At 33.1% G+C, this 60,948-nt stretch overlaps 1 protein-coding gene across 2 annotated transcripts; it reads left to right on the top strand.

The window, feature by feature from the left end:
- The first annotated feature begins 18,520 nt into the window (after positions 1 to 18,520).
- On the top strand, positions 18,521 to 26,778 carry LOC105777184 (ABC transporter G family member 35). 2 transcript variants are annotated; one of them, XM_012600292.2, is made up of 21 exons: positions 18,521 to 19,075; positions 19,195 to 19,404; positions 19,498 to 19,582; positions 19,740 to 19,899; positions 19,998 to 20,074; positions 20,179 to 20,232; positions 21,362 to 21,452; positions 21,645 to 21,946; positions 22,093 to 22,691; positions 22,826 to 22,986; positions 23,088 to 23,197; positions 23,331 to 23,484; positions 23,588 to 23,728; positions 23,819 to 23,988; positions 24,117 to 24,449; positions 24,545 to 24,919; positions 25,019 to 25,152; positions 25,244 to 25,471; positions 25,586 to 25,757; positions 25,885 to 26,139; positions 26,237 to 26,778. In XM_012600292.2, exons 1-21 carry the CDS (start codon positions 18,696 to 18,698, stop codon positions 26,507 to 26,509), a joined length of 4,464 nt encoding a protein of 1,487 aa, XP_012455746.1. In that variant the 5' UTR covers positions 18,521 to 18,695; the 3' UTR covers positions 26,510 to 26,778. The 2 variants fall into 2 exon arrangements, with proteins under 2 accessions (XP_012455746.1, XP_012455745.1); XM_012600291.2 differs by having other exon boundaries at positions 18,523 to 19,075; positions 23,816 to 23,988.
- The last annotated feature ends 34,170 nt before the right edge of the window (positions 26,779 to 60,948 follow it).

The raw sequence follows: 60,948 nt of genomic DNA, 5'->3' as shown, positions 1-60,948 counted from the left end.
AATTTATTCTTCTTACTTAGCAATTTTTTTAAACTTACTCCCTAAATCTTTTCTTTTCTTCCAACTTGGTAACGATTCTCAACTTTGATCAATTTGTTGACGTTGTACTTTATGATTATGTCACATCATTACTTACAAGCAAAGTCACATAGAAGATTACAAGGTCAATTGACCTAAAAAAAATTAAAAAACAATATCATTTTTTAAAAAAAATGTATATAATTGGTGAATTCACCTCACAAAAAGTTCAAAATGACCCCAAAAATTTAACTTCACAAAAGTTATGAAAATGACCTACCAAAATTTTTGAAAATAAAATATTATTTTATATAAAATAAATGAATCTCTCTCCACTACTAAAACTCAAAAATCCTTAATCCTTTTATTTTTCTTCAACACTTATCACTTTCTCTCAAATTTCTCTTATTCTCTCACACACTCTCAATAATTTTTACAAAATAGGGTCTCTTTAATTTGGTAACAACTTTAATTTTCTTTTTAAGCTTTATTGATTAATTGCTAGGAAATAAGGATTGTGACTAAATTAGGATTGTGGTTTTTCTTATAATAGATTAGGATTTTTATGCAATATCTAGTGTTTATTTATTTATTGAATGAGGTTGAGATATTGACTTTGTATGAGATTCACAACATCTTGACTAACAAATAAGTTTTAGAGGTTGATTAATATAAATCATTAAAGAAATTAGGATTGATTATATTTATAATCTTGAATATTGATTGGAAATTTAATATGTTTATTTAGAAATAGTTGTTACTAGTGTGATTGTTGTGAATATTATATTTGAAAACTAACATATTGCATTCTCATTACCCAAAAAAAACACTTAGGTGATTTTTATTTTTGTAAATAAAAATTGCTAGCTGTATGTTCGCTTTGTGAAAACCTTTGTGTTTAAAGCTTAGATTTATTTGTTTAAATGTTTAATAGGATAATAAAATATTTTAAAAAAAAGTCTGCTAGTGAAGTAGAGTATTTTCTAAAAGAAGACTTAGATTTATTCATTCTAAATCCAAAAATTATTGGCAGCTTTAACATACAAACCCGTTGTGTATTCACAACTACTGGCTGCGTATTAACTTGTAGGCACTCGTGGTTTATCCACAACTTATACTGGCAGTTATCATATTCAAAACCGTTGTGTATTCATAACTATTGACAACATATTAACCTGCAACATTGGTGGTTTATCCACAAACTGGAGTGTTCGGGTTATAAGAGTTCTGAGGAACTCTTATTGTGGAGTGTAGCGGTGGGGTAAGACCTATTTATATTGATTGCTAATGAAATGTATACTGTTATTACATAAGCTTGGTTATGTTTGGTGCTGATTTACTTGTGATACTCACACTGGGCGTCATAACTCACTCCCCCTTTATGTAACAACCTGATTTTCAGTGGTGTTGGAAACAGTGGTTCGAGACCACCAAATCCGACAAATAAGCTCGTAAATTTTATTATTTAGTATTTTACGAGTCAAAATTGGTTTTAGAAATATTTTTGAATTAGTAATTTATGTTTTATAGTAAATTATTAGGTTTGAGTGGTAAAAACCTAGGTGAAGTGGTTTTAGAAAATGAGGTATCGAGACCTCATTTCTAAAAATTGAACCGTAAATATTTTTATAAATATTTAAAGAGTGTCATTAAAGTATTAATAAAGTTTCGTTAGAAAATTTTAACGCTTCGATAGTTAATTAATTAAAATGACTAAATTGAAAAAGGTGTAAAACTTGCTAATTAAAAGAAATCGTGATTAAATGGCTTAAATGGTAAATAAGGTAGGACTTAAAGAGTAATTGAGCCTAAATGAAATCGCTGAGGTAACATAAGCACAAAAGAAAAAAAAATCATGTGATTCAAGGGCAAAATTGGAAATAAATGAAATTAAAATATCAAATTGAAAATCTAAAAGTTTCTAGACAATTTCTTCATCAATTTTCTGTCCAAAAACACCATTGAAGAGCTCTTAAAGCTGGTTTTTATATTTTAGCTTCAAGTGAGTTTAATTCTTGCATTTTTCTTGTAATTTTATGTTTTGAGACTTTTACAATTAGGTCCAACTAATTATTTCATTAGTTTTTGATTTTATTTGAAATTTTGAAAGTTACCATTGATGAATACTGGATATTTTGATGAAATAACATGGATTTAGAGCTTTAATTTTGTTTTTTGATGATTTTAGATAATAATTTTGTTAGATATTAATTTTAGGACCAAATTGTGAAAAGGTTAAATATTAGGGTTTGATATTAAATTTATGTTTACCAAGGGCTGTATGATAGCCTAGAATATTTAGATAAATTATAAATTGAGAAAAATTAGTTCATTTGATAGACTAACTAGTTAAGGGACTAAATTGTAAATGTTGTAAATGTTGGGGTAATTGTGTAAATTTGAAAGGTTGAGGGTATTAATTGTGAAGTGAATTGGGGCTGAAATATATGTTAATTAATGAGTAATTTTATATTTTAGATCAAGACCCCATAGATACTCGTGAAAAAGGAAAATTGGTAGAATAGTCCCTGAACTTCTACAAATATTACAATTCAATCCAGGTAAGTTCGTATGGTTAAACTTTAATATATAATTATATATATTGAATTGATGAATGGTATTATGTATTTATTCATATTTATCGTTAAAAGTGAAATATTGTTAAAGTTATGAATTTAAATTAAATGTTCGAAACGATTGGACTGCGAGATTTGAGTACATCCTGCATTCGAAAAATTGACGGCATTGGAGGAAAATGTGACAAATTACCCAAGTGAACCGATGTTCAGCATTTGTTGTGAACTTTCATGTTTACTTTCCGTTTAGCTCTCACGAGCTTCAGTTTAACTCATATGAGTTTTCGTTCAGCACTTTTGAGCTTCTGTTCAACTCATATGAGTTTCCTTTCAGCTCTATTGAGCTTCTGTTTAACCCTTATGGGTTTTTGTTCAGCTCTTGCGAGCTTCCGATCAACCCTTATGGGTTTCTGTTTAGCTCTCATGAGCTTCTGTTCAGCCTTCGGGCTTCAGAAAACGATGTACTCTTATCCGTAAGCCGTTCTTCAATTTGGTAAGATTTGGTAAGTGACTTATGTAATTGAAATTGGAAGTATTGTTGTTTATTGTTGGTATTGATCTGAAATAAATGTATTCATCATTTGAATTTGTGATTGGCAGGAAGTTTACATTGAATGATTTTATTTATTTGATTTGTTATAGTAGGTTCAGTAAGATTTACGTTTAATCCATCGAACTTACTAAGCTTTATTAAGCTTACTTGTGTTGTTTAGTGTCTTTTTAGATTATCGTGAGGTCAGGAGATCGAATCAACACATCAAGTCACACTATCCAGCTTATTTTGGTAGCTTTTGAAACGTACACTAATGTTTATATGGCATGTATAGGGTTGGAATGATTTTGAGTAAAGTTGGTTTGTGTAAATATTATGAATTATATTTTGTTTATATTTCAATCAACTTATATATGTATGTGTAGTCTTATCATGGTTGATATATGTTTGGGTATGGTTAAGTGATGAATAGTTTATAGGTATGTTAATGAATGAGTTGATATAGTATGTTTGATATAAGTAATCAAATATGTGATTTGATCAATGTGGTAAATTTGAATGTTAATATATTTGTGATAATATGATATGTTTAAAACTTGATTTGGTTGTATTGAAGGTTTTGTTATGGTATATGAATGTGCTAAATGGTGTGTTTAGGTTGAAATAAAAATGGGTGAGGAATGTGGCTTGAAAAGAGCCTATTTTCGTCCACACGGGCAGAGATACAAGCGTGTGTCTCAGCAGTGTGTGACACACAGCCAATCACATGGGCGTGTGGTCTGGCCGTGTACCCCCTGCATCTTTAAAATTGAGAAACAGAATGCTTAGGTATTTTCACACGGCCTAGCACACGGGCGTGTGGCTTGGCATGTGACCCTTACACCTTAATTTTTACAAGTTAGTATGCTCACAAGGCCTAGCACACGGGCGTGTGGCTTGGCTGTGTGACCCAAGTCAGTAAGTTACACGGGCACGAACACGGGCTGAGACACAGTCGTATGCCCTACTTTGAATGCCACACGGCCTGAGACACGGGTGTGTCTCTTAACCGTGTGAGCCACACGGCCTGGCCACATGGGCGTGTGTTCCCTGTACCTAGGAAAAATTTTGAAATTTTGTGAAAAATTCTCTGAGTTTCCGGTTTAGTCCCGATTTGTTTTTAATGTTTATTTTGGGCCTCGAGGGCTCATATAAGGGACAATATGAGTGATTATGATTAGTTTCTAATGTGTATGTTAAATTATATGAAATGTTCGTATTTGATCTGAAAAGTTTAGTAGTGCTCCGTAACCCTATTTTGGCGACAAATTAGGGTTTGAGGTGTTACAGTTTAATTTTCATCCTTACAGATAATCCACCAGGTTAGGAAGCAGATGCGACATCCGAAGGGTTTCAGCCTGATTTTTTTCCTAAAATAATTTTATATATATTATTGATATTCCATTATTTAGAGTCAGTATTATTATTTTCTGTTGAACCATGGCATGAGATGTAGTATGTGATAACAAGATATGTTTATTATTGAGTTATGCATGAATCCCCGATTTTTATTAAAAAAAACCACTTATCACTTTTTCGTTGCTATATCTTAATTAAGGTTTTGAAGATTTATAAATGGGTATTTAACTAAGTTTTCTATAAAATTAAACACATGTTTTAGAATGATTGTTTTCAAAACCACGATAGCTCATTGGGACACTTCGGTGGCTAATGTAATCTTTTAAAGTCGGATCTAACGTCTAGGCCGGGTTGGGGAGGTTACATTTATATCATTTGACCAACATTGTTTTGTAATGGTAACAAAATCTATTCAAACATCATTAAACCAATGATTTTTTTCTCAGAAATCTTAACAAAAATCTAAATGGCTTTGACATCAAGCTTCTTTACTTCCACCTTAGGAACAATAACAATGAGAACCCCATTTTCCATGGATGCTTTAACTTATATGTCTTTGCATTCTTAGGCAACCTAAATTGCCTCGAGAACTTGCCATTGCTCTGCTCCACATGATGCCACATCTCGTTCTTCTCTTCCTTCTCACATTTCCTTTGCCACTTATTTGAATCACCCTTTCATATTTGATTTCCTCTTTCTTAAGTCCAGGAAGATTGACTTTGAACACATGGGCATTTGATGTCTCTTTCTAGTTGATGTAAGTGTTGGCCAAGGTTTAATTTTCTCAGAAAAGTGATTCCAAATTCTTGATAAGGTCCCTCATACGTTGATGGCGAATCGGCTGAATATGTTGCTCTGTTGGTTACCGAAGAAACTTGGGATCAAAGACTTTTTAATCGAAAAAGTGATTTCAAATTCTTGGAATTGCTTTTAGGTGTGTTAGGGTGAATTTGAGAATTAGGCAATTAGGTCAATTATTCTTTGAATCAAGGTAGAGATGCATTGGTTGGGTATTTGAAGGATGTATAGATGGTGGAGGGGAATGTAATAACCCGATTTTCAGTGATATCAGAAACAGTGGTTCGAGATCACCGAATCCGATAAGTGAGCTCGTAAATTCTATTATTTAGTATTCACAAGTCAAATGTGATTTTAGGAGAATTTTTGAATTAGTGATTGGTGTTTTAGAAAGATTTATTAGTTTAATTGGTTTCGAAAACGAGGTATCAAGACCTCGATTCTATAAACCAAGTCGTAAATATTTTTATAAATATTTACGGAGTTTCATTAAGTTAGTATTAAAGTTTCGTTAGAAAATTTTAATGTTTTGATAGTTAATTAGTTAAAGAGGACTAAATTGTAAAATGTGCAAAACTTGCTAATTAAAGAAATAGTGATTAAATATCCCAAATAGTAAATAAGGACTTAAAAAAGTAAATATACCTAATTGAAGAGGCTGAGGCGGCATAAGCAGAGAAAAATCTTGAAATTAGGTGACTTAGGGGCAAAATAGTCATTTTGGAAATTAAGATAAAAAAATAAAACAAGTGACCAATTGTGAGATTTTCAATTTCTAGACATTTCTTCCCCTAATTTCAGTCTAAAAATGCCATTAGAGAGGGTTTCATGATTTGGTTCATATTTTTGCAACAAGTGAGTTCGATTCTTGCCTTTTTTTAAAAAAAATTATGTTTTAAAGACTTTTACAATTAGGTCCAACTATCTATTTCATTAGTTTTATATTTTATGGGTAATTTTGAAAGTTACCGTTGATGAATAATAAATTTTGTGGTGAATTAACATGGATTTAGAGCTTTAATTTTGTCATATGATGATTTTATCAAGTGATTTTAATAAATATTGATTTTAGGACCAAATTGTGAAAAGATTAAGTGTTAGGGTTTGGTACTGAAATTCTGAATAGCAAGAGCTATATAATAGCTTAGTATATTTAGATAAATTTTCAATTGAGAAAACTTATCTCATTTGATAGACTAATTGGTGAGGGACTAAATTGCAAAAACTGTAAAAGTTAGGGTAATTGTGTAATTTCGAAAATTGAGGGTATTAATTGTGAAGTGAATTGAAACTGAAATATATGCTAATGAATGAATAATTTTATATTTTAGATCAAAAGCTCGTAGCGTGAAAAGGAGAAATTAGCAGAATTATCTCTAAACTACAAATCTTACAATTAAATTAAGGTAAGTTCGTATGGTTAAACTTTAATGTTTATTTATTAAATTGATGAATGGTATTATGTATTTATTCATATTTATTGTTGAAAATAAAATTATTGCTAAATTATGAAATTGAATTGATTGTTCAAAACGAGTGGAATGCGGGATTGAGTACAATTGTTCTGTGGCAAAGGATGAAATGACGACAAATGTAAAGGATGAATTGACGGAAAATTACCCAAGTAAACTGAGGTTCAACATTTGTTGCGAACTTTAGTGTTTACTTTCCGTTTAGCTCTCACGAGCTTCTTTTAACTCATATGAGTTTTTGTTTAACTATAATGGGTTTCCGTTTAGCTTCTATGAGCTTCCGTTCAACCCTTATGGGTTCCTGTTTAGCACTTATGTGCTTCTGTGCAGCCTTCGGGCTTCTAAATACGATGTACTCATATACGTAAGCCGTTCTTCGATTCGGTAAGATTAGGTAAAAGACTTATGTGATTGAAATTGAAAGATTTAACGTTTATTATTGATATTGATTTGAATGAAATGTGTTCATTGATTTATGTTGTGTTTAACAAGGAGAATGTATGATTTATTTACTAATTAATTTATTTTATTAAGTTTGGTAAGATCTATGTTTAACCCATCGAACTTACTAAGCTTCATTAAGCTTACTCGTGTTATTTAATGTCTTTGTAGATTTTCGTGAGGTCGGAAGATCGAATCAACACATCAAGCCACACTATCCAACTTAATCTGGTAGTTTTTGCGATGTAAACTTTGTTTTATATGGCATGTATAGGGTTGAATTTGGTAATGAAATATTTTGAAATATGGTTGTGAATGATAAATGTTTGTATGTGATTAGTAGTGGATTTTGATAAATCAATGAAATGGGTTGAATAGGTGAGTTTAAATAATTGAGTATTTGTGATGTTATGTTATGCTTAAAACATGATTTTGGCTTGTGTTGATTGTTTTTTTGGAATGTATTGATGTATTGAAATGTTGTGTTTAGGTTGATAATAAAATGGGTGAAAAAAGTGGCCTTAAAATGGCCTATTTTCGTCCACACGGGCAGAGACAGGAGCGTGTGTCTCAGACGCGTATGACATACGGCTTAGCACATAGGCGTGGGGTTTGGCCGGGTGTCCCCTGCATCTAAAAATTGAGAAACAGAATACCCAAGTTTTTGAACACGGCCTAGCACACGGGCGTGTGGCTTGGCCGTGTGACCCCTGCACCTTACACACGGCCTGGCACACGGGTGTGTGACTTGGTCGTGTGACCAAAGTCAGAGAGTTACACGGGTATGGAGGTGTGTCTATTGGCCGTGTAAGTCATACGGCCTGGCCACATGGGTGTGTGTCCCTTGCACCTAGGCAAAATTTTGAAATTTTGAGAAAAATTCTTTAAGTTTTTGGTTTAGTCCCGACTTGTTCTAATGCATATTTTGGGCCTCGAGTGTAACACCCCTAACCTGTATTCATCACTAAAATAGGGTTATGGAGTATTACTAGAATAAACAGACCAAATACAAATAGTTGTATTATTATTTAACATTCATGTAAGATATAATTCATAAAGTCCCTTATATGAGCCCTCGAGACTCAAAACATGCATTAGAATCAAGTTGGGACTAAACTGGATACTTAGAGAATTTTTTGCGAAAATTTAAAATTTTTTAAGGTGTAGGAGACACACGCCCGTGTGGCTAGGTCGTGTGGTTCACACGGCCGTGTCCCAGCCCGTGTCCTAATTAGGGAGGTTACTAACTTGGGTCACACGACCAAGTCGCACGCCCGTGTGCTAAGCCGTGTGTAGGTGCAGGGGTCACATGGCCAAGCGCCACACCCGTGTGCCAGGCCGTGTGAAAAATCCTAAGCATTCTATTTTGAAATTTTAAGATGCAAGGGACACACGGCCAAGACACACTACCATGACACACGACCGAGACACACGCCCGTGTCTTTGCCCATGTGGACGAAAATAGGTCATTTCCAAAGCCACTTTTCTCACCTAACTTGTCTCACACCTACATAAACACATAAATACATTCACAAGGTAATACCAATCTCTCGAATCAACACAAACCAATTTTTAAACCAGTCGTTTTGTCACATATATCTTAGCATTCGCATTTTCCATGGTGATCAAACTCATATTTCCTTACTTATACCAAGCACATATCAAACATGATAACCACACACATATATATATTTACAACAAAATATGTTCACTTAAGTCATACCAACGAAAAATCACAACTAACACACATATATGCTATCATTTGGCCAAACTTAGCCTATACATGCCATTATACCCAAAAGAAACTTTTTTGTTTATACTGAAGTGAGCTGAGGGATAGTGTGATGTTGCTCCGATCAGCTTCCAACCTTTACGAGCTTTCGAGTACTATAAAACAGAGTAAGCATTTAATGCTTAGTAAGTTCGTATAATAGGAAATTAACTTACCTATATATTTCACATTTAAGGTAAGCATACAAATACATTCAAAGCAATTTGGCAATTTGCCTAAGCACATGTAATCTCAAGAAACATGTTAGTCATGTAATTCATGTGAATATAAAAAATCAAGGATGAGCTCGTCATGTAACAAATTTTCATATATATATGTTTTCCACATCTTATATTCATATAACATGTACATTCCATAATTATTCATCTCAAGTTCAGATTATCCTATGTCAGAACCTTGCCCGTTGAATTTATTATAAACATCTGTGGATACACGGGTAGTATACTTGAAGTGTACAAACTGTAATCCGTCAATTCATATTTGAGAGTGCTCGTTAAAGCACATAATCGGAAACCCTCTCTCGATCCATATAACGGGAAGCTTATGTGAGCCATATATCGGGAAGCTTATCCGGGCTGTAATACGAGAAGTTCATAAGAGCCATAATCGGGAAGCTCATGCGAGCCTATAACGGGTAGCTCCGAAGAGCCATTAACAGGAAGCTCCGGATAGCCATATATCGGGAAGTTTAGGCAAGCCATATCGGGAAGCTCACAAAGAGCCTTTAATCAGGAAGCTCACGAAGAGCCATATAACGAGACGCTCATAAGAGCTGCGGTGTGTCTACGACACATGTAGAATCACAACCGATGGGATGCTCCGAAGAGCTATTAATAGAAAGCTTGCAAGAACTATATAACGGGAAGCTCGAGAGGGCTAATAACGGGATGCTCATGAGAGCTAATAATGGGACGCTCTTTCGAGCTACAGTATGTCCGCAACATATGCAGGACCACAACCAATTCGAGAACCCCGTATCCATCGAAGCTCATTTATCCAAACGAGACTTATTATTTATCGGATATTGTCGGATATGTGATCAATTTCATACATATGACATTTATATAATTAACATATACAACATTCAATTCAAACATATAAATATACACAATTTAGTTACATGAATTTACCTTGATAAGTGTTCGTTGATTTGTTGTCTACTAATCCGTCACTTTCTCTTTTCCTCGATCTAATCTCGTATTTTGTGTATCCGGATCTATACGAGTAAATTTAGCTCAATTTAATACAATTCATAATCAATTCAATTCAATTCACATCTTAGGAAAAATTACCATTTTGCCCCTATACTTTTAATTAATGACAATTTCGTCCCTAGGCTCGAAAAATGAAATTCATGCAATTTAATCCTTATTTCAAGCCTAGAAAATTTTTACATATAACATTTGCAACCCATATGATTCATAAAATTTAGAATTTTTCCATTAATTTTACATCTTTACAATTTAGTCCCTAAATCACAATTTCATCAAAATTCACTTTACAAAAGTTGTTTATCTATCAACAACCTTTCATTTTCTACCATAAATTTCATAATTAATGCATATTCATCCATGTAAAACCCTAGTACTTTGATAACTTTACAAATTAATCCCGAGATAGCTAAATTAAGCTATTACGATCTTGGAAATATAAAAATTAATAAAACAGGACTTGAATACTTACCTAATTAGGCCAAATAAGTTTTCTTTCTTCAATTCACCATGGCTAGAGTTTCCATATTTTATTTGGGAAAGATGATGATAAAATGATGATATTTTCTTTATTTTTATTATTTATCATCTTTCCAATTTTATCCTTTTCTTTTCTTATTTTCCATGGATGAATCATCAAACTTATCTACTAACTCCTCTTAATGGTCTATTTTTCATATAAGGACCTCAAATTTTGAATTCCATAACTATTTGATCCTTTTAGCTACTAGAATTCAACTTTTACATTTTATGCAATTTGGTCCTTTTCTCAATCAAACATGAAATTGGTAAAATTTTTCTTAACAAAATTTCTATACGATATTCCTATCATAATGCAGATCATGAAATAATATTAAAATAATTTTTCTTACGGACTCGAATTTGTGGTCCTGAAACCACTGTTCCGATTTCACTAAAAACGGGCAGTTACATCGAGGGCTCATATAAGGGAAAATGTGAGTGAAATGTGATTGGTTTCTGATATGTGTATAAAATGATATGAAATGTTCGTAATTGGTTTGAAAAGTCTGGTAATGCTTTGAAATCCTGTTCCGACGACGGATAAGGGTTAGGGGTGTTACAGGGAGGGAGAGGGGAGAGGGATGACAGTGGGGTGAGGGGAGGTGGATGGGGACGGTGGTAGGGGAGGTTCGATGGGGGTGAGAGGGATGGAGTGGGAGGGTTTTTTATTTTATTTAATATTAATATAATTATATTTATTTAATATTAATATTAATATTAATATAAAATTTAAATTTATTATTATATTTTTTGAAAATATTTATTTATTTTATATATTTTTAAATTTTATATATAATTATTCCTTGTCAACAAATTTTTTTTGAATTTTTAGAATTAGTATCAAATTGAGACCATTTGTAAATATTAAGGGTTAATTTTTTAAAATTATGACTAAATTGATATAACATGTAAAACTTGATGGCTAAATTTGTTATTATATCGATTTTTTAACGCCACGTTAGCTTGCCATTTGTGATTTTTACGAGAGTAACCAAAAGAGCCGAACTAAGTAACATGTGTGCTTAAATTACAAACTTTTTATTTTGAATGCGTAGAATAATATTTTTTTATGAGTGGGTGACTATTTGTGTAATTTACGCAAAATATTAATATATAAAAATTTCTATAAATATATCTTCAATACCATTCTAACATTAAAAAAAAAAAGCACAATGATTATTATGTTGCGTCTATTATATTTGAAAATTTCAAATACAACATTAACATAATATAAAAAGTTTAATTAAGTCAATAAGCTCTTGACAAAAGTATTATAGTAATATAGCATAAAAGTTGAATTCAAATGTAGCAACTCATCTATTACACCAAAATACTAAAAAAGGGGATGTAAAAAGATAGGTTTCAAAGCACAAAGCAGGATACCATTATTAACACACAAAAATATGCATCCTCTCTTTCATCAACAAAAGATATCAGCCAATATCCTACCTTTGGCACTCGCACACTCAAACTCAACAATCTCATTGGGATTGGTTTTTTTAAGGAGTTATAGGTAAAGTGGTCAACGTGAAGTCTGAATCAAACCCTTCATTTCAGTTAGATGGGCGAAAATGATTAGTTCAACGTTACCATGCCTAAGATTTTATTAATTTTACATAAAAATAGACTCGTAGTAATGTGAATATTAATTAAACTAACTTAATAGAAAAGGTAAATGAGATTAATATTGAAGTAAGAGAGAGAGAGGAAAAGTTAGTAAAAAAAGGTTAGAAATTGAATTTGAAAAGAGTGCAGGAAGCATTCTAGAATACTTGTTAAGATATTCTCCAGGAAGAAATTGTCAAATAAATACAATTCTATCTTGTGGACCGCTAAATAATTTAATGATATTAAAAATTAATCTCCCACATTTATAAATCCTACTCAATTTTTAGGTTGCGACTTTCCAGAGCATCAAATTTGACTGACTTTTTTTTGCTTACGTACCTACAAATGCAATCTACTTCACTTCTCAATATGTTTTAAATTTAGGGTTCCTATTAAATACCCACATCATTTACACATGTATAAACGAAGCTTCTTCGCACGTGGGGTGCATCAACTCTGGATTGCTTCTTCTATTCTTCTTAAATTTAAAAATTAACTCTTATATTTTAATTTCATCTCCTTGATAATTAATATCTTCAATACATGAAAAATAATAACACTAACATATATAAATTAGATAATACAAATCATGCACTAACGTATAAACATGCACATAAATATGAAATTAGTAAACCGTTGCTAGTGATTCATCTAAGTCTTGGAAACAGAAAAACAAATCAAATACATAGAAATTGTTTACGTAGTTTAGTTTCCTTACGTCTGCAGAGCCTAAGTTAGTGAGAAATATTCACTTTCTTTAATAGGTACAACAAGTGACTATCACACATCCATGATAATTCTCCATACTTTCAAACCTTGAAGATCGATACTCTCACCACACGGCAAGTAAAACCTTAACACCAATGGTTTTACCATAAACCTGCATGCACTCTTAGTGTTCCTTACTTGAATAAGATGAGTGCTAAAAACTCTGAGAACAAAAACCTATACAAGTCTCTCCCATAAATAGATTTATGCTTGAGACTTGTTAACATAGAAGATCTATAACAACCCCATTAAAATAATAATACAATAAACAATTTACAATATAATAATAGAGAATAAAATAATCGTGGATTCTTGGCAATTAATCACAGACTTTCTATTCAACCCAAATGTCTATGTTGCAATGAATTGTCTTGGGTGATTTAATTTCGTATAATCTTCAATATAAGTTTCCCAAGTAATATGACCTTCAACAAGATATTCTCCAAATAATTAGCACAACCCACTCAAACTGTTCAATAAATTGCCAACAATTCAAATATGAAAACGGTCACTTATGCATCACCAATGCTAGGAAAGTGGACTTAAAAACCAATTTCATATTTTTCAACAACATATATATATATATATATATATATACTTACAAAATTTAGAAAACACACAGAAAAAAAGCAGAAGCATCATATTAATTAAAGAAAATATAAATATTATACAAACAACATTTCTTCTTTCTCAAGAATAAGAGAGAATATATCTCCTATTTATCAAAATGAGCCAACCTAACTAAACATCTAAAATGACTTAAAAAAATGACATTGCGACTGGTGTTAAATCCATTGCTGAAATAAGAAATTCTAGAATGAGGTTGTTTAGGGATAGGTTTAAAGGTATTGTATAAATTGTACAAAATAGGCAACTCACAAAAAAATTGCTATGGCCATGTCGTGATCTAAAATAATACAAAAAATGACATTGTTAAATTCTAGAATGAGGTTGTTTAGGGATAGCATTAAAGGTATTGTATAGATTGTACACTAAACTTGTTATGACTGGATAGCAATGCATCGCCTGCCATGCCGTAATTTCACATCAACAAATGTTTAATTTTTTTTTTAAATTCCTAAAACTAAATAAAATTTTTTTAAAACTCACAAAAAAAATTATGAATAATCTAATTTTTATAATTATTTAAAAAATCACTCTAGAATAAATATAGATAAATGATTGCCTAAGTTTATTTGAGCATAAACATTATTTGTCCAAATTTATTCGGACGTTGTTTTATTAAGTTTTACAACTTCTTATAGTTCTTAAATAATTTTTTATTTTTATAATTATTTCGGTGATGTTTTTCAAATAATTATTAAAAAATTTACTTTTACAAATTTTAAATTTTTTAAATATTATCATTTCAACATGAGATATATTTGACATACCACATTAGCATTTAATAATAGAAATAGATGAAATTTTTAACAAAAGGAACAATTTACTTTTTGATCTAATAAGGTTAAAGAAAATTAAGATTATAGGAGGAATGTAAGATTTTCTTATTTGTATTTGGTTCACGGAATATAAAGTTACATAAAAGAAAATTTTACTAAATTGTCATTGATATAAAATTTTGTTTTTATATGGTCAAATATAGTTTAATTTTTTCATAAAATTATACTGACTTAATACATTCATTTTATTACACCTTGATTTTATTATATAAATTCAATTGAACAACTATTGAACCTAAATGCGTAGTTAATTTATATGGTTTATAATTGTTTATTTTAGAGAATTTAGCTTGCTTTTAATACCAAAAGAGAACTGAAATTAAAATTCATAATAAAACCTCCAAGTTTTATGTCTATTTAGGAAAAAGGGTCCAATTAATCCTCGAATTAGTTCAAAAAATATATATCAATTAAGCCCTATGTAACCTTTTGCACTCAATTGAGCCCTCGAACAGGGGAATTTCATAATAAAAAAACCCGTTGAATCTTATCTCACTGATGTGTTAGTGTCACCTCAGCAAAAAACTCAAAATTTTTAAAAGATAAAAGATATATTTAATTTTTTTATTAGAATGAACTTGGACAACCATTTGTATAAGTTCATTTTGAACTTAATTTTTTAAATTTGAAAAAGTATATTTTAAAACATTATTAAATTTTATAAAATTGTTAGATAAAATTCAAAAATAATAAAATAATAAAAAACTATTTAAAAGTTAAGTCCGAAATGAACTAGACATATGGTTGTCCAAATTCATTCAAGATAATTTTCTAAATTATATAAAATTTTAAAAATCTAAAATATATATTTTTAAAGATATGATATGTGTATCAAAATTTTTAATTATATTCATGCCTTTTAAGATATATAAAATATTTTGCTTTAATTTGATTCAATTCAAACTATATTGGATATGATTTAGAGAGGAGATCAAATATAACTCCAACCCTCATTTGTCACTTAGAGTGTGCTTGGTTGGGTGGAAAAGTGGAGGGATGGGAGGAGGGAGTAGAGGTGTCCATGGGCCGGGACGGGCCCAGAAAAAATTTCGGCCTGCAACCTAGGCCCGGCCCGAAATATGGGCCTAAAATTTTGTCCAGGCCCGTTCCGGGAAAAAATTCCTAAGCTCGAGCCCGACCCGGCCTATTTTTAATAAACACCAAAAATTTATTTTAAAAATAAAAAATAAAAAAGTATTTTAAAATAAAAAATTAAAAATAAATATTTATTATATTCGAGCCGGGCCGGTCCCGGGCCAAAAAAGTGGTGCTCGAGGCCCGACCCGTTTTCTAAACGGGCCTCGTTTTTTTGCCCAAATTCATATTTCGGACAGGCCATCGGGCCGGGCCGGGCCGCCCGACCCATGAACACTTCTAGGAGGGAGTGAAGAAGTGGAAAGAAAATAAATTTCGAATAAGAGGAAAGAAAATAGGAGGAATGATCATTTTCTATCATAATGCATAAAAATCAATCATTGTAAATTTGAATGATGGGAGTAGAGAAAATGAAAGAGATGCGAATGTTAGTTTAAAGTTATGCATTTTCAAATATTTATTTTTTTTCCCTTTTATTTTCCAACTTACCAAGCAGTGGATGGAAAGAAAATTATTTTTTCTTTTCATTTTCCACCATTCATACCAAGCATACCTATGAAAATAAAATTATATTTTCTATTTTTTTATCCTTTCAATTTTAATCTTTCCAATTTTCTTTCTACTCTACCAAGCAAAGTCTTAGAGTGTATTTGATTGGGTGGAAAAGTGGAGAGATGAAAGAGTGAAATAAAATAAATTTGGAGTGGGTTTAAAATATACATTTTTAATGTTTTATTTTACTTTCCTTTCATTTTTCAACTATGCGAAATAATGTATAGAAATAAAATTAATTTTTCCTTTAATTTTTTTCATTTTTTTTACAAAACATATTTATAAATAAATTTGTTTTTTACCTTTCTATTTTTCTCTCTTTAAATTTTCATGTTTCAATTTTTTTTTCATTTTAGCAAGCAAAACCTTAAAATTAAAACCACAAAATGATTTTTAGGGCTCTCGAGCCGTCAGATAAGCTGTTCACGTCTTGTTATGGACAAGAATAAATTAATTAAATTATTACTTAATATTAATCTGTTTGTTTATTTAATATTTTTATTGTTTTTATTAAAATAATAAAAAACATAATATTTTAACTAACGCCGATTAACAAACATTATCATTATAATTAATTATCACCAAAATTAATCGTTACAAACTAATGATGGAATCAAAAAATGTAAAATAAAAGGCTAACATAAAACTCAAAAAATTTGAACTTTAGTATTCAGCTGGTGAAATATTGTAAAATTCAACAAAGTAAAACAGAAAATTCCACATTCTAGAAGCTGGAAAAGACAAACAAAAAATTAATATTCTAAACCTTTTGTTTATTATATTCCAATAGCTTTTAATGCGTCAAAAAATAGTTATATAATAGGAGCAACATGTAGCTGTAGCGTACAAACTATTAATTAATCTCTTCTCCTCCGTAGATGCCGCTTTGAATTTAAGTTGGGGTAGAATTGTCACTCCACTATTTGACAACTCCTGTTTTCAAAAAAATTTAACTTGAAATGAAGCCAATTCAACAAAAAAGTGAAGTTTATAAAAGAATGACAACTTGCAGTTGAGCCGGCGAGCCAAAGAGAGTAACGACCAGTAGCTGGTACACATGAATCCAATGGTTAGGACAAATGTCAATAAGTCAAGAGTTTTTATGTAAGAAATTATATATTGTAATTTTGTCATAGCCACCTCCTAGGTTGTGGCCTATTTCAACTTAATACCCACAAAACCCACATTTCAAGTTTAAAATTTTAAAAAAGGAATATAGATTAAATTCACAATTTATAGGATCAATACTAAATTTTAATTTAATAAATTTAATTATTACTATTTGAATCAGGACTGCTGTGACCAAATTAGAATAGAAAAACTATATTTATAATTTACATAGAATATAGGGATTAATAACATAATTTCACCTAATTTTTAACCACTATTTCTTCTCATTCCACAGTCCTTGAACTAAATGTATCCGATTAGTGCGACTTCTGGGAAGCCAGTTTTTTCTCAATACAATTTGTTCCTACTACCTCAAACGCGTATTCAATGTCTTATATCCATTTAGAAAAGTCCATGGAATCTTCCAAATTAAATAGAAGACTTTTCTTTAGAAAGAAGAAATATTTTATGTTCCGGTTTATTAATGTTTTGTTAAGAATTTATTATTTTCAATATCAAATCGGATCGAACCGGTTGACATATTAATTCGGAATAAAATCACGAATCGATACAAATTGATGGAATCAGACTCAACGATTAGTCAAATCAATCATATTGATTAGAATAAAAATTAGTGATATGATCGATTTTATCACCAATCTTATTTTAAAAACATTATTTATCAGTACATCTACATCTAACGATTATTAATCCCGAAACATGACTTTTTCTTTTGCGAAAGAAAATGATTTATCATTTCATTTTAGATATAAACTTAATAGTTGTTCACAGATGAGGTAAGGCGGCGACCTAAACTTCATAATTTGTTTTGGTCCAATCTCATACTATACTCAGCTCAGCTTGCGCAGTATTCCCAAATATAATAATCAGTTAATATTAAAAAAAAATGGAAAGAAGGGAATATACAAGGTCTTGTGATGGTTGGCGAATACTATTACGGTGATATGAAAAATGAAATGTACTTGATCTAAGATGAGGTATGAATTGTTAAATGTTGCAAGAGAAGAACCGCTATTGACTTTCAAAGAATCCAACAAGCCCCTCATATTTGAATTCCCTAGTTTTCCTTTAACAAAAGGCCAAACAGCCAACCTTTCAGCCACCAAGCTGGCTGCCCCTTTTTTTATTTTTCACTCCGTCAATGACTCGCACTGCCTGTATATATATATTCTCCTTCAATCTCTATTGAACTTACACTTCTTTATCTGCTCCCCACCCCCAAAAGAAAGGAACTAGCACTTGTCTACATTGAAATAGAGGGTGAGAACATTTTTCTTTTGGGTTCAAGAATTATAGAATTATTGGGAGGAAAAAGTAGAAAAAAGAAGAAGAAGAAGAAGAAGAAGAAGGCAAAAATATGGATGGTTTAGAAAGAGTTCGAAGTCGAAATCCCAGCAGAAGAACGGGGCATAGCAGCATAGGCAGGAGCTTAAGTAGGAGTAGTTGGAACATGGAAGATGTGTTTTCAGGTTCCAGAAGAAGTAGCCGTGTGGAAGATGATGAAGAAGCTCTAAAATGGGCTGCTATCGAGAGACTACCCACATATGATCGGCTGAGGACAAGCATCATGCAGTCCTTTGTGGATCATGAAATCATTGGCAACAAGATGGAACATAGAGAGGTTGATGTTAGAAACCTTGACATGAACGACAGACAAAAATTCATCGACATGCTCTTCAAGGTTGCTGAGGAAGATAATGAGAAATTCTTGAAGAAGTTCAGAAACAGGATCGATAAGTAAGTTTCCATCTTTCTTCATTTACAAATATAAATTTAAAATCTAGGTATCATATACAAATTTAATAATGTTTTAAGTGTTTTCTGTTAATTGATTACGCATTTTGTTGGGATGACAGGGTTGGGATTACACTTCCAACAGTAGAAGTTAGATTCAACCATCTGACGATTGAAGCTGACTGCTACGTTGGCAGCAGAGCTCTTCCAACTCTTGCAAACTCTGCTAGAAACCTTGTAGAATCGGCTCTTGGGCTTCTTGGAATCAGTTTTGCCAAGAAAGCAAACCTCACAATTCTTAAAGATGCTTCTGGGATTATTAAACCATCAAGGTACCTGCAACTTTCTTCTTGTCACGATATAATAATTTAGTTTGTCATTACATTTTGTCTTTACCTATATATGTATATATATATATTTTGTAGGATGACACTCTTACTAGGCCCACCCTCTTCTGGGAAAACAACCCTTTTGCTGGCATTGGCCGATAAGTTGGACCCAACCTTAAGGGTAAGTTACGGTCTATTCTAAAATATTCATTTAAAATTTATTGCGTTAATAATTTGCTTTATATAGTATTTTTATGTTATGTTGGTGTGTTAATTATAAAGTTTGGTATTAGTTAACAGTAAACACAACCTGATGTTTCTGTTAATGTATGAAACAGGTTAAAGGAGATGTCACATACAACGGATATAAACTAAAGGAATTTGTTGCTAGAAAGACATCGGCATATATCAGTCAAAATGATGTTCATGTTGGAGAAATGACTGTGAAAGAAACCTTGGATTTCTCAGCAAGATGTCAGGGTGTTGGGACACGATACGGTATATATATGTTTAACACAATTTGTTCATAATTAAGTACCAAGTGTTTATGCTTTGGCTAATGATTTACTGAAAAATTATTATTAATTTTTTTGAAGATCTGTTAAGTGAGCTTGCTAGAAGGGAAAAAGATGCAGGGATTTTCCCAGAAGCTGATGTAGACCTTTTCATGAAGGTTTGGACAATAACATAAATTCCACAATATTCTTACATAAAGCAAAGATTTGTCATTTCAAATTTCCACATCATCACGTGCTTTTGAACGTTTGAATTTTTCAGGCAACCTCCGTGGAAGGAGTTGAAAGCAGCCTTATCACTGATTACACACTCAAAGTAAGGAAATTCAATCTAAAAAGAATCAAAGAAATTCCAAACTTTTTTGGGTCACCGAAGAAAAGAATTTGCATTAGCGCTAGTTGTTTGTTTTTGAAAAGTGGTGTAAAAAATATTTTTGAGAAATATTTTTAAAAAATTTGGTTTAAAATTTGAGTGTTTAGTATTGCTGTCAAAAAATACTTTTGAGAAATAAAATATCCATTTTAGACATATTATTATCAAGTAATAAATATACATTTAAATTAGTTAATATTATTATATTTTAGTAAGAATATAAAAATTATTATAACTTGTTGTTAATATTTTAATATATGAAATATAAATTTTAAATATTTTAAGCAATAAATATTAATTATTTATAAAATTTAATTAGAATATATAAATTATATTTTAAATATTTAAATATAACCATTAAATATTTGTAATTAGTATTTTAAAAATATTTTTATTTTTAATTAATGATTTTAACACATTTGTAATTAAGCATAAAAAAAAGGAAAATACATGTTATTGGAGGCGTGAAAAAGTAATTAAGCACCAAAACTGCTCTTAGAAGAAGAAAAACTAAAATTTTTATTTCTTCTTTTCAGAATTACTTTTGAAAAGCATTCCTGAAAAGTTAAAAATTTCAGTCAAAAACAGCTTGTTTTTACAGCTTTTCTTTCAAAAGTGCTTTTGGAGTCAGAAGTAAAATACATGTTATTAGAGGGGTGAAAAAGTAATTAAGCACCAAAAGTGCTATTAGAAGAGTAAAAGCTAAAATTTTTATCTTCTTCTTTTCAGAATTGCTTTTGAAAAGCATTCTTCAAAAGTTAAAAATTTCAGTCAAAAAAATTTCAGTCAAAAGCAGCTTGTTTTTCACAGTTTTTCTTTCAAAAGTGCTTTTAGAGTCAAAAGTACTTTTTTTTTTTTTTAGCCATGAATAACTAATACAAAATAATCACTTTCCTAGTGTTAAAAAATGAGAGGAAAATGATTCTGCCAAATCACTATACGGTTAAAATTAATCTGAAGCAGTAAACCTTGGAATAAAAAAGTACAGAATGTGGGCCTACAATGGCAGAAAAAACAAAGAGTAGATTAGATTTTCTAATGCCATTGTGGTCCCTATTGTTGAATTGGTCAGATATTGGGGCTCGACATATGCAAGGATATCATCGTTGGAAACGAGATGCAGCGTGGAATTTCCGGCGGTCAAAAGAAAAGAGTAACAACAGGTTGATTATTCTTCATTTTAGTCCCTAAACCTACTTAGTTTTTCTAATCCATTATTTTATGATGATTATCTCATCTTGAGGGTTTCAATAATATTGAAAACTAAGCCATAATATTTGATACTATAAGGAGCCTGGGTTTTGTCCAGATTCAAGATTTATTATAATAACGTTAAAATTTTGATTTAAATATAGGGGAGATGATTGTTGGTCCCACCAAGACACTATTCATGGATGAAATATCAACGGGTCTTGATAGTTCCACGACATTCCAGATAGTGAAGTGCTTGCAGCAGGTTGTGCACCTAACAGAGGGCACAATCTTGATGTCGCTATTGCAGCCTGCTCCAGAGACTTACGATCTCTTTGATGATATCATCCTCTTATCTGAGGGTCAAATTGTCTATCAAGGTCCACGAGAACACGTTGTTGAGTTCTTTGAGAGCTGTGGCTTCAAATGTCCCGAGAGGAAAGGAACTGCTGACTTTTTGCAAGAGGTAACCTTAAACCCTAAACACGAACCATTGCATCGCAGATGGCTTGAGTTTTTGACTCTTTAGTAAATAGCAAATTGTGGTTTAGTTTAGTCACAGCATAAATAATTTGTGCAACATAAGGTGACAAGCTAGTGAAACTGTGACAGGTTACCTCAAAGAAGGACCAAGAACAATATTGGGCGGATAAAAGAAAGCCATACAGATACATTACAGTAACTGAATTTGCAAACAGGTTCAAGCACTTCCACGTCGGAATGCAGCTACAGAGTGAGCTAGCTGTGCCTTTCGACAAGTCAAGAGGCCACCGAGCTGCATTGGCCTTCCATAAATACTCCATGTCCAAAATGGAGCTTCTTAAGGCCTGTTGGGACAAAGAATGGCTATTGATCAAAAGGAATTCTTTTATTTATGTGTTTAAGACGGTCCAAATCATCATCGTGGCATTCATCTCGTCTACTGTCTTTTTGAGAACTGAAATGCACCAGAGGAATTTGAACGATGCGCAACTCTATATTGGCTCACTTCTGTTTGGAATGATCATCAACATGTTCAATGGCTTCGCTGAGCTCTCCCTTATGATTAGTAGGCTTCCAGTGTTCTACAAGCAAAGAGACCTCTTATTCCACCCTGTCTGGACTTTCACTCTGCCCACTTTCTTGCTCCGGGTTCCGATATCTATTTTGGAAACAGTTGCTTGGATGGCTGTAACTTATTACACTGTAGGATATGCACCTGAGGCCAGCAGGTAAATTGAATTGTGGCAATTTATTTACATGTCGCCGCACTGATCAGAGTTCTTTTTTTCTTACTTGAACAACAAGTTAAAGTAGTGCATGATGAAATTAGTATTAACTTGCCAATCCTCAAAACTATTGCCAGGTTTTTCAAAAACTTCCTGTTGGTGTTTTCAGTACAACAAATGGCATCTGGTCTCTTTCGGCTCATTGCCGGATTATGCAGAACAATGATCATAGCTAACACTGGTGGGGTTCTTACACTTCTCCTGGTGTTCTTGCTGGGAGGTTTCATCATTCCTAAACGTAAGAATAAAACCATAAAAAAATAAACCTTTACATTAGAAAATTTCTTCATTTTGTAGATTAATAAAAAGTTCACTAATATAGGGTATTTATTTTGACAGGTGAAATTCCAAGTTGGTGGGAGTGGGCTCACTGGATTTCACCTTTGACTTACGGTTTCAATGCCTTCACTGTGAATGAAATATTTGCGTCAAGGTGGATGAATAGACAGGTATATTATTCAGTTTTGCTTGTTCAGTAACACAAGTCAAAGATATCAATTGGTGGAAAATATTAAAAGTACATATACATTTTCATTTCAAATAAAAAGCAAGTTACAAGCTGAAACTTTGTCTACAATGCAGGTTTCAAACAGTTCGACTAGCCTGGGGGTACAAGTGCTCGATAGCTTTGATGTCCCAAACGATGAAAACTGGTATTGGATTGGTGCAGGTGCTCTTCTAGGGTTCGCAGTGCTCTTCAACATTCTCTTCACCTTTGCGCTTATGTACTTAAGCCGTAAGTTTAAACATTCCATGGGCTAATGCAATCTCTTTCTTGACTATCAGTATCTTCTTTTAGGTAGCTAATGTTCTATGTTTTCTTGGTGTTGGCAATACAGCCCTTGGAAAGCCGCAGGCTGTAATTTCGGAGGAAACAGTGGAAGAGCTAGAGGCTAATAATGTGGACTCTAATGAAGAACCAAGGTTAATGAGACCAGAATCAAGTAAATATTCATTCTCTGCAGATGCAAGCAATGCAGGTAAGAAACATGCAGCTCTTATTTTCTCCTTTACCTGTGTCTTCAATATTGATTATAATGTTATTAATATCAAATGAAAACTTTCAGTAGAAATGGAAATCCGAAGAATGAGCAGTCGAGCCGATTCCCACGGAATGAGCAGGAATGATTCTCAAGTTGATGCAGCCACTGGTGTTGCCCCAAAGAGAGGAATGGTTCTTCCCTTCACTCCTCTAGCAATGTCCTTTGACACTGTCGATTACTACGTTGATATGCCACCTGTAAGATCCCTTTTCCAACTCTTGTTTCTTCATCAATATGCTTGTTATCCAAAATAAACGTAAAAGTCAATACATAAACCTTATAATTGGCACCAGAGACATAGTTTAAACATCAAGCATTTAAACAGGAAATGAAGGCACAAGGAGTTGGTGAGGATAGGTTACAACTACTTCGGGGAGTAACAGGTGCATTTAGGCCTGGAGTGTTGACTGCATTGATGGGAGTTAGTGGAGCAGGGAAGACAACATTGATGGATGTTCTAGCAGGAAGAAAGACCGGTGGATATGTCGAGGGTGATATTAGAATATCCGGATTCCCTAAGAAACAAGAAACCTTTGCAAGAATTTCTGGATACTGTGAACAAACTGATATTCACTCACCACAAGTGACTATCAGAGAATCCTTAATTTTCTCAGCTTTCCTACGACTTCCAAAAGAAATCAGCAACGAGGAAAAGATGGTAAGAACTTTGATTTGCATAGTTGTTAGTGAAAATCAAGAATAGCGTTAGTTATTTACTTTTGCCCCTAAACATTATTTGTTACTATCTTTCAGATTTTCGTGGATGAAGTGATGGAACTAGTAGAATTAAGCAATCTCAAGGATGCCATAGTAGGGTTGCCTGGAGTCACAGGGTTGTCAACAGAGCAAAGAAAGAGGTTAACTATTGCAGTAGAGCTTGTTGCTAATCCCTCAATCATTTTCATGGATGAACCGACATCCGGTCTTGATGCGAGGGCAGCAGCCATCGTCATGAGGACTGTCAGAAACACCGTGGATACTGGAAGAACGGTGGTCTGCACCATTCATCAGCCTAGTATTGATATCTTTGAAGCCTTTGATGAGTTGCTACTAATGAAGAGAGGAGGTCAGGTGATTTACTCCGGACCATTAGGCCGAAATTCTCATAAGATCATCGAATATTTTGAGGTATGAAACTATAACAAGATTTCCCATATTTGATACACTGATTTTGCGGAGAGAAAAAAAGAGAAAAAGTTATCTGACTTGCCTCGTAATCAATTGCAGGCAATTCCTGGAGTTCCCAAAATTAAGGAAAAGTATAATCCAGCTACATGGATGTTAGAAGTGAGCTCTATAGCAGCTGAAGTTAGGCTCGGAATTGATTTTGCTGAACAGTACAAATCATCTTCCTTGTATCAGTAAGTCAAGTTATAAGCTATACCAATACTTATTTAATTTTTTACCTTTTCTTCTTTTGGATTTGAGCTAAATACATGTATCTATGAGCAGGAGAAACAAGGCGTTAGTAAATGAGTTAAGCACACCACCTCCAGGAGCTAAAGACCTCTATTTTGCCACTCAGTACTCACAAAATACATTGGGTCAATTCAAATCATGCTTTTGGAAACAATGGTGGACTTACTGGAGAAGTCCAGATTACAACCTTGTCAGATACTTCTTCACTTTGATCACTGCTCTCTTGGTTGGTTCTATTTTCTGGCAGGTCGGCACTGAAAGGTCTGTAGCTATTACCCTCTTATGTAGTTTGAATTCTTACCCTTTGGTGCTTGCAACAACTAAACAAAAGGCTTTTAGATTGTTTACAGTTTTTATCTTTGTTCCATGGCTCAGGAGTAGCGCATCTGATCTTACAATGATCATCGGTGCAATGTATGCTGCAGTCGTGTTTGTTGGAATCAATAACTGCTCAACAGTTCAACCAGTCATAGCCATTGAAAGAACAGTGTTCTATCGTGAAAGAGCTGCTGGGATGTACTCTGCATTACCTTATGCCCTTGCGCAGGTGAGGATTCACCTACACTTAGATTGATGCTATCTTATCATATGAAAGTTTGCATAACTTGGTCTCTTTAATCTCCAAGTTGACCAACATAAGTTGTTTAATTAAATTTTAATTACATGAGATGCAGGTGCTTTGTGAAATACCTTACGTATTTGGCGAAACCGTGTACTATACACTTATAGTGTATGCTATGGTGGGCTTTCAATGGACAGTGGCAAAGTACTTCTGGTTTTTCTTTGTCAGCTTCTTCACCTTCCTTTACTTCACATACTACGGAATGATGACTGTTTCGATCACACCAAACCATCAAATATCATCTATATTTGCTGCAGCATTCTATTCAGTCTTTAATCTTTTCTCCGGCTTCTTCATTCCAAGACCAGTAAGTTTACTTCTTTCACAAGCAATTATGTTTTTAACCACTTCTTAATCATCCAAGATCGAAGCTGATACAAACACATTACTTCTTGAATTTTCAGAGAATTCCTGGTTGGTGGATCTGGTATTACTGGATTTGCCCTGTTGCATGGACAATTTACGGATTGATTGCGTCACAATATGGAGATCTTGAAGACAAAATTAGTGTACCCGGCGTCTCACCTGACCCTACTATTAAGTCATATATTAAAGATCAGTACGGCTATGATTCAGACTTCATGGGGCCAGTTGCTGCAGTTTTGGTTGGCTTTGGAGTGTTTTTTGCCGTTTTGTTTGCCTACTGCATAAGGACACTCAATTTCCAGACCAGATAAAAGGGATTTATTCAGGAAATTCTTCTTCAAGCTTGCATGCTTGTAAATAGACAATACAATGCCATAAAAAAATTAGTTTGGTCTTCTTCATTAATTTTACGAATTTGAGATATTGTTTTGAACTTTAAATTGCTTATGCATAAGCAATTAAGCATCATATAACATAGATGATGAGTTCAGTTTGCAAAAAGTTCGAAGAATTGTGCTAGGAAATGTAAAGTTTCATTTGTCAGATAATATATCATCTTAAAGGAACAAATTCTTTTTAAGTTCATGCAGCATTGCTTCTTTAATTAATTATTCCCTTTAGTTGGTTTGAGAAAACATGGTTGTATAGCAAATTTCTTATGGTAGTTTTTTGCACTAGGATCAAAATAAAACTATATCTTTAATTTTGAAGAGCTAAACACAAATAAGAATATGCATATACAAATAAATTTCGTCGGTAAAGATGGGATCCTGGATTTGTCGAAAATTTCACTATTATCCATTGGTACTACTCCTTAGTTATTAGTTTATTTTTCTTCCCAATGAAATCTATCATGATTTCCATTGCGTCTCATTTGAAGATCTGCCACAAAAGCTATATGCATCATGCGCATATTGTATATAAATGTGCATCTAGTAGAGGGTCATACGAGTTTTTGGTCTGATAAAAATCCTATTAATCACATAGGTTGTTGTATTCACTGCATCAGCCCAAAACCTGTGAGCCACACACCTTTGCTGTTGAGCATCACCTTTGCCATTTCTTGCACAGTGTGGTTCTTGCGTTCCACAACTCTATTTTGTTGTGGTGTCTTGCCAGCAGAGAACTCATGTTTGATCCTTTTTTTATTGCAGAAATCAGCAAAATCTTCACTCTCGAACTCGTGTCCATGATTTCTCTTGATTCTTCTAATCATCCCAATGACTTAACCCTTTTCATTCATCAACCTCCAACACAACTTCCTGAATTCTTCAAATGTGTCAGACTTTTCGCTAAGAAACTTCTTCACCCATGTGTACTTTGAGAAGTTATCTACACATACCAGAGCATAGCATTTGCCTCCAATGATCTCAACTTGCATAGGACCAAATAGATCCATGTGCAAAATTCCAGAGGTTAAGTTGTTTGGATGTGTGATTGTTGTTGATGACTCTCTTTATGCTGCTATCCTTTCAAGCATCCACTGCTTACTTTTGGAATTACACTACCTAACTTTGGAATTCCTCTACCAGCATCGTATCTCACCAACCTTTGAAGCCCTTTGTAGTGAATGTGGTCAAGTTTCTCATGTCACAACTCCAATTCAAATATTTCAGCCTTGATACATACGACATATTGGATTACCCTATAACAGTTGTCAAAGGTACGACCCCCTTCCTTAATCTTCTCATTAGACGTTGAAGATACTAGACACTTGTCTTTGGTGAAATTGACAAGCATGTCTTAATTACATAGTTAACTAATGCTTACCAAATTAGCTTTTAGCCCATTAACAAGCACATTTTTCAAGTTTGGCATTCGAGGAAAATTGAGAGTTCCTTGCCTAAGAACATGGCCCTTCCTTATCACCAAAAGTAACTCTACCAACAAAGTAATTCAAAAATTCAGACAAGCATTTCTGATTACCTATCATGTGCCGTGAGTAGCCACTTTCGAAATACCATACATCATCCCATAGTAGTCTTTAATGATTTATGTGCTACAAGCAAGCACTTTGGTTCCTTCTTTTAGATAAGCTTCTACTGCTTCATAGGCAATGTGCCACATGAAATGGGCACTACAGCTAGCACTGCATTCTTCCCTCTCTATTAGATACTATACAAAATGCATGAACATATTGATAGAGAGAAAGTGAATCTACAGAGTAATTTTATTATTATTATTCCTTATCTATTTGAGTGAATACATTGGTGATATTTATATACTCATATGAAGTAACTGCTCCAAACCAACTTCATATCAAACTAATTAACAGATTTGATAATAGACTAACAATCTTAACAATCTTTATACTAATATTTTCTCTTAATATTCATTTAGCTTCTCAATGGGTAAGACTCGAATTAAACTTCAAAATCGAGAAAAATAGAGACAGACAATAGTTTAGTGAGAATATTTGCAACCTGGTCACAGGCTGGAACTTCACCGACAACGAGGGAACCATTAGCCACCTTTTCGCGGACAAAATAAGTTAAGTTAAACATGTTTGAATTTGGAGTGTATGATTAGATTAGCTGCAATAGCTACCGCACTTGAATTATCACACCAAACCGTAGGAGGATAAGCAGAACTGGTTTGTAATTCTATTAACAGAGAAACTAACCACGCAATATCACTTGAAACTGCAGCTAGACTTTGATATTCAGCCTCTGCTGTGGACCGAGAAACAACTTGTTGTTTCTTAGAACACCACTAGACAGGTGTATGGCCAAAGTAGACACAAAAATCCGTAGTAGACCGACGATCATCAAAATCAAGACCCTAGTTGGCATCAGCATAACCAACCTAAAATAGTCTGTTGGATCGTCAAAAAAGCAGCCCATGAGTAATAGTGTCATGTAAATACCTCAGGATACGTTTTAAAGCTATCAGATGAACCGTAGTACATGAATTGACATACACGATTTACAACATAAGCAATATTTAGCCGAGTTAGAACCACATATTGAAGAGCACCAGCAAGACTTCTGTATTAAGTAGGATCAGCAAGCCGATCATCTTCATCTTTAGACAAAGTCGATGAACTAACCATCGGCGTATGAACACTCTTTGCATTAGTCAGAGAACTACTGTCAAGAAGGTCTCAAATGTATTTGCACTGGCACAAGTGAAGACTACCAGTGGAGGACCTACTAACCTCAATCCCTAAAAAATAATGAATCTCACCCATATCTTTTGGGGAGAATTTGTTATGTAGTTGTTGAACAAAACAATTTATTTCATCAGTCAAACTGCCAGTAATAATAATATTATCCACATAGACCAAGACATAGACAGTGGACTTGGTTGAAACTTTAATAAACAAGGAAGCATCAGATTTAGATAAGACAAAACCAGTAGAGGTAAGAAACTATTTCAACTAGGCATGGGGAGCTTACCGTAATCCGTACAAAGCCTTCGTCAGATGACAGACCAATGACTCACCTTTTGGTACATATTTAATATAGCCTAAAGGTTGCTGCATAAACACTTCGTCAGTTAGGTCTCTATTTTAAAAGACAATGTTTACATCAACTTGACGAAGTTTCCAATCATTGGATACAACAATAGATAAAATGGTTTGGATAGTAGCAGGTTTGACCACCGGGCTAAATGTTTCTTTAAAGTCACACCCAGGAACCTGGGAACATCCCTTTGCTACCAACCGTGCCTTTTGATGATCAACCGACCCATCAGGATTCTTCTTGATTTTGAAAAGCCATTTGTACCCAACCGCTTTCTAACCAGGAGGTAGAGGAACAAGTTCCCAGGTAGAGTTGGCCATTAAAGCATCAAATTCAGCTTGAACTGCTAATTTCCATTCCGTATGAGTAAGAGCTTCTTCAACAGATCGAGGCTCAAAATCTACAGCGTCTAATGACAAAGTCTTAGGTTTAAAAATTCATGCCTTAGACCGAGTAACCATAACATGAGTATTTCCTGAAGGAAGAGAAGGAATAGTTAGAGGTACACTGGTTTGATCGACCGAACTAGCTTCTGCGGACGGAATTGGAAGATAATGTTCCTTAGATTAATCTCGAATTTAGTTGACGAATCAACTGAAACTGATTGACTGGGATGGCATATAGCTGGTAACTCAACTGAAACAGACCGGTCAAAATTGTAACTTGGAGCAAGAGGTAGAGGTACAGCTGGTGGCGAGACAGTGGAGCTGCTGGGTTCTGTTATGGGTCGGACAAAAGAGGGTCGAACAACAGGAACATATGTGGGAGAACTGGAAGAGGACTAACAAGAATTGACGTTCATCAAACACAACATGACGAGAAATAACAACCTTACCATCTGGTGTGAGACAATGATAGCCTTTATGTTGAGAGCTATACCTCAGAAACGTACATGGCTATGAATGAAAATCCAGTTTGTGTTACACAAAAGGACGTAAATACGGAAAGCAACAACAACCAAACACCCTTAAGTGATAATACGTAGGCTTACGACCATAAAGATTCTGATATGGAGATTGACCTTTCAGGACCGAAGTGGGCAGACGATTGATAAGATGAATAGCACTGTAGAATGCATATCCCCAATAATTCATAGGTAGATTGGCTTGGGCCAAAAGTGTAAAGCCAGTTTCCATAATGTGCTTGTGTTTACGCTCAGCAGCCCCATTTTGTTCTGAAGTATGTGGACAAGAAAGATGATGAAGAATCCCGTGACTAGTTAGAACTGATGTAAAGACACGAAACTCACCGCCCCAATCACTCTAAATTTTTTTAATACTTTTCCCAAACTGTGTGACGACCATTTTCTAAAATTGAAGAAAACAATCAAGTACTTGGGATTTACATTTAATCAAATAAACCTAGGTAAATCGACTAAACATGTTTACAAACGAAACATAATACAGGTTACCCCTACAGGTAACAGGAGTCGGCCCCTACAAATCAGAAACAACCTATTCAAACAATTTCATATATTCTGTAGTAGAATGTGAAAATGGCAATTTATGTAATTTCCTTTTCTGACAGACAATACAAATATTATCAAGACATTTTTTATTTGAAGCAATTCGACACTTATCAAGAATAAGTTTAACAACTGTAGTAGAAGGATGACCAAGTCTTTTATGCCACAGAGTATAAATATCATCATCGGAGGAACAATATTAAATCTCGGTGTTATGAATAACAAGACTGGAATCGGATGGAACTGAAGGACCGACCGAAAACTAATAAAGACCATCACGAACTTGGCTCCGCAGCAAATTTTATTATGTTTGGATGTCCTTAATAACACAATAAGATGGACGAAATTAAAAAAAATACATTATTGTCAGTAGCAAACTGAGAGACAGACATAAGATTTTTCCGGATGCTTAGCACGCACAAAACATGAGACAAATGTAATAACTTCTTTGTTATAGGCAGAACTGTATTTCCAATAGATGAGATTTTAGCGAGAGTCCCATTTCCCATTAACAAAGAAGAAGTACCTGAATATGGAGTGGACTCATTTAAACTAGAAGCATTCTAACAGACATGATGAGTGACCCTTAAATCTGGATACTAGGACGAGGTCCCTACTGGCACAGGAACATATGAATCGGTGTTATCAAAATTGGAGTCATACTATGTGGCAGCTGAAAAGTTAGACACATGAAAGTTAAGAATTCGGGGTAGCCCAACACATTGTGAGGAGTCAAAATCAAACACTTGAGCATGTGGTTTAGTCCACCACAGAACTTCGAGACCATTATTTCGCATAGAGTTGTTAAAACCCACATAATTGTCATTGGACTCAGAGGAATTTTGTCCAAAATTTGGACCAGCATTGGCCTGCCCACTATGCAGTCTACTAGAATTATGCAACCCAAAATTATAGCCTGGATTAGGTGGCCTAGGCACCCTAGCAGACGACTGAAATTGTTTTTGGCCCACGTCACACCCAAAAGGGTGCCCTAAACTACGCCCCAGATCGCGCCCAAAAACACGGCCCCAATCACTCCAAATTTATGGTTTGACATATGGGCAATACGTCACATGTGGGCCAGCATTAGACCAAGCAATAACATCAGCCACATGCCCCATTCCATCAGATTTAGAAGATGCAAAGTAATTAGGGTTCCTAAAATTTGAAAGGTGATAGCCAGATGTTGAAAATGGCGGCCACCCTTCCCATGAAGAGTCACTAGGGTAGTGCGTCAGAGCGGTCTCCATATACTGTCCAGGTCCACTGAAGGTAGTCGATCAGCCAAAAAAGTCATTGGGCAAGCTTTGGCTAGTGTGAATAGAAGGAAATCGCGCCAGAGTTGGTTCACTCAGACCACCGTTGTAACACCCCCTAACCCCGAACCATCGCCGGAACAGGGTTATGAGGCATTACCGGACATATCAGACAGTTTACAAAAAGAATTCTTAAATAACTAACAAACATATTGAAATAAAATCATAAAATAATATGTTTATTTACCAATTGACTTCATCTCTCTTATTATTATTATAAATTTTATAAAAATTTCGGCAGCATTTCTGCTTATTTTTACATAGAACCCCCTGCAATTAAAACCATATCTTTTCCAAAATATAACCAAATCAACCAATTCATTCCACATTCACATTTTCTATTCTAATTACTTCTAATCAAACTCAATCAACATAATATCAATTTAAAATTTAACAAGGTAATAAATAAATCAAAATAGATAAACTTCTTTCATAATAATTCATAAACTTTTAATACTAACATTTTTTAACCATTTATATTAAAACATAACAACCTTTATACACATCCTATGTACATGCCACATTACCCAAAAGAAAATATACATCACCAAAGTTATGTCAAGTCGGGATTAATCTGGATGCTAAACCGGACCTTTGACTTCTATCGACTGCATGACGGAAACAATCAGACGTTGAGTATTTCATACTCAATGGTATTACCATAATTCAAATTATAACAATAATAAACATGTAATGCATAATTCAGATATACAATTTAAATTCAATATTTCAACAATAGCATTTCATCAACCAATATCGATATCCACAATTTGAGTTTGAATAAATCATGAACCTTAGGTTCATTCCTCTATCTCATATCACATTTCAATTCACCATTCAACTTTTCATTTCATTTCAAGAGCTCGTTTGACCAACTCGTTCGGTTTATCATTTCATCATTTACCCTATTAACAAAACTCGGACTTTGGCGGATACACGGATCCAACCAAACACACCGAATGGCACCCAAAGGCCTCATCGGATAGTTCAAGCAATAGTTGACACCCGTGTCTCATCGGCCAAGTCAAGTAAGTTGGTACCCAAGACTCATCGAATCTATCCGAAGAAATATAGTGACACCAGTGTCTCATCGACTCGAGGTCAAGTATTCTGAACTCTTCCAATCCTATGGCATGCCAACTATATCCGACTCAAATTTCGACTAGTTAATAGGTATTTAAATCACATATATTCTCAATTCAATCACAATTTCTCACATTTTCAATTCAATCATTTTTCCACCTTTCAATCAATAATTATTTCACAAATTCACACATTTTCACAACTCAATACATTTCCATACAATTTAATACCATTCACAATTCGATTCAAATTCATTTCCGCTTTCAATCAACAAACAATTCAAATATTATTTCATATCAACTATTCAATTTAATTCCACTCATAATAATAATAATACTAATAATTATATTAATACTAATATTAATACTTACTTCACATTTCATTTACTAAACACATAACTTAAAATTTAACATTTAAAATAAATAATTTGAATTATAGTAATACAAACCGTAAATCTCCCGCTTTAGTCCTCGATAGCTTTCCCTTTTCCTTTTGATGGCGATGCCTCGGGTTCTTTATTAGCTACGAAAATAATAATAATTTATACTATTAATTACAGCACTAATTATAATAAATAATTGAATTTCTATTCAATTTCTTCCTAATTCTCAATTTAATCCTAACTAAATTCACTTACTTTCCTAATTCAATTCACACTCTATTTCTATTCAAATTTCATCCAAACTAAAATTTAACTATCAAAATTTCAGCATATTTTGCTAATTTTGAATTTCTCTAAATTTAGTCCTTAAAACATAAAACTTATAGTTTCTTTTACAATTTAATCCCTTTTCAATTCTAACTTAAAATTCCTTCACTTTAATCCCTTATTCATCTCTTTTGTTCAACATAAACTATTCTTGAAAACCTATGAACTTACAAAATATCAACTTGATTCCATCAAAACTTTGTTTTAAAGCTTTTAAAACATTAGAACTAAGAGAAAAGGACTAATTTGACTTACCAAATTAACTCCAAGCTTTAAAAATCTATTTTCCCTTTTTCTTTCTTTTTCTTCTTTCTTCCCTGTTTCGTTTGCTTATCTGTTTCTTTGTTCTTTCTATTCTGTTTCTTTTGTTTTGTTTTTATTTCTTTACTTTCTTTTATTTACTTTACTTTATTTCTTTTATTATAACTAATAATATTAATAATAATAAAAGTCTTTTACTTATTATTTAAGCATATATATTTATTTTTATTACAAGTGTACCTATGTAATTATTACTATTACACTTGTCTTAATCTTTACCATACATTTGTCATCTATTTAATTTATATAATATAATACAATACAATATATTATATTATATAATAAAATAATATATATAAAACATAAAAATCTAAGATTTTATCACTTTTACTGTCCCATTTCTTATTAATGGCTTAATTTCCATTTTAATCCTTTTTATTTTCTTTTGATTTATAATTAGACTTTTACCCTTTATTCATTTTAATCCTTTTTCCTAATTACTCTTAATTAAGCTAAATTCACCTTTCTAAAACCTAATTAAATACACAACTAGTCTAGTAAATATTTCTAATAATTATTTTCAGAGTCAGTTTACTAAGACGGAGGCCCGATATTATACTTTTCTGATGCCCGTGAATTTTGGGTCATTACATTTCTCCCCCCCTTAATAAATTTCGTCCTCGAAATTTACCTGAGAAGAGATGAGGATATTGTGCTCTCATTGTCTCTTCCGGTTCCCAAGTCGCTTCTTCCACACTATGGCTTCTCCATAAAACTTTTACTAAAGGAACCCGTTTATTTCTTAATTCTTTCACTTCTCGTGCCAATATCTGAACCGGCTCTTCTTCATAAGTTAAATCAGATCGAACTTCAATATCTTCAGTGGGAATAATATGAGAAGGATCCGATCTATATCTCCGAAGCATCGAAACATGAAAAACATCATGAATTTTCTGTAATTCTGGAGGTAAGGCTAATCGATACGCAACAGGCCCAATTCTTTCCACAATCTCATACGGCCCGATAAAACGTGGACTCAATTTTCCCTTCCGACCAAATCTCAAAATTTTCTTCCACGGCGATACTTTGAGGAATACTTTATCACCAACGGAATATTCAATGTCTCGTCGTTTCAAATCTGCATAAGATCTTTGTCTGTCGAAGGCGGTTTTCAGTCTATCTTTAATCTTTTTAACTGTTTCCTCTGTCTCTTGAATCAATTCTGGCCCAATCACTTTTCTTTCTTTTAATTCTATCCAACATACTGGTGATCGACACCTTCGACCGTAAAGTGCTTCATATGGAGCCATTTGAATACTAGATTGGAAACTATTATTATAAACAAATTCTGCTAGTGGTAAATAATATTCCCAACCTGATTCAAAATCAATGATACAAACTCTCAACATATCTTCTAAAATCTGAATTATGCGCTCGGATTGTCCGTCAGTTTGCGGATGAAAAGCTGTACTGAAACTAAGTCGAGTACCCAATGATTCATGTAGCTGCCTCCAAAATCTTGATGTAAATCGAGGATCTCGGTCTGAAATTATCGATATCGGAATACCATGTAATCTAACAATTTCCCGAATATAAACCTCAAGAAGCTTCAGAGTGACCAATGGTTCTAATCGCTATAAAATGAGCTGACTTTGTGAGTCGATCGACAATCACCCAAATGGCATTCTTTTTACTCACTGACAATGGCAATCCCGTAACAAAATCCATGGTAATGCAATCCCATTTCCACTCGGGAATAGTAATGGACTGTAACAAACCTGTTGGTACCTGATGTTCTGCTTTTACCCGCTGACAAGTCAAGCATTTACTGACATATTCAACTATATCTTTCTTCATTCCTGGCCACCAATACAATTCTCGTAGATCACGATACATCTTCGTTCCTCCTGGGTGCAAAGCAAAAATACTATCATGTGCTTCTCAGAGAATCAATTCTTTAATCTCAGAAGTAGCTGGAACACAAATTCGATTCCGAAATCTCAAACAATCATGCTCGTCAATATTAAAATTTTCTACCGCACCATACTGTACCATTTCTCTTTTCCTCATCAACTTTTCATCTTTTAACTGTGCTGCTCTGATTTGATCAAACATTACCGGCTTGACTCTTAACTCAGCTAACAAACTTCCATCATCATTAATACTAAGCCGAGCGAACATTGCCCGTAATTCAACCGCTGCTTTTCTGCTCAATGCATCTGCTACCACATTTGCCTTCCTTGGATGATAATCTATAACACAATCATAATCCTTCAGAAGTTCTATCCATCGTCTCTGCCTCAGATTCAATTCCTTTTGTGACAAAAGATATTTAAGACTTTTATGATCAGTATAAATATAACATTTCTCACCATACAAGTAATGTCTCCAAATCTTCAATGTAAAGATTACAGCAGCTAACTCCAAATCGTGTGTCGGGTAGTTGCGTTCATGTGGCTTCAACTATCGAGATGCATAAGCTATTACTTTTCCATTCTGCATCAATACATAACCCAAACCATTCAAAGAAGCATCATTGTACACTATGAAATCTTTCCCCGATTCTGGTAAAGTTAAAACTGGTGCCTCTGTCAACATTTGTTTCAATGTTTCAAAGCTCCTCTGACACTGATCATTCCAGATAAATGGAACATTCTTCTGTAGTAATTTGGTCATCGGCAGAGCTATCTTCGAAAACCCATTTACAAATCTTCTGTAATACCCAGCCAAACCAAGAAAACTACGTACCTCTGATACATTCTTTGGTGCCTTCCATTGAACAATTGCCTCGATCTTCTTCGGATCAACTCTAATCCCATCCGAAGATACAACATGTCCCAAGAATACTACCTCTGATAACCAGAATTCACATTTACTTAGTTTCTCGTACAACTATTTTTCTCGCAGAATCTATAGCACGGTTCTGAGATGCTGATCATGCTCTGACTCTGACTTCGAATAAACCAAGATGTCATCAATAAAAACCACCACAAACTGATCTAAATACGACTGAAAAATACGATTCATCAGATCCATAAAAGCAGCTGGAGCATTAGTCAACCCAAACGGCATCACCAAAAACTCATAATGACCATATCGAGTACGAAAAGCAGTCTTTGGCACATCACTTTCTTTTACTTTCAGCTGATAATACCCAGATCTCAAGTCAATCTTCGAAAATACCGAAGCTCCTTTTAGCTGATCAAATAAATCATCTATACGAGGCAACGGATACCGGTTCTTGATTGTGACTTTGTTCAACTGTCGATAATCAATACAAAGCCGCACTGATCCATCTTTCTTTTTAACAAACAATACCGGAGCTCCCCAAGGTGAAATACTTGGTCTAATAAATCCACGATCTAGCAAGTCTTGCAACTGCACTTTCAACTCTTTTAATTTAGTGGGCGACATTCGGTACGGAGGTATAGAGATTGGTACTGTACCCGGGTACACTTCTATAGCAAATTCAACCTCTCTGTCAGGTGGTATGCCTGGTAGTTCTTCAGGAAATACATCTGGAAACTCACATACAGTTCTGATCTGACTACACTGACTACCCACCGAATCAGAATTAATAACATAAGCTAGATATGTTGTACAACCCTGTCGAAGCAATTTACTAGCCTTAATTGCTAAAATAATACGTGTCGATCCATTAGTACGGATACCCTTCACCTCAATTCTGTCCCCGTCTTCTGTCTGAATACTAAACTTCTTTTTATAACAATCCAATACCACTCCGTGTTCGACAACCAATCTATCCTCAAAGATATATCAAAATCCCCAAATGGCATAATCAATGTGTCAATAGGAAAAGTTTTATTTTGTATAATTAACGGGCATCTCGGACAAACTCGATTCACTAATACTTTATCGCTCTAACGGACTCGACACTTCTACAGTTACTCTAGATACTTGAATTAAATTTTCCCAATTCAACTAATTTTGAATTTATATAAGAGTGTGAAGATCCGGATCAATTAAAGCATAAACAGCTCGTAATATAGTAAGAATATACCACATTACATCGTGGGCGTCGCCTTCTTCTCGTGTTCGACCACATAAGCTCAAGGGTACTTTAGCTTCGCATCGCTGGGTACCAATATCACCGCTCCTTCTACTACCTCCTCCCTTGAAACCAAGCTACCTCTACTCGTCCCTCTCGCCTCTAGCAAGAGATATCGATCTCTGTGATGTCACGGAGCAAGATTATCACTTTCTGGACAGTCTCTAATGAAATGGTCTCAGAGAACCACATCGGAAACAACCTCTAGTTAATTTCAAAGATTCCCTCGTGTTTCTTTCCACAAGGTCGATGACCGAATTTCTATTTCTCGAGAAGGACCTCTCACACTGCCAGTAGATACTGTCGTCTGTCTTCCTCTACTTCTACCGCTTCTGTCTGATCTGAAATTGGATCTCTAACCACCTTGAGACTCCTTTGGTCTTTTCGGCTGAGGGTTCGAACTCGTAGTTCCTGTACGCTTCCCGGTTAGTCTAACAACTTCAGTCTTTTTATCAAGGCCCAGAACTTGTTCCACCATTTTAGCCCGCTCAATCAAATCTACTAACTCAGTGATCCGATGAGATACTAACTGTACCTTGATCTCGTCTCGCAAACCCCGTAGAAATCTTTTACAACTATCAGCTTCTGTAGGAATAAACTCGGAGGCATATCTGCTGAGTCTAGAGAATTCTCTCTCATAATCTATTACTGACATATCACCCTGTTGTAACATTAAAAATTCTTGTTTTTTATCTTCGATATACATCTCTCCGATATATTTCTTTTGAAATTCCTTCTGAAATAGATCCCACGTTATTTGATTCTCTGGTAGATGTCGAACCACTGATTCCCACCATAAATAAGCTTCCCCTTGTAGCAACGATACAGCACAGATTAAACACTCTGTGGGTACAAACTAATTGTAAAATTCTCTTAGTCGACTCCATCCAATTTTCAGCTGCGGATGGATCGACTCATTTTAGACCCATAAATTCAGTGGCACCATATTTTCTCAGTTCCTTTATCGGGGCCCGTCTTTGAGTAGGTACTGAAGTCGTAGCAGGAGTAGTCCCCACTACTCTTTGTAGTGCATCAGCTATAATTCTCAGTAATTGAGATTAATCTCTTTCTCTAGCATTTTCCCGTTCTACATTAGGAGGTTGGTTACCCAACGGATTCACACTCAGTGCAACAGATTCTGTTTCATCCAATTCTCTATCTTCAGTATGCATTCTTTCATCAGTATCATTTATTCTTTCTTCAGACATCTTTAATCTATAAAACAAAAACAAACAAATAGGTTAGCATCCAAAAATCCCGACTCAGTTTCGACTCGACAGTGGCATGTACATCTAGACTCAATTCCGAGCTCGATTTAGGCCGAGAATCGGCTAAACCTGATAGCTCTGATACCAACAACTGTAACACCCCCTAACCCCGAACCATCGCCAGAACAGGGTTATGAGGCATTACCGGACATATCAGACAGTTTACAAAAAGAATTCTTAAATAACTAACAAACATATTGAAATAAAATCATAAAATCATATGTTTATTTACCAATTGACTTCATCTATCTTATTATTATTATTATTATAAATTTTATAAAAATTTCGGCAGCATTTCTGCTTATTTTTACATAGAACCCCCTGCAATTAAAACCATATCTTTTCCAAAATATAACCAAATCAACCAATTCATTCCACATTCACATTTTCTATTCTAATTACTTCTAATCAAACTCAATCAACATAATATCAATTTAAAATTTAACAAGGTAATAAATAAATCAAAATAGATAAACCTGCTTTTCTTTTCCCTTTTCTTTCTTTTTTCTTCTTTCTTCCCTGCTTCGTTTGCTTATCTGCTTATTTGTTCTTTCTATTCATTTCTTTTCTTTTGTTTTTATTTCTTTACTTTCTTTTATTTACTTTACTTTATTTCTTTTATTATAACTAATAATATTAATAATAATAAAATCTTTTACTTATTATTTAAGCATATATATTTATTTTTATTACAAGTGTACCTATGTAATTATTACTATTACACTTGTCTTAATCTTTACCATACATTTGTCATCTATTTAATTTATATAATATAATACAATATAATATATTATATTATATAATAAAATAATATATATAAAACATAAAAATCTAAGATTTTTATCACTTTTACCGTCCCATTTCTTATTAATGGCTTAATTTCCATTTTAATCCTTTTATTTTCTTTTGATTTATAATTAGACTTTTACCCTTTATTCATTTTAATCCTTTTTCCTAATTACTCTTAATTAAGCTAAATTCACCTTTCTAAAACCTAATTAAATACACAACTAGTCTAGTAAATATTTCTAATAATTATTTTCAGACTCAGTTTACTAAGACGGAGGCCCGATATTATACTTTTCTGATGCCCGTGAATTTTGGGTCATTACAACCGTAGTCACGGTTGAACCGATAGAAACAACATTGTGCGAGATGTCCGTATTGGCCACATATTTAGCACTGCATCCGAGGATGAAAACCACGCCCACGTGAGCCAGAAGAGGAGCGACCATCACGCTCAGCACGTAAATTAGACTCGGTCACCACCACGGCCGGAAAGGCTTCATCCAAGTTCACATGCATCGCACATCTTGCACCGCTTGTGTTTGGCGACTCTCGAACTCCATCATCACATCAACCAATTTTTGAAAAGGGAGTGTCTCCGACGAAAATGATGCGAGAGTCAACACCGTATCGAACTTCAATGAAAGACCAGCGAGAATCACTACTACCTTTTCGGCCTTCGAAATGATAAATCCAAAAGCCTCAAGTAAAGCACATGTATTCTGAACCTTGGCTATGTATTCAGTAACAGTCAATGTACCTTTCTTAAGGGAGTGCAATTCATGCTTGATCCGTGAGATTTTAGCACCGGTGGAGGCAGCAAACAACTGATTTGCAATGCTCCAGATGTCACACGCTATTTTAGCGGCTGTAAAAGAAGATAATAAAGATGACCTAATAGTAGAGATTTAGAGTCAGAACACCATCCAGAGACGCCACGAATCTAGGCGGAGTAGGTATTGTACCTTCTAAAAAACATTGCAGCTCATGTCCTTCTATGATCAATTTGATATGTTACTGCCATTGCACAAAATTCTTCTTATCTAATTTCACTGTGTCGTGACAAGGAAAAGCTTGGATCAATCTCGAGCTGGAAAAAGATAGAGTAGAATGATCAACGGACGTGGAATCTTGTGAATTAGCCATGGAGTGGCAGCAGACGAAGGCACCAGGAGGTTAGGCGATTAATACCATGTTAGATACTATAAAAAATGCATGAACATATTGATAGAGAGAAGGATGAATCTACAGAGTAATTTTTTTATTATTATTCCTTATCTATTTGTGTGAATACATTGATGATGTTTATATACTCATGTGAGAGTAACTGCTCCTAACCAACTTCATATCAAACTAATTAACAGATTTGATAATAGACTAACAATCTTAACAATCTTTATACTAATATTTTCTTTTAACACTTTCATATCATGTAGCATTTTGAAGCATCGAATCTAATATGGCCAGGTACACTGTAATAATGGCAAATTGTTATGTGCCAGTCATTACCTTCTTGTTAGTCTTCACCAATACAGGTTTGGTGGAACATTTGCCTGGATTAACACAATTTGTTGCTTTCACAAACACAGTTGGACTTCACATGACTGTCTTCCCTTTATCCACATAGCCAATACCTTTGTTTCTTCGATCTCTTCTGCCAGCAGTAAGAATTTCATCCCACTTTTCGCTATAAGAATTGAAATTTTTGAGCATCAACTTGGTTTCATGTAATTCCCTCTGAGTTTTTTCCAAGTTAATTAACTCTTCTACAAGCAAGGTTCTTGGCTTCAACCTATTTGATCAGTTATGCATTTTCCTCCTTTAGAGGAATGTTTTCCTTCAACAGCTTGGCATTCACATCATGAACTTGCTCCCATTTTTCTAAGCTTGGTCTTGTATGTCTGCAAGAACTTCTCTTCAGAGTCAACATTAGTGTCATCATTGATATTGAAATTGGACCAGATCAATTGATCAGATCAGATGGACAGCAAACCAGTCGGTACATCAATCCAAATAATCTTAAAAAATTGTTCAAACCGTGAATAAAAAAGAATAGATAAAAACTATGAATTAAAGACTCAAAAAATCAGTAAAAACCAATTGAACCGATTTTTCTATATTTGGGATAAACTAGTTTGAGGCAAATAAAAAAAACCAATAAATAAGCCCAATGCTAAAATCGGCCCAAACATTATTTATCCCAACCTAAAATAAAAAAAATCAAATGAAAAAAAATAAAAATAAAATAACAACCCTACCCACTGTTGATTATCGAGTAACCTTAAACCTAAAAAAAATAAAATCCGGCTTTTTTTATAAAAATAACCTAAAAAATTGATTAATTACGTAAATGAGCTAAAATCTACAATAAGAGTTGGTGGAGCCAAAGAGTTTGGCGCCACCAATGTGCCACGTCAGTAAGCGGGATAAAAAATTATTTTTTTGGTGGAGCTATGTAGAATGGCGCCACCTGTATAAATATCAGGGAAATACTGCAATTTCTAAAAAATTGGGGGGATTTTAAAAAATATTCCTTTTTTCTGGTGGAGCCAAATAATTTGGCGCCACCAATTTCCAATGTTGCGTCAGTGTCTTTTTTAAACCTTTTTGCAATGTCCTTTTTAAAAAAAAATTATTATTTGTTTTTTAAAATTTTAAATCTATATTATTTTTGGTGGAACCATTCTAAATGGCGCCACCAGTACATTTCAAGACTTTTTTAAGTATGTTTTTTAATTTAAAATTTTTTAAAAATAATATTTTATTTAGTAGAGCCATTCTCTTTCGCATGACCAAATTGGTATATATAACCCTCAATGGCAGATCAAATTGAGTTGAAGGAAAAAAATTACTTCTATTGTGTTAGAGGATGAATGAGAGATATATGAGAAGCGTTTTTTTTATTATGTATTTATGTTTTTTTAATTTAAATGTATGCTTTGTTTAACGATAATCCGATGGAGCTTCGACATTGGTAAATTTAATGGTTATTTTCAGATGCCAATTATTTATTTAGTAACGGGTTCAAATTGGTTATGGAAGTGTTTCCTTTGGTTGTGGTAGGACGATAACGGGTTCAAATTGGTTATGCAACCTACGAGTGGATTATTTGGGATTTCCTAGGTCAATGGGATGTTTGAAGGTTTTAAGGAATCCCAAATCGAACCGCACGGGTGAGATCGTCAATATCAGTAGTATTCAGGCTACAATTTAATAGCACCGAGAAAGTAGCTCTTATTGCGGTTAAACAATTTATTTTTCAATTTCTAAGATAGAATGATGTCGATTTTGAACAAAATCGTTTAATTTTTTTTAGTATTGAGAAAGTTGTTCGTGTTGTAAAATTATATATTGTAAGTTAAGTGAAAGTATTTAGAATGTTTGAAATGTAAAATTATATTTTGTAAAATACATTTTTGAATTATGTAAATTGATAGTTATTTTGTGAAATATAATTTTCATGTAAATCATTTATGTAATGTGAAATCAAGAAAATTAAAGGGATATTTTTAAAGAAAGATTGATAAGGGACATTTTTAATAGAAATAAAAACGAAGGACCAAAAAATAAAGAAAGTTCAAAAAATGAGAAAAAAAAGAAAAGAAAGTGGGGTTGAATTGTTTGGAAAAAAAAATGAGAAAGGATTTATTTCACCATAAAAAAGAACGTACACCAAAATCACCATGTTATTCATCTTCAACAAAATTTTTGAATTCTCTTACTAAACAAAACAATTTCTCTCTTTTCTTCTCTTCCAATTCAACTCTTGCAAAAACGCCTCAATATATCTATATATGTTGAAGAACTAAGTGGTGGAGCTATAAAGAATGGCTCCACCAAAATAAAATATCAATTTTTAAATTTTTAGATTAAAAAAATAGATTTAAAAAAGAAATTACACTGGTAATAAAGTGGTTGTGCCCTTTAGAATGGCACCACCAAATAAAATAATATTTTAAAAAAATTTTAAATATAAAAAACTATATTAAAAAAAAAGTCTTGAAATGAACTAGTGGTGTCATTTAGAATGGCTCCACCAAAAAAATATATATTTAAATTTTTTAAAAATAATAATAAAAAAGAGACACAAATCAAATTAAAAGAAATGACCGTGGCTAGCATTGGAAACTGGTGGCGCCAAATTATTTGGCTCCACCAGAAATAGGAATATTTTTTTAAAGCCCTGCCATTTTTCAAAAATTACAGTATTTTCCTAGAATTTATACAGGTGGCGGATTTCTACATGGCTCTACCAAAAAATTGATTTTTTTGTCCGGTTGCTGACGTGGCATGTTGGTGGTGGCTCCACCAACTTTCACTGTTACGTAATTACTTAATTTTTTAGGGTTATTTTTATAGAAAAAAAAGGCAGAAAATCCCCAATCTTTTACTCATTGTCATTCAACCCCCATTGCTTCTTAGCAAGTTTGTTGTTTCTTTTGCTTCTCTCGTCCCTGTTGTTGGCGTCACCATTTAAAGTTGCAACCATTTCCGTAGAGGTGATAAAAAAGGAATTAATTCAAACAAAGAACAAAAATGGGGAATAATGGATCAAACAAAGAATGGGGTTGATAAATGACACAAATGGCTAAAAACTTTTTAAAGGAATTGTGAGAGTATATTTGATAGGTATACTCTGTTAGTAATAAAATAAGGAAATGAGATGAAATTAAGCAAAGAAATAATGAGACAGGCATGTGATTGACCTCATATGCATTAATTCCCTTTTGATTTCCTTCTTATTCTCTATGTTTTTTAAGGTTTTTATATTTCTTGTTGCTAAGTGGCCATCCATGCATTGATGAATCAAGTTCACCCAATTGCAAGCTCCTACAAAATTGCAAGCTAACCCAAATTTGTGAGCTCACCATATCTGTGAGCTTACCAAGACTACGAGCTCACCAAATGTGTGAGCTCACCCAAAATTCTGAGCTCACCAAGACTATGAGCTCTCCAATAGTGTGAGCTCATTAAAGCTGCTAAGTATCCGGTAGTGCGAGCTATGTTAGGGGAATTTATAAATGCGAGCCCTTACTCTATAAGTTACCAACTTGCACTGAAACAATGATAATTTTTTTATGAGATGTTTTGGTTGATGATTAGACTAAAGTCAGCCAATAGAGAGACAAGCTGTATTGTACAAGTTTCAAGACTTGCCAAGTTGTAATTGTTTATTATTATTTTCATTTTATTTAAGCATAGATGTTCATGTAAACTGTTATGTTGGAATGAAAATTAGAAGTTTATAATATGATACTTCGTTGTTCTGTCTTATTGTTTTCTATCTCAATACATTCTTTCATCCAATATCCAACAATTGGTATTTAGAGCCTCTTATCTTTGAGGGTCTTTTTTCCATAAAACTATATTCAGCAAGCTTTACACCACCCCACCCCTTATTTTCACAGGAGAAAACTACTATATTTAGGTAGTAAAAATGAAAACTTATCTTCAACTCTTTGATCTTTGGTTGTAAATGCTGAAATAGAACCACCAGTGTTAAGACCAAATCCTACACTTGCTCAAATGAGACAAGATAGCGAGGAATGTGCCAAAAAACATAAAGTAAAGTCTTGCCTAAAAAACAGTGTTTCAGAAGACGTGATCTTTACAAGGATCATGACCTGTGGCTCTCCTAAATAAGCTTAGGATAAGCTCAAAGAGGAGTTCTAAGGTTCACAGAAGATAAGGTAGTAGCAGATGATCAATTTCAGACGAGATTTTGAAAATCTCAATATGAAGGAAGCTAAGATTGTAAAGCAATATTTAGATCGAACCATGGCAGTGGTGAACTAGATAAGATTATTAGGGGACCAGTTTATGGATAGTAGAGTAGTTAAGAATGTGGTTACTACACTTCCTGTTAGATATGAATCAAAGATATCTTCACTAGAAGATTCAAGGGATTTTTCAACCATCTTACTCTTTGAAGTAATCAATGCTTTGTATGCTTAAGAACAAAGAAGGGCAAGTAGAGAATAGGAGCATGTTGAGGGAGCCTTTCAAGACAAAAATAGAAAAGGCTCAAGCTCCTCAAGTATTGAAGAAACGAAGGACTGTATAGAGAAAAGATAGAAGAGTTAGAGAAACAGTGGAAAGAAAAATTATCCACTATACTCGTATTGTAAGAAATTGGGTCATCCTAAGAGAGTGTGTTGGTTCAGGCCTAATGCTCAATGTAGAAATTGCAAGCAGTTTGGCCATGAGGAGAGAGTGTGCAAGAACAAATGGCACACACAAAAACAAAATGCTCCAGCACAGGCAGCAAAAACAAATCTAAAAGAATTGATGTTCGCTGCCTGCTGCAAAGCCAAGCTCGCTACCTCTTGCGAAGCCCAGTTCGTGGCACCATGTGAACCATTCAACAAAGAAGGAAAGAACTGGTTTGTTGATAGTGGTTGCACAAACCACATGACTTCATTGGTCAATTTATTGAGAAGAAATCACTGTTGTTTCCAAAGATAAATACTGCACTATATTTGATTCATTAGGACATGAAGTTGTGACAGTCTCAATGAATAATAGAAACTTTGTGCTGGATTGGAACTTTATGGCTTTGAAAGCCTATACCAGTTTAATGGATGAATCATATAGTTGTCACAAAAGACAGAGACATATAAACTATAAGTCATTTAGTCAAGTGTGGAAGTCAAAATCGGTTGAAAAGATGACTAAAGTTGAAGATAAAGATAAAGATGAAGGCTTTGATCATTTTCCTATTAAAAGCATTAGGCCTATTGTTGAAACTTATCACAAATGTGACTTAGCAGTATTAGAGCCTGCAATTTTGAAAAAGTTGCAAGAGAAAACAACTTTGGTGTTTGCTGCAAAATGGTCAAAAAAATAGTGTTACAAGTTGGCCAATCATGCAGTAGCAAGCAACAACATGAAGTATGAGCTTATGAGCTCACCAAAATGCAAGTTGCGAACTCAACAAAAGTGCGAGTTGATAAATGTGCGAGCTATGAAAAGTGCAAGCTACAAGCTGAATGAAATTTGTGTTTCAAAAGTGCGAGGTCATAAAAATACAAGCTCATCAAAGTACAAGCCTGCGAGCAAGCAAAGATGCAAACTTGTTGATACTCTAACAAAACCTCTTAGGAAGATGAAGTTTGAGAAACTACATTATAATATTGGGGTTCGCAATATGGAGGCCAATGAGGAGTGCTGTGAAATGGCCATCCATGCATTGGTGAACCCAGTTTGCACAACTACGAGCTCCTACAAAACTGCGAGCTCACCATATCTGCGAGCTTACCAAAACTACAAGCTCCTCAAATGTGTGAGCTCTACAAATTTGTGAGCTTACCCAGGACTGTGAGCTCACCAAGACTCGAGCTCATCAAGATTGTAAGCTCTCTAATAGTGTGAGCTTATTAAAGCTTCAAAGTCTCCGATAGTGCGAGCTATGTTAGGCGATCTTATAGATGCAAGCCCTTACTCTACAAGCTACCAATTTGCACTGAAACAATGATAATTTTTGATGAGATGTTTTGGCTGATGATTAAACTAAAATTAGCCAATAGAGAGGCAAGTTGTAATGTACAATTTCCAAGACTTTCCAAGTTGTAATTGTTTATTATTATTTTTTAGCTTAAGCACATATGTTCATGTAAACTGTTACGTTGGAATGAAAATTAGAAGTTCATAATCTAATTACTTCTTTGTTCTATTTTATTATTTTCTATCTTAATACATTCCTTTATCAAATATCCAACATTTTCTTTATATATTTTTTAGAATTTTCTTTTTTTTTTAATCTACGAACTGGTCGAACCAGTTGAATTGGGAATTGTTGGTCTAACCAGTTCGACCACCAGTCCAACTTTGAAAACATTGGTCATCATCTGAACCTATAATGACCTTTGTTGAGAATGTCACATAGTTGTTGAAATGATCTTCATTAGATTCTAAGTTGGTAAAGCCATCATCTCTCCAAGTCACACATAACGATTTCTTTTTTTTCTCCAATGTGTTAGCACACTCAGCTTGGGTATGTCCAAATCTATGACACTCATGACAATAGATTCCTTTCTTCTTCTCTTTCTCAACTTCCTCTTTGATAACCACTTCTTTGGATTTGTTTTTATAAGTGCTTTTGGCAGCCTCCATCTTCTTGAATCTTTTAGATTTCTTCTTGAAAGCTTTATTGAAGTTCTAAGTGAGCAGAGCAATTTGTTCTTGAAGTTCCTTAATCATAGTGGAATTGATAGTGGGCACCTCATTTGCCACGCAATACTCTTTTGACCTTTGTTCTTCTTCGTTTGGCTTTATCATGATTGATTTCAAAAATCTGAAAGGGTCTCTATTAGTTCATCAATCTTCAGAATTTCGTGGTTTTTGGCTTCTTTAGTGGCTGTGACTTCAATAAAAAATATTTTAGGAAAAGATCTCAACACATTATTAACAAGTTTGGTGTTACAATACTCTTCTCCAAGAGCAAACGACTACTTTGATATATCATAGAGTTTAACATAGAATTCACCAATGGTTTTTGAATCCTGCATTCCTATGTTCTCGAATTTGGTTGTCAACATCTGCATCTTGGATTGCTTGACTATGTTGATTCCTTTATGGGTTGTTTGAAGTATATCTCATACTTCTTTAACAATAATGCAGTTTGAGACCCTCTTAAACTCTTGCTGATCAACACTACAAAAAATAACATATAATGCCTTAGAGTTTGCTTTAGCTAGACGTTCCTTATTAGTGGTCCAATGAGAATTCTTCTGGTTTCAGTTTCAATCATAGGTGCTTACTATCTAGTGAGAACAAAACACCATGACTTTTCATTGGTAAACTTGATGTAAGCTTGCGTCTTGCCTTCCAATAGGAATAATTGCCACTGTCTAACATAGAGGAGTGAATAGTTGAATATCCTTCCATATCTAGCAATCAACAACACCAGGAAACTCCACCAACTACGTTAAGTGTAAACCTTTTATACCAATTACTGAATTGAACATATACTTATTTATTAGAAACTTTAGTGTATGAATGGAAGTTCTTGGATACAGTGGCTACTTAATGTGCCATAGCGATGAACAAATAAAAAATAGAGTAAACAAATGACACAAAAGATTGTTTACGTAATTTTTTTTCCTACATCTGTGGTGTTGGATCTGGTACCTTATGTGTATTATTTTCGTTTATGTACACTTGTAATTTTTTCGACCAGATTGGTTAATAAATTATTCATGAATTACATTAATATCCTTTGCATATTTTCCTCACGTGACTTTTGCATGTAAAGCAAAATAGAAGCAAATGTTAGCTCACTGGTTGTCTAATGTTTAAACTAATACTAAGCAATATTGAGTGGTCAGATCGTAATATGGAAAGACAACTTATATTAGTAGACGATCCTAAACATGTCCTTAGTCTAATTAGAAATGAGCAAACCACTTGAAGGACTAATATGTCATCTATCAAGTTCAATTTTGTATTAGACATCGGAGCGAATGACTCCCAAAAGATAGAGATATAGATGTGACTGACTGGATTAACAGTACATCTGACCGAACCCAAGTAAAATAGATCTTGAATCTATTTATGGATTTATTCACTTGTGACATACTTTAATCCTGAGTGGATGATGGACTATGTATGCGTGACTCGTATACTTTGATGTAAGTAAAAACTTGAGTTCAAATGAATAAGGAATCAAAAGTTGGTGCATTGAGTATACGAATTTTGCAATATGTAGCATCATTCACAATAGTGGAATTCATAGCCCAAGACATGGGTAAATGATATCTTCTCATTGGAATTACATGATAAATGAAAAGTAAACGTACACACGAGTTGTTCGTCTTTGTGATGAATAACTTAATTACTAGTTGGTAGAAATTAATTTTTCATGAAGAAAGATGTAATGATTACCATGAAATAAAATAAGATCATATTCAGATTTATCCCAAAGAGATTAAAGATATCCTATGAGGGTAGCACACTTATTACAAGGTAATTGGACGAGCATTGATCGAGTAGCTTTCATAATGGTATGTCATTACAGAGTGCTCGGTCACGATACTATAGTGAAATGACTTCATGACTAAATGAGTTTATAATTAATAGGCGAAAAGTTGGAACTTGATTATAAATTATTTGAGCCCTAATCACATATGTCTAATCGGCCCATCCACTAGCTCATTGAAACCAGAAATGAATTGCATGCTAAATCAAATGAAGAGAAATGGACAGTAATGGTAAATTTAGAGAAATGAGAAACACTCAGAAATGAATATGATTTTCTCACTAAGTATCGAAATGACCTGAGAATTAATTTTTGATTGTTCAAATTATTAATTAATTAATTAAAGTTTGAAAATAGAATTAAATTAATTGGCCATAGTGAATTTATTGAATGTAGAAAATTAAATATATTTTCTTATAATTTTTTACAAGAAAGTTGTCATGATTTTAACTAAATCAAAATCGAGTTGAGAAAATTATTTAATTGGGAAATTAATTAAATAATTTAAATTAATTTATGATTTTATTTTGGAAAATAGAAAATAAAAACATGTATTGGGTTGGATTGTATTATTAAGTGTTGGGTTAAAAGTACAGAAAACACTTATAATTGGACTTAATATAAAATAGGCCTAAACCCCATCATAATACATATAAGGGGAAGCACACCCTATTAGCCCCTTCTCTTCTAGTTCAACTAGGAAGTTGTTTTTCTATTAAATAGGTTTCTACTAATTCAATAAGGGTTTCACTTCTTCTCCCTATAAATAGATGGAGCCGGTAGGGCTAAATACACAATAAGTTTTATACAAATTTGAGATATTGTTATTCTGCCTGAAAATGGTGAGAATTTATTTTCTAAGTATAAATTCTATTTTTTGGAATAACAATCCTATCAGTTTCTATTGGAGAGTGTCTTTCTTTCCTGTTGAAAGTAAAGTAAATAATTTTTGGTTATGTGTTTGATTAGAATTCGTCCGAGCCCATACTCAAACTAGTCTGTGGTATGAGAATAGCGAAGAAGGTCGTTCGATTGAAAGTTGGAAACGACAAGAATCTGGTTAGCTGAAAACACATGTGTGATTTTGGTAAAGGTTTTATTGCTATAAATATCACAAACCGACTCAGTTTTTAAATTTTAAATTTTCTACTATATAAGAAAACCATTTTCAAACCGAATTTTCTCCAACATGTGGAGCCTAGCTCAGTGAATACTTTCACTATTTTTAATCTCTAATACAACAAGTGAACCAATTTTACCATTCACCTAGTATAACAACCTCACTTTTTTTATCTTAAAAACCTAAAACACTCACCTTTATGTTCTTCCTTTGAGAAGTTAGTTGTAAACACAAATTGTTTACTTTCAATTGTACTCACAAAATGCGTTCCTTAATAAACCATAAGGTGCTCTTAATACTTAGTACATAAATAAAAGTCTCTCAGTATATAGAAGTTTTTGAGACTTGCTAAGATACTGGAGATAAATTACAATTCAATCCCTTAGCTATAAAATAGCAAAATACAATAAATTAATAAAGGTTAATGTAAAGTGGACTATTGGAGATTCATTCTTCAATTGTATCTTCAATTCAATTTGTTTAGTTCTCCATAATCCAAGGGATTAAATTTCTTAATCCGAACCAATCAGTAACAAACCAAATTTTGTTGATGTGCGAAAATGTGATTTCTGTAACACCCCATACTCAATCCGATAGACGAGCCCAAGCTATAAGGTGTCACATTTGTTTTTGGAGCAACTACAAACAAATCAAAATCTGAATAATAATATTAAACATTCAAATATAAGTAAAACATGTATATACAACAATAAGTAATCATTTTTGGGTCTTATACAAGCTTACGAAAGCTCTATTGCTAACCTGAGGTCTAATTAGGACTAAACTGTAATATTTTCAAAATTACAGGTTGACGTTGCGACATCGAGGGTTTCTTTCCATGGCACAACATATTAACTTATCCTCATTGCAACAACCCATACTTGATGTCACGTCATGGTATGGTGGCCTAATCTCGTCGCGACGACAATTGTTTGACGTCGAAACGTGACATACTATTTCAAATGGTTAAGTTTTGGCATCTATTTGCAACGACCTAAAACATCCCAAAAACATTGGCATTTATAGTATCAGCCAAAATTCCATTTCAAACCTACATTTCCAACATGTTTCACCATTCATAGGACCATTTGTAATTCATAGGTATTAATTTTTTACATTTGAGAACTTTGCAACTTCAAACATTACCAAAAGGAAATAAACTATGGAGTATGCACACAAGTGATTCAACTTCTCATATAAAGCTACAAATTGCCAATATCATCTATACAATTCAACCATTAGCCATTTCTAACTCTTCAAACTAAATCCTAATATGACTTGAACATGTATTGTACAAAACTGAATCGACCTAGGTACATGTTATACTTAAAACAAAACAAAATTACACAAACTTTGTTGAGTTAGGGATCGCTTGTTGGATGTTGGATATACTACTTGAACTCTTGGAAATCAACTATACCTGCACACGAAGAAACAAATCATACGCTGAGCGAAAATGCTCAGTGGTAATTCCATGACTTAAAATAAAATAATATAATCATTAGTAAATTGTCACAAGGTATATAATATTAATGACTATTCAAAACATGTTCTATGATGCCAAATAATTCTATTAACACTTTCACATTTGAGCATACTATAATAATAGTAAAATCAATTCAAGTCACTTATCAACAACCTATATTTAAACCAATTCCAATTTCAATACATTCAATTCCATTCTCATTTAACGCCAATATATCATTTAACCCACCATTCAATCATTTCTTAGAGTCTATCGACTCATTCGTATTCATTCAACCCTTGGGGCTCATTTTCAACTGATACATATAGTACTTTACATATCTTATCTATCTTAACAAACACATATAAGCACAGTATACCAATTCATCAACATTCTATAACTTCTATACTACTCTTGTCATCCCGAGTTGCCCGACAACGATGACTTTTATTATCAAGACTCATTATACCATCCTGGGTGGCCCGACAATGATGGTTTGAACTATTCAATAAATTATTATCCCAGACAACCCAATAATGATGGCTTTCACTATTCTTATATTTTACCATCTCGGGTGGCCCAACAACAATGATTATCACAATTTACATATCCTACCATCCTGGGTGACCCAACAATAATGACATTCAATATCTAAATATTCTACCATCCTGAATCGCTTAAAAACGATAGTTCTCACTATATATACATTCTACTATCCCGGATGGCCTGGAAGCAATGGTTTTTCTATCTAGGGCATGCCAACTATTTTGATGGTATTTGAGTATGTTAATAAGGTAACATTGAATTAGTAAACACCATAACCACATATCGTACTTTAATCTCATCACTAATTCATCATTTCATCACATCATATAATATATTTCAACACAAATTCATACCAAATAACACATATCAATTAAATCACACTATTTTATAGTCTATTCAATTTAGTCATTGTCTTGAAAATTCAATCTCAATCATAATAATTCAATTTAAATAGCCATTAATAACTCACCTCAATGTTATATCATGCAAAACATCTTAAATATGCAGTAATTAAATTGATCTCAAATTATAGAAATACAAACCAGGGTCTTGTATCATTCATCGACAACTCTTGCTTTTGCTTTCCCTCTCGATGGCCTAGTGTGATGTTAGCTAATTGTATAGTCGCACGTTAGAAACCTTTGAATTTTTTAGTATTTTCTTTCTTATGGTGGATGGTCATGAACTTAAAGATGATGAGAAATTTTCTCTTTCTTTCCACCATGTTATGTATATATAGAATAATTAAGATTTAATTAATTTAACTAATTATACTTAATTAACTTAATAATCATGCTTAATGAATTTAACATCACCATCCACTAACCCCTATTTGAAAATGATTTATTTCCCATTTTGGACCTTTGGCTAATTTCTATTTTCATCTGCAAGTCTTTTGTCAATTAAAAATCTATATCGATTAAATTTTATAATTTAGTCCCTAGGCCATAATTAATCACTATTTCAGCTAAATTGACTAACCAAATTTCAATTCATCAATATTATAAAATGTAAATATCCTTATTTAATATTTACAGACTCGATTTATAGAAACGAGGTCCCAAAACCATAATTTTTTACACCACTAGAAATCAGATCGTTATAGTTTTGGAACCTCATTTCCGTATATCGAGTATGTAAGAATGAATTATAAAGATTACGGAGTTAGTATAAGAATATATTAAAGATTTTTAAGTAATTTAACCAAGAAAATTGTTAATTAAACATTAGGGACTAAATTGTAAAATTTTAATCGCTATTGAGTAATTATCTAAAAGAGTAAAATGGTTATTTAATCATTGTTTAATGTATGAAATTGAAAGATGATGGTGTCAATTGTCATCCACTTAGTTTAATTTATAATTAATTATATATATAAATATTTTAATAAAATAAATTAATTATGATTAACAAGTTAATCAATTTCTTGCTTTCAAGATAAATACTAAGAAGTTGAAAAAGATGATAGAATCATCACTTTCATTTGTACTTGTCGTCCAACCAAGAAGAAAAGAAGAAAATAAAAAAACCTTTGGTTTCAATCTCAATTTTGGTTCAAATTAGAAAAGGTAACCAAACTATTTTCATCAATTTTTTATAGATTCTTGATCACGGAAGCTTGATTTAGCTAACCCATGTATTAATTTCTTCCATTTTTATATGTTTAACAAGTTTCCATTAGAGAGAAATTGATGAATCAGGCTTGAAATTGAAAAGATTATTAGATAGTGAACTTAGATTATGTCAAAGACTAAGTTAGAAATTAAGTTAAGCTTGTTAGATAACTTTGTGACATTAGAGACTAAATTAAAACTATCATTAAATTATGTTGTATATAAAGTATAGGGTCCATAATGAAAGAATATGAAAGCAAATTATAATTCGATGTTAGGTATAAAAAAATGAGTATCCCAGATATAGGGACTAAATTGAATAAAATAAAAAAATATGTTAGCTATGTATTTCAATATGATTAGGATGTAAATTGACATTGTTTTATAATTGGATTATCGAACGTAGCTAAAGACGACGTCTAGCCGTCGCGAGAAAAAGGAAAGGCTAGAGCCGTAGATGAGTGACGAAAACTGTGGTTTGTACTTTTATGATTCAAGTTCAATACATATACATATATGTGATTATTGAAAATCTACCTATTGAGGTAAGCATATTATTGTTTCCCGACTCAGTTTATAAATGATGATATCGAATGTTGAGAATTGGATTAAATTGAATATAGTAGAAATGAGCATGATAGGAATTGATAAATGTTATATGATGTGAATTGATGATGAAATCGTATGAAACTATGATATGTGAACATGTAAAGATATGTAATTGGAACATTAGTGACCCTATTTACTAATCGGGCAAAGTCAAATATAGTTGACATACCATAGGATTAGATTGTGTAGGAATTTATACTTCAGTTATATGCCGGTGATACACTATGTGTCAGTATGATATGATAGCGCTGAGCGCAAATTAATTCAATTATATGTTGATGATGCACCATGTGCTAGTATAATTTGATAGAGATGAGCACATATTACTTCGGACTTTCCGATGATGCACTGAGGTGTCAGATTGGTGTGTTGGATGATTCGTGTATCTGTATTGAGTCCGAGTTTGGTTAATAGGGATTATAAAGCATGAACTTGATGAATGATATTTGAACTGAATTATTATATGAAATGGTACAATATGTGTGTATATATGAAATGCATTAATTGACAACATCTGATAGATCATAAGGACCAGTTTAAACGAGCCCTGAGGGCCAATATGGTAAATACATGAATTAATAGATTCGAGAAACAATGAGAAAATGAAAGGAACAGGTAATATGAAATGAAATGGAAATGGATATGTTATGTGGTTATAATACAAGGCTTGAAATGTGTATACAAATTTGGTTAAATGAATTAGTGCATAAACTTGATTCTTAAGACTTGAATGGTTGAATTAGGTCATGTTTTGTTGTATACTTTACATGATAGTATTGTTATTTTATTTTCTTGAATCATGAAAGTATCACTGAATTGTATCGCTCAACGTACAGTTTATTTATTCTGTGCACAAGTCTCAGTAGATATTGAAGTCTCGAAAAATAAAATAGTATCCAGATCGCAACTCTCGACTTATCAAAATTGTATATTCTCATTATGTTATTTAAAGTAGCATGTACCTAAAATTGTAATGATTTTTCAGCAACTGGTATAAAGTAATTGAATGGGGACTAGTTCATCCGGATTTTTAAAATTCACCAAGTCACTTCTCGCTTTCCTTTTCATATTAGTAAGTTTCTTTCTACAGAATTTAAAGCAAGTAAAGTCAAACGGAGACGGTGCACATTGCACAGCAAAACAAGTAGAAGCTTAAAGTAGCTCGATAAATTTGCATTAATCACAAATTGGCAGATTAAAATAAGATAATCTATTTTCAACATTTATTACTCTTTTTTAAAACCTAGTCGGCTTAAACTTTTTTTAATATATATATACACACACATATATGAATATTGAGTTGTCCGGAAGTTGGGAATATGAAAGGAAAAACTAAGATTGAGAGTTAAACTGCCATTAAGAAACATGTAAGAGAATCGCAGTTAAGTGTTCATTCAGGAAATTGGAGTCCCCGCAAGTTTTGAAACTGCTACTTGCCTCCACAAATGACTCAACAAAGAAGAATTTTCTTAGGACTTCTATTATTAATTTTGTTGGGCAAGGGTTGAGGTGAGGATATGCAAGTTTTGATTTCTTTTATAATTAAAAAAATTGGATTATGTTGGGATTATATTTGAATTGTGCTTGTATTATATAATTGGCTTAGTTTGATTTTATTTAGATATTTTTATTATATATATTTACTTTGAATAAGTATATTGAATTAGATTTAGATGGTCTATACTAACAGTTAAAAATTGTCGCTATATATTTATGGTATAATAGGAATTTCATATATTCAACAATATTTACCAACATTATTTACCGTTGGTATAGATATTAAAAAATCAATTATAGTGGACAGTACTTGTATTGACATCTACTATTTTAGCAACGCTTAAACTATTGGTATAGAATTTTAGACCTATTTCAACGGTCACGTTGTTCGTCTAAAATAGTCTATACTGACGTTACTCTATCAACGGTTATCTTTTCGTCTAAATATCCTTTTTATTTTCGGAAAAGGGTTTTAGATCTATACTGACATTTTTTGGTTTTTAGAGACAACTTTCAGGTCGTAACTATTTGACAATTTGTTTGTAGTGAGGGTTCATGGGTTGACCGACCTAGCCCGCTTTGGGCCAAGCTTGGGTCTATATTTTTCAACCTCAGGCCAGCTTGACTAGTTTTGCTATTTATAAATAATAAAAAGTTAAAATATTTATATATTTTATAATTGAATTTCTTGTTCTAATTCATCTCATTTCGTCTACTTTTAGATATGGGTACTAGTCACTAAACTATAGGTAAGTTTTTGTTTTGGTCACTTAACTAAAAACAATTACAATTTGGCCATTGAACTATTCAAAAGTTTTCATCTAAGTCACTAGGCTATTAAAATCGACGTTATATGGCTTTCTTTGTTCACACTACCTGCACCAATCGAAAACTCTCTTTTTAATTCTCTTCTACAATTTAGTTTTTTTCATCAAACAACTTTAGACGTCATGAATTTACTAACCAAAATTCAAATAGGCTTTTTTTTAATCTCCAACCTGACCTTCAGATCGACTTAGATCTAAGATATGTTCTTCTACTTGCCAATGGGTACTAATCCACTGTATTGATTGTCGAATCGTAGCTTAGAGCTCATTGGCAGAATTTTTTTTTTTAAAGTTAACAATCAAATGGCTTAAATAAAAACTTCTAAATAGTTCAGTGACTTAAATAAAAACTTTCGGATAGTTCAATTTCCAAATTATAACTTTTTTTAATTAAGTGACCAAAACAAAAACTTATAGTGTAGTTACTAATTGTGTAATTTACCCTTAAGATATTAAAATAGAAAATAATAATTTTAAATAATTTTAATTTGGAACAAATATTCATTTTAGAGGGAAGTTATTTTACTAAATTATTTATGATTCACATTCAATGAAGAAAATCACTTAAAAGCACTTAATTTTTATTTTAATTTGAAGGTTCAATTTTGCATGCACTTGCAAGTCAATTTAGGAATATTAATCCATCCGCTTGCAAGGCATTTTTATTTATTTTTAAGTGCAACTTATATGGGTAGTCTTAGTAAATTTTATGTTAGCTGTTTAACTATAAAAAATTATAAAATAGTCATCTAATTATCAGTAATTTTTTTTATCACTCAACCATGAAGAACTACAAAATGATCACCTAACTATTCAATTTTATCTTTCTTGGCTACTAGCTAGCTGAAGTAAAAATAAAAACACCCAAAAATCTAAAATTGTTGAGTGACAAAAACAGGCAACGCTGAAAAATAGTAACGAAAAAAGAAATTTACTAATAGTTAAGTGACTATTTTTTAATTTTTCATAGTTAGATAACTAAAAAAGAAATTTACTATTAGTTAGGTAACCATTAGTGTAGTTTATCCTATTTTAATTACTTAAATATATTTTAGAATTAGAATTAAAATGAAAATTATTGTAAATATTGAAGAATATATTTATTGAAAATTTTAAATTTAGAGTTAAATTAATAGAATGTTACCAAATTTGTTATTTTGTTACTAAATTAATGATAATAATAACTAAAGTATTTAATTAAAAAAAAGAGAGTTTAAGTGTTGGATTAACAAACGAATTGAATAGCTTCTAGTGTACTAAAAAATGGAGAAAAGAAAAAGTAATTTAGGCTTTTTGTAGGTAGATTTAATAGGTAGTGGCCAGCCCTACTCCCCAAATCAATTTTTGATAGGCAAAAGTTTTTCCAAAATCATGGAAAAGAAGGATACGTCCATTTCAACTTTATTATTGGACTAACGAAGTTTCTCAGGCCACATATTATACGCATCGTTTCGGATTATTCAACGTAACTCCCAAGTTTGGTCCATATTTATTGAGAAATAAGTTTTCATTAATGATTGATTGATTCTTTCTACTTCATCTCTAAAACGAAAGTTCAAAAGTTGGGAGTATAATTAAATTTCATTATTCTCATCTTTAATACAGTTTTTTATCCTAATAATATAAAAATATTAAATTAGTACATTTTCTCAAATGGAGAGAAAAATCAATTTACCATAAACCCATTTTTATTTTTTTTTTCCAACCAGCCTCAATTTCAATTTTCAAAGTTTCTTTTATCAGCAAAAATTTGAAAATATATATTATTTGGGTAAATTAGTGTTTGTTATGGTACTTTTCATTATCGATCCGTTATCCGGTTATTCGATTGGGTTTCAACCTGTAATCTATGTGGGTTTGCGCATGAGGTGTCCGCGTCCTTCCATAAGATCACACAATGTGGGTTTGCACCACCATGCAGATGAATCTACACATAGAAAACGCGTGTGAATCCTAGAATAGGGTACGTGTTGGCATCCATGGGGACCAACCTACGATATCACATCCATGAACAATAACCATATCATATAAATATAGAATTTAACCCTTTTGGAGGGCACACACTAAAACACTCAACAATTTGGTACGGTGAGCGTGGACAAATTTTCGACCATCAAAAAACCAGAAAACTAAGATGACTCATCCCAACGAGATTTCCCCAACAGTTTCCCATCAGGCCAAGTAGGAGGTTCTGGCACTGGCAATCAGCCTAGTGAAATTGACTTTTTTGCTAGTTGGTTTGTTGACTAACCAAAAATCTGGGCAACTTAGGCCAAACAGGTGCCTCCAATTCTTTTGATCTCAATACTCTTTTTGGTCGGGGACCATCATTTCCCTTGGATCAAAAAGCATCGTCATAACAACTATTTGGTTTGTAGGAGCAATTGAGGTTGATAAATGAACAAATGACTTAACAAAGTGCTAGGTTTGAACATCAGTAATCATTTCAACAAGAGTTGCTAAGACAAAATGAAGAACTAAGAATAAAGATGCAGTTCGACCACTCTGATTTTTAGGACCATGTCATGCCTATCCAAGAGGAGGCTGTGGGAGCACATGCAAAGCTATGGCAAAACGAAATTGATGCTTTGCATAGAGATGTACGAGTATTGCACCTTGATGTACAAGACATGGACTGTTTGTTTTGTTCTAACAACCCTTTGTCTTCAAAGGTGG

The sequence above is a fragment of the Gossypium raimondii genome, chromosome 10, assembly GCF_025698545.1.
Source record: "Gossypium raimondii isolate GPD5lz chromosome 10, ASM2569854v1, whole genome shotgun sequence".
NCBI classification, from domain to species: Eukaryota; Viridiplantae; Streptophyta; class Magnoliopsida; order Malvales; family Malvaceae; genus Gossypium; species Gossypium raimondii.
The sequence above is the reverse complement of the archived record's forward strand: the minus strand, read 5'-3'. Positions and strand labels throughout refer to the sequence as shown.

Excerpts from the sequence above, each read along its gene's own strand:
- LOC105777184 (XM_012600291.2), top strand. The coding sequence starts at position 18,696 with ATGGATGGTTTAGAAAGAGTTCGAAGTCGAAATCCCAGCAGAAGAACG. Across the intron at positions 21,947-22,092 it reads CTGCTGACTTTTTGCAAGAG|GTTACCTCAAAGAAGGACCA; the intron begins GTAACCTTAAAC and ends AAACTGTGACAG. Across the intron at positions 24,450-24,544 it reads TCAGCAACGAGGAAAAGATG|ATTTTCGTGGATGAAGTGAT; the intron begins GTAAGAACTTTG and ends ACTATCTTTCAG.